General features: G+C 60.9%; 1 protein-coding gene and 2 long non-coding RNA genes across 3 annotated transcripts; 2 read left to right on the top strand and 1 right to left on the bottom strand.

The window, feature by feature from the left end:
• The first annotated feature begins 1,703 nt into the window (after positions 1-1,703).
• On the top strand, positions 1,704-27,658 carry WNT9A (Wnt family member 9A). The gene is made up of 4 exons (XM_051840090.2): positions 1,704-1,901; positions 22,881-23,137; positions 23,620-23,882; positions 25,439-27,658. Exons 1-4 carry the CDS (start codon positions 1,807-1,809, stop codon positions 25,919-25,921), a joined length of 1,098 nt encoding a protein of 365 aa, XP_051696050.1. The 5' UTR covers positions 1,704-1,806; the 3' UTR covers positions 25,922-27,658.
• Positions 27,659-29,932: 2,274 nt separating this feature from the next.
• Positions 29,933-36,292, bottom strand: LOC103346560 (uncharacterized). Its single transcript, XR_515887.4, has 3 exons — positions 36,188-36,292; positions 34,791-34,961; positions 29,933-30,908 (listed from the first exon to the last, which is right to left on the bottom strand). It is a non-coding gene; the product is annotated as an uncharacterized lncRNA (long non-coding RNA).
• Positions 35,700-50,327, top strand: LOC138850107 (uncharacterized). The gene is made up of 2 exons (XR_011389622.1): positions 35,700-41,993; positions 42,359-50,327. It is a non-coding gene; the product is annotated as an uncharacterized lncRNA (long non-coding RNA).
• The last annotated feature ends 206 nt before the right edge of the window (positions 50,328-50,533 follow it).

Below are 50,533 nucleotides of genomic sequence, written 5' to 3'. Positions count from 1 at the left end.
GAGAGTGCGCAGGGCAAGGGTGGGGTGCGTGCCAGGGAGGCAGGGATGTCACGCCCTGGGCTCGTTTGCTGTTGAGGAAGTGAGGCAGTGAGAGGGAGGTTCAAGGCCTGGGAAATCCGGACAGGGAGTGTTGGCAGGGGGTGGTGCCACCTGCATCTGCTGTCCCTTCCCCGGGTACAGGCAGGGAAGTGCTGCAGTGATCTGCAGAGCCCTCGTCCACCTCTGGCACAGACTCTGGTCCCAGGCTGGAGCTGGGCGGGTGCCTGGGGTGTTATCTGGTGGGCCTCTGGGGTCTGGCCTGCACTCCTTCCCCATCCCTTCTCCCATAGAAGAAAGCAGGACCCTCCCTTCCCAGCTCCATAAACGAGGACCATTCTTGCCAGCACCCCCTACCCCACAGGTATACGAGACCAGAGCTGCCTGCCTTTAAACATGTCAGCACATGGGGTCTCCCGTCTCCTGCCTCTCACTTTCCAGGTGCTAAAGCCAGCAGTAGTAGGTGGGCAGGGTCCTCCAGTCCCTGCAGCCTGGGTGAGCTCTGCCTGCCCCTTGGGGAGGAGCAGGGGTTGAGCAGAAGGGGTGAGGATTGCCCTCTCCACACAAGAACTGGTGTCAGGGGCCCAGGCAGGGCGGCCACAGCTCCCCAGCCAGCACGGCTGGCAACGTGGACAGGGTGCCACTCCACAGGAAAACAGGCCGAGAGAGGATGCTGTGGGCCCAGCCTCCTTACCCAGCTACACTCGCACGTGGAGCTCGCCTGGTACTCACCTGGGTGCCCACAGGGGAAGCCAAGGGGCACCCACCCTCTGAAAGGCGCTGTGTCAGTGCCAGCCCCTGTGCCCCTCCCACCTGCTTTCCTCGAACGCGACGGTTCCAACAGGGAGCTGGCATGTCCCTGGGGTCTCCAGGCTCGGCTGGCGGGGCGCTGCCTGGCCCACAGCCTGACCAAGGAGCCTGGTTTTTTTGTTGCGTCTTGACCGCTAGGCTGCGGCTCCCACCCAGGGGCTTTCCAGGGTGGCTCTCTCCTGGTGTCCGTTTTGAATCCGGGCTTTGGAGTCCCTTAAGCTGTGTGGCCTCTGAGGTGGCTGCGGCCACCGCTGCTGTCCACGGGAAGCAAGGACAGGGCTCCAAGAAGCGTGCTACCCGACGGTCAGGCTGGCGGTGGCCACAGCCGCCAGCGCACCTTCCTCAATCTAAGGGAGGGGATACGGCAGCGTTCCCAGACGGCTGGACAACCCGCCTCCGCCCCCGCGCCCCGGGGTCCAGAGGGCCGCCCTCGCCTGGCCGAGGAGCGCCTCGTCGGCCCGGCAGCTGAGATGTGGGAGGTGCGGAGGGCCAGGGCTCCACCTGCAGCCGCTCCCGGGCTGCAGCGGCTGCGCAGCCTTGGCCCCGCACAGGCAGCCCGGGCCCCGAGGCAAAAGCGCCGCGCGCCCCGGCCTGCAGCCCCGCCGAGCGCCGCCTTGGCCGCCAAAGCCCCCTCCCCGGCCTCTCCCAGGTCCCCCGACGCCCCCGGCTGTCTCCGGGCCCCGCCCCAGCCGCCCCGCCCCGGCCCGCACCTCCCCCGCACCGGGCGGGGCGCGTCCGAGGCCCGCCCTGGGAGCGGCGGTGGCCGGGGCGGCGCACGGCTCGGGTTTCGTCCCGCCCCCGGCGCCGGCGTGACCCCCTCCCCCGGGCGCGGGGCGGGCCGGGCCCAGCTGGCCGCGCCCCGCCCCGCGGCCGCGGCTGCGGGCGCTATAAGAGGGCGGCGGCCGCGGCGCGCCCTGCGCGGATCCGGGAGCGCGATGGTCGCCGCCGCGGCGCGGCAAGATGCTGGATGGGGCCCTGCTGGCGCGCTGGCCGGCCGCGGCCTTCGGGCTGACGCTGCTGCTCGCCGCGCTGCACCCCGCGGCCGCCTACTTCGGGTAGGTGCCCCTGGGGGACGGGCGGGCGCGGGCGGCCAGGAGCCGGTGGCGGGCGGCATGCGCGGCGCACGGCCCGCGGGCCGGGGCGGCGAGGCGGGCGCTCCCGACGGTGCCCCATGACCTGGGGTCGCCGCCCCGCGCGCGCCTGCCCGCCCGCCTCCTGTCTCTCCTCGAGAGTTAATTTCGCAACAACAACAATACGCACAAAATCCAGATGTTCCTTGCGCTGAGCCCCAGAGGGGGAAGCCCTGCAAGCTGGAGGAATTTATTTTTCTTGCGCTTTGCCTCTGACGTCGCCTGGGCAGGGCCCGGATCCGGCTCTCGCCGTGAGTCTGCGGGACCTGGCTCGGTGCGCGGGGCCGGGCCGCGCACGTCGCCAACCCGCGGACCGCCGCTCAACTCGGGGTCCCAGCGACAGCGGCTCGCGGGGTCGGCGGCGCGTGCCCCTCTGCCGTTGCCTTCTTCTGCGCCTTCGCCTCGTCCTTCCGCGGGTCTGGGATGCCTGCGCCCGGCGGCCCCTTCAGGATACCCTCGCCGAGACCGGGGAGAGTCCCGTGCGGGTCAGCGCCCGCGTCTCCGCGCCTTCCCTGCCGCGAGTCCCAGCGCCTGCCCCGGGCCGCGCCCTGGACCGCCGCCCTCCGCCGGTCACCTGTTCCTTCGCCCCTGGCCCGGGAGCCCGGCGCGCGGCGGCCTGGCCGGCAGAGGGCCCCGTTGGCCCAGGAATCCGACGCCCGCCAGGGCGGGGAGGGCCGGCTGGGCAGAGAAGCCCCGCAGGTGCATCCTGTTCTCAAAGAAAACGAAATTTGTTCATGGGAAACTTTCCCTTTGTGTTTGCTTTCCCCTCCGTTCCCCTCTTTCTGTCCCTTTCCGCCAGGTCTTCATCCAGGGTCAGCCCTGCGTCTCCGTCCCTGCTGGGCCCCCACCCCCAGGCCGCCTCCTGGCTCGGACTGCGGGCACAGCACCGGCCCCACTGGCAGCCCCCGCTCGCCATCTGCGCGGCCCCAGCCTCGGCGCGCGCGCGAGGGGGAGGACCGGAGGGTGGCCCGTTTGGCCGCAGGTCGGGGGTGACTCACGGCCCCTTGTCAGCCAGCCTTGCTCCCCAGGCGGCCACAGCCCTGGGCTTGTGCGGCAGGCAGGCTTCCTCCCACTTGGGAGCTGCATGCTGTTGGCCCTGTGCCCCCAGATCCTAACCGGTGGGCACGACCCCCTGCCCCTCTGTCTCAGGGAGTTTCCCGGCTCTGCTGCGTTTGGTGGGTGCCTGTGGACACTCTGCTGGCGTGGTGCAGGTGGTAAGGGCTTCAGCACTCTGGGCCCTGTCCTCTGGCCCCGTGGGCCCGGCCAGGGGCGATTTCCTCCTTGTAGCTGCCCCAGGAGGGCATCCAGAAGGCAGGTGTGGCTTTGCTGGAGTGGGTGGGGGCATGGGGGCCAGGACTCCCTCTTATGCACTGAACCAGAGAGCAGAGCCAGCAGTTTCCCCGGGGGTGGGGGTGGGGGTGTCGTGCTGGAGCCTGGGTTCACTCTTGAGTGGATTCCTGCAGGAGGCTTGGGAAGCCCAGCAGCCCCTCTGGCCGAGGGAGGGGAGGGCCCCCAAGACAGGAGAGGCCAGGCAGGGCTTGAGCCTGCAGGGTCCCTGTGGGTGTGGGGCGTGGGCCTGAGCTGAGTGCAGAGGGAGCAAGGAGCAGGAGCTGGAATCCTCAGTTCTCCTCTCCCTTCCCCCTCTCAAAAGCTCTGCCTGGCACGGAGGCTCCCAGGCAGGAACGCGGCTCCAGTTACAACCCAGGAACCCAGAGAGGAGAGGTTGGCCCGGGGAGGGTCACGTGAGCCTGAGGGGGCCCTCCCTGCCCCCTCCCCAGCTGCAACCCAACCCTGCCCCTCTCTAGCTGCTCTTCCTCAGGCTGCTGGCCACCCTGCGGGACCCTCCAGGCCAGCTGCCCCTGGAAGGGGCTCCCCTCTCGTCCCCCCGGGCATGTCTCTGCCCGGGTAGCAGGTGGCGTTCCCATCTGGCTCCCCCAGAGCTGCCCACGTGTCTGTGCTCCTGGGCCTAGATGCTTGGCCCACCCCTTCCTGGGGAGGGTGAGCAGGATGAGGGGTTGCACGGCCAGTTTGGGACCCTCTCTCTAGGGAGTGTGGCTTGTCCCTATGGCCTGCCTCTGTTCCACTGAGGTGGCAGAATGGATCCTAAGGGCCAAAATTCGGGACTCATGTCCAGTTTGGCGGGGGTGCCACAGGCCATTCTGGCGTTCAAGCTGCAGGCTTTGGGTATGCAGTCGGGTCTGGGGGCTGCTCCTGCTGGGCTGAACACCTCCAAGACCTTTTCTTGAGGATCCTCTGCAGCACAGCAGCCCTCAGCAGAGTCCCCAGGAGGCGTGGAGCTGCCTGCTGGGTTCTTTAAGAGAAGCGGCAGGGAGCCTGGGGAGCCCTGAGGCTGGTCCTTGGTGTTGGTTGGGCTGTGGGGCACCCTAAGGCAACCTGGAAGCCTGCATGGAGGAGGCAGGATTAGGCTATGCACTGGTACAAGGAGAGACAGGCTTTGAAAGCTCTGGCCACTTGGAGGCCCGGTGGTCACTGGAGCCGGCACAGCCATTCTTTGAGTTGCTGGACATAGCTCACATTGTATCAGCGCTCCCCCTGAACACAGCCAGCTCAGAGCCGCCACCACTGTCCAGTTCCAGAACACTCCTCTCACCGCAGACGCCCCCCTCAGCCTCTGGCAGCTGGGAACCCACTGTCTCCATGGAGTTGCCTGTTCCGTTCGTGGGTCCTGCGTCGGTGGCCTTTGCGTCCCAGTGCTGAGGTTCACCCATGTTGCAGCACGAGTCAACCTTTCCCTCCTGCCTACAACTAAGTCACGTTCCACTTGGGGGAGGCAGCATGAGAACCGATCCCTGGCTGTTTCTGTCTCTCGGCTGCCACGTGTGGACTGTTTGTGGCAGGGGTCTATTTGTTTATGATTCGTGGGTCGTACGCTAGGGGTACCCTGGGTCCTGTGGTAGCTCTGGCTAGGCTGTTTCAGGTTCCCACCAGCAGTGCACACAGGTTCCAAGTTTCCCATCTCCTTACCCACACTTGTTTTATTTGGTTTTTAAACTTTATTCTGGCCTTCCCAGTGGGCACGAGGCGGCGTCTCCTTGTGGTGTGATGAGCTAGTGTCTTTCCCTGTGCTTGTTGGATGCCTGTGCACCTGCTGTGAGAAACGTCTGTTCCCTTTCTTGGGCCATTTTTCTACTTGGCTGGTTTCTGTTTTCCTCGTTGAGTTGTGAGGGCTCCTTCAATACCCCGGACCTTCTCGCAGCCCGAGGAGAGCCTTATTTCTTGACCAGTGCCCTGGTGGGCTGCTTTCCACAGAGATGACATTGGCAGATGGCACAAGGGCTGTGGGGTAAGCCAGGGTGTGGGGTGCCGTCCCCTGTCCGCTGGCGCAGGGGGTGGGAGCCCATTCTGGGCCCAGGGGACTCAGAGAGGAGGCAGCAGAGGGGCTGTTCTCAGGGAGAGGGGGACTGTGCTTCCTGCATGGATGCCTCCGTCAGGCCCCTGACTGCCCTGCCCTCACCCCTTGCTCTGCCTCACTTGCACCAAGCTAGGCCCAGCTGGGGGTATTGTGTGGCCACTGACTGAGGATCCCTGGCCGGCTCCTGGAAGGTCAGAGAAAAGGCCAGGGAGAGTCCCAGGGCAGGGGCAGCCCACAGGTGTAGAATCACCCAGCCACATGGTGGGCTGGTGATGGGCGGGGGTGGGGAGGGCAGTGATGGGTGGGGAATGGGGGCCCCACTGGGAAGGCAATGATGGGCGGGGGTGGGGGACCCCTGGGGGCTGGAGGGCTGGCTGAAAAGAGGGTGTCCAGGGTCATCTGTGGCCAAGGGCCTGGGGCCCTGCCATGGGCTGAGCGGGCCAGAGTCCAGGAAGTACAGAGCTTGGGGCAGATGAACAGTTCAGGGTCAGGTGTGCAGGGACTGCCATGTCCTGGGCAGGTGCTGTCTGCAAAGACCCCCCCACCCAGCTCAGGGGACCCCTCTGGAACCCTAGGAGGGCCCTTGTGTGGAGGAGGGGCCACCCAAAGTCTTCTGGGGTTTCAGAAATTGTCAGAGAAGGGTCCAGGCCACAGGGTGCACAGGGGCAGCTGGGGCATCTAGAGGGCTGCCAGAGGCCTCTTGGAAGTGAGCCTGCTGGTGACGTTGCAGCATGGGGTGGAGGGGTAGGGCCTGGAACCAGACGGGAGCTTGAGGGGACTTCTGGGAGGTGGCGAGGAGAGATCCAGGCATGCCTTCCTCCTGGATTCTGCCCACGGATTCCTTTTCCCAGTCTGGGGGACCGAGTGTGGGTGTGAGGAAGTGGTGTGGGAGGAGCCCCTGGGTGGGGGCTGTTTCCCTCCCCTTCTTGCTCCCCCTGGCGTTGGGGGGATAGACCCCATGCCCAGCCTCTGTGTCTCTGCAGGTCCCTGGGCTATGGTCTCTGCCCTGGCCCCTAAAACAAGCACAGACCACACTGTGGGGCAGGGGTCGTGCTTCTTTGTCCTCCCTTGGAGACCGGGGTGTGGCGTCTGGCAGCCCTGTGGTGGGATTTGAGGTGAGGCGGAAGCAGCCCCACCTGGCCCCTCAGCTGTGTGAGCAGATGTCCTGCCCACAGCCCAGCCGTCTGGACCCAGGGACAGCTGGCTTAATCTCGCCCAGCCCTGCCGCTTGCTCTGGTGCCCGTCCAGGCAGGGCCCTCTGTCTGCCCCCAGGGTGGCTGAGGACGCGGCTGGTTCCTCGGGCCTGTGCCGGTCCCCAGCCCCGCAGGACAGGGAGGGCACTTGTGGAGAGGCTGCCTGGCCCCCGCTGCTGGCGCAGGAAGAGTACACCTGTTCGGAGGACTTTGTAGCGCCCTCCTGATCAGCTTTTGTGCATTGTGCTGTGGTAGGCTGTGCCGGCCATGCCCGGCAGGCTGTGCAGGGGCTGCACGAGGCACAGTTTTCTGGGGAGGTGCCTGTGGACCAAGCCAGTGCCCCTGGAGAAGGGAGGTGGGCTGCAGGAGGCCCTAGCTGGGTGTTGGCCTCTGACAGGGTGCAGGGTAGCCACCCCTCCTGTAGGGCCTCACCTGCCCTGTGAGGTTAGGCTGACCTGTGCTGTCCCAGCAGGGTCCGCCTGGGCTGCCACCTCTTCCAGGAAACCCAGTGACATTCTGGGTGTGTTGTTCTCAACTGTGGAGGGAGCCTGATAATTTTCTGTGTGTCCCCTTTGAGCCCCCATGTGTCCCCTGAGTCCCCTGTGTGTCCCCTCTGAGTACTGTTTGTCCTCTCTGAGTCCCCATGTGTCCCCTGTGTGTCCCCTCTGAGTCCCTCTGAGTCCCCTGTGTGTCCCCCCTGAGTCCCCTGTGTGTCCCCCTGAGTCCCCTGTGTGTCCCCCCTGAGTCCCCTGTGTGTCCCCCCTGAGTCCCCTGTGTGTCCCCCCTGAGTCCCAGTGTGTCCCCCTGAGCCCCGTGTGTGTCCCCTGTGAGTCCCCCATGTGTCCCCCCTGAGCCCCATGTGTCCCCCCTGAGCCCCATGTGTCCCCCTGAGCCCTGTGTGTGTCCCCTGTGAGTCCCCCATGTGTCCCCCTCTGAGCCCCATGTGTGTCCCCTGTGAGTCCCCCATGTGTCCCCCTGAGTCCTTTCTGAGCCCTTGCTTGTCTCTCTTGAGTCTTCTGTGTGTCCCCTGCTGAGACCCACAGGGGCCTCACCCAACATTCCAGCCCTGACCCTGCCCAGGACCCTAACTCGATCCAGGCTGGGTCCACACCACAGGGCAGAGTGGAGGTCCTGTCCCAGGTATGGGTGAGGGACAAGCCTGAGGCCCTGGTGCAGCAGCGCCACAGCATGGGTGTGGCAGTCTATTCCCCAGAGGCTTTGTCTGAAGGCACATCTGTCAGCCAGGCGCAGGTGCCTGCCTATCTGGGTGGCACCGGGCTGCCCCTGCTCTGTGAGCTGCAGGCCAGGCCCTCCGGGAGCCTGGCCCCTCCTCGTGCCATCCTGGCTGGCCTAGTGCCGCTGCCCGCAGAAGGAAACCCAGCCGCCCAGCTGGCAGCCCCGGCACCTTGGGCCGGCGGCCGGACGAGGCAATGGAAAAAGGCAAGCCACAAGCTGCGTTTGTTTTTCTTTGCGATACCTGAGGTCGGGCAGCCAGGGGAAGTGGGCTGGAGGTCTGGCCCAGGAGCAGGCGCTGCCAGAGGCTCCCGGGGCCTGAGGACAGCAGGGCTGCTCCCTCCTGCACTGACAGGGCCAGCCGAGGTTTCAGCCCCGAGGTCCCCGTGTGGAGTGGGGTGGTCTCTGGCCATCTCTGTTGTGCCTGGCATGGAGCACTTGCCCCAGGCAGGTGATGCCAGCAGCTGCCCGAGGGGCCCAGGGTCTCCCTGCCCTACCACCTGTTCTGCAGCTGGGGGCCTGCCAACACCTGAAAGGGTGTGGGGGGCTGGGACTGCTACCTTAGTGCTCCAGTGGGTCGCTTGCCTTGCCAGTCCTGGGCTCCCGCAGGCTGCTCTTCCAAGGTTGCTGTAGGTGGGGCAGCCCTCAGGGACTGGCAGAGCTGGGTTGGCCACAGAGGGTCCCGTGTACACTGTGCTGACACGAGCAGGACAGGGCTGGCTTGGTGGCTGTTGTGGGAAGAGGCCAGCTCCTGCTAGGGTCCTCAGGGCATTTCTGTTGGGTGTGAGGGCCCCAGCCTTGCTGGGCAGTGCCTCGGGTGCTGGGGCAGTGGCTGGATACTGCTGGCCTCTGCCCACCCAGCTTCCCCCGGGATGGCAAGGCGAGGAGACTGGGCTGCCCTGGCCATATGTCCTCCTGGTCCCTGCCACTCCTGCTCACTCGGGGCACCCACTGCTGTCATTGCCCTGAGGGAGGCGGAGTTGGCCTCCGGCAGGGGGCAGGGATGGAGGGTTCACCCTAGCACATTGCTCAGCCCTGGAATTTGCTTGGTTTTTGTTTCACACAGAAATTAAATGCCGCCTGGTGGGCTGAGGTTTCATCCGCTGGGCGCTGCAGCTTCTGGGATGGCAGCCTTGTCTCTCTCCACCCTGGCCCATGGAGGGCCAGGCTCTCAGTGTGGCCTGCTGGTGGGAGGGGCTGCTCTGTCTGCCTCTGCTTCGAGTGGGAAGGAGCCTGTGGCCTGGGGGGCAGGCTTCCTGAGCCATCTGGGGAGGGATGCCATCCACTCTTATCTGGGGTGCATTCTCACAGGAGCAGGTTGCTACAACAGCCAGAGCCTCGGGTGGGCGTTTGGGGCGTTTGTGCCTGGGTTCGAGTCCTGGCTCTTGATTCCAGCTTTCTACTAATGGGTACCCTGGGAGGCAGCAGAGGTGTTTCAAGTGCTTGGGTCCCTGCCACCTGTGTGGGAGACCTGGATGGAGCTCTGGGCTCCTGGCTTTGGCCTGGCCCAGTCCTGGATGTTGACATCATTTGGGGAGTGAGCTGGTAGATGGAAGGTCTTTGTTTTTCTGTCTCTCTCTGTCTCTTTGGATTTTGAATAAAATAAAATAAAAATAACCCACCAATCTGATACTGCTTGGGATTCCCTTAGCCCAAACCAGCATCCCTGAGTCTGAGCCCTCCCTGAGGTCCCAGTGCCAGCTTCCTGCTTATGCTTGGGTCCCTGCCACCCACATGGGAGACCTGGATGGAGTTCTGAACCCTTGGCTTCAGCCTGGCCCCAGCCCCAGCCATTGCAGGCATTTGGGGAGTGAACCAGCAAATTGGTACGCTCTTGCCTTTCAAATAAATAAGAGAAATTAAAAATTTGGGAAAAAACTACTATTAAAAACAGAGGCGCCTGACCCCAAGTGGCTCCACACCTCCTGCCCGTCCTGTGACCTGTGCTGGGCTGCTCCACACGTCTCCGCAGGGCTCAGCCTGCAGAGCTGAGCCTGTTTCATTACACACTGCCCGGCTTTGGGTGTTGGCCAGTGGGACACAGAGCAGATGTGTGCCCTGCTCTGCCATGTCCGCCGCTGCCCTCTGCAGGGTCTCTGCTGCCTGGACCTCTTCTCTGTTCTGTCCCACGTGGCAGTCCAGGCCAGGCGGCTCCTGGGCCCGCTGTGCCAGAGCCTGCAGGTGGCCTCACGGCTGCCTGTGTGACTGCAGCTCCAGAGACAGGGGAGGTTGGGGTGGCGTCTGGGCCCCTCTCCGGGCACTGCTGGTCTCCACTGAGGAGGTGGTCTGTGTCCAGTCTCTCCTCACGAGCTGCACAGGCCCGGCCACGTCACTCAGACCCCTGCGCCTCCAGTTTCTGCCTGTTTGTGGAACTCAAAACACTGTTGCCATTTTGTTCAGAACGACATGTGACAAACAGATTGGAGGCACCCATTTGTGTTCACATGGCCCACATAGCTCTGAGACTCATTGCTGGAGGCAGCTGAAGCTATGTTATGCATGTGCATGTGTGTGCACATGTATGTGTATGCCTTGTGTGGACACATGTGTGCACATATGAGTGGGCAGGTGTATGTGTACACATGAGTGTGTTATGTGGTTGCATGTGGGCAGGCATGCATGGGTGTGCATGTATGTTTTTGTGTCTCTGTGCACATGTGCACACGTGTATGTATTGTGTTCTTATACATAGGTGCACAAGTGTGTACCATATGGGTGTTGCACATGTGCGCATGTATGTATTCTATGTGAGTTTGTGTGTATATTGTATCTCTCTGGGTATGTATTATGTGCCTTTGTGTGGGTGTGTATTGCACATATGTGCGCATGGGTGTAGCGTATATCTCAATGTGTGTTGTACATGTGTTGTGGGTGTACATATGTGGGTTGTATGTGGGTGTGGGTATGTGTTATACATATGTGTATTGTATGTCTTGGTATGGGTTGCACATTTGCATATATAGTATGTGGGTGTGTTGTACGTCTCTGGGTGTGGGTGAGTTGCATGTGTGTGAATATGTGTATTGTATGTGCTTATGTGTTTTACATATGTGTGTCTCTGGGTGTGTGTACACGTGTGTTGTATGAGTGTGGGTTGTGTACATGTGTGTTGTTTGGATGTGTTAAACATGTGTGTTTGTCTTCTGGGTGTATGTTGTACACATGTGTGCATGTACGTGCCTATTTAAAAGTGTGGAAGAGCTGATAAAGGGGTGACAGGAACCTATGGAAATGAGAAAGACCTTGAACCAGAAAACATTGAGTCTTACAAGATGAGGGGGCAGGGCAAAGACCAGGGCCTATCAGAGGAGGCCCTCCCACCACGAGCTGGGGTCCTAGGCCACAGCCACAGGGCCGTCTGGCCTTGCCTGCCCAGCACAGTTCAGGGTCTGTGGCCTTCCCTTATCTTGGGTGGTCTGAGACCAGGAAGAGCCCTGGAAGCCTGGCAGTGTGCATAGACCTTTCTGGAATGCAGACTGTGCCCTGGGGCAGCCCTCACAACTGAGCACAAGCTGGTGGCTTACAGCATGGGGACCACTGTGTCCTAGGGCTGGAGGCCATGAGACGGGGGTCACGGTGCGGCCAGGACTCTGCTCCCGCCATCCCCACTTCTCCTGCATCTGTGTTTCAGCACGGACCTCATCTAGTGGGATCTGGTTCTGAGATTCTTCCTCAGCTGCACCTGCAGAGACCCTCGTCCCGTGAGGTCTCTCTGAGGTTTTGGGGACAGCGTGTGGCCTAGGTCTGCCTCACCACACTCCTGCAATCCTTTCTCCTGGACGGTGACCAAGGCCTGCCTGGCAACACGGCCAGGGGCACCAGGACAACAGCCATGGCCTGCACGCCAAGTGGACGCCTCCTGCCACACAGAGCTGGAGGGAAAGATCTGGACCGGATCCAGTGGGAGTTGGCCGAAGGGAGGCAGCAACCTGGAAGGCGGGTCAGGAGCTCGGAGAGGCAGGCACCTGCCGCTAGGAGGAGGCCCCAGAGGTGGGGGCACTGGGAGGGGCCGCAGCTGACATTTGCAGGGCAAGGTAGAGGATTTTCTGGACCTGGATGGAATGTGAAGACCCAGGAAGCCGCTGTCTGCCCAGTCAGGTGCAAGGGAGTTCCCACTGGAACGTAGCCTGTGCCAGTCGCAGAGCAGGGGAGACACCAACACGTGGGTGGGGTTCCCAGCAGCTGGGTCTCAGCTATAGCCAGAGGTGGAGGGAGGGAGGGAGCCCTGTGGGGACTGCTGGGGGAGCAGCCGTGACCCACACGGGGCCCAGACTGGGGCAGAACACAGCAAACGGACCCCTGTGCTGGTGCTGGGGTGGGGAGGAGAGAGAGCCTCAAACGAGGGGAGCTGGAGTGGAGCCAGGAGAGCAGGGTGGGCCGACGGTGGCCCTGGGGCCCGGCGGGGGGCAGGGGGTCGAGGTATGACTCAGCCCTGGGGAGGCACAGATGTTAGGGCAGGGAACATGGCAGTGCCCCGGGAGCAGAGCTGGTGGTGACAGCTGCCACGTGACAGAGGCTGTGGATCAGAAGGAGCCTTGAGCACCACACTGAAAAGCCGGGGTCGCTGAGCAAACCATGGTTCAGAAACAAGGGGAAGCATGGCGAGGTGGACTTGGCACAAGGAGGGAGACTGGGCCGGTGCAGCCATTACATTTATGACCCTTCTTGTGCAAGCACTGGAGGCGTCTCCTCTCTGGGAGCCTGCAGATTCTTAGAGAAAGCAGGGAAAAGCAGTGAATGGCTTCATGTCCGAAAATCTGAAAATGTGAATGACATTAGTGAAACTGGGAAAGTAACAGAAACAAAGTACAGAGGCATGACAAGCCCTGGCGTGACAGAAGACGGGCAGGGCGGGGGTTGCCGAGAGCATGCCTGAGAAGCCCGTGTGGGTGCCCAGTGCCTGGGCTCTGGTGCCAGCTTCCTGCTCAGGTGGTTGGGTCCCTGCCACCCATGGGGGAGGCCTGAATTGAGTTCCAGGCTCCAAGCTTCAGCCCGGGCGTTTGAAGAGGAGGAGAGAATGGAGCGGAGAGCCTGGGCGTGTCAGCCCACCCTGACTTCTGACTCCAGTGGCCAGTGTAGACCCTGGAGGCAATGGTGATTGCACCTGTCACCCACATGGGGACCTGGATTGAGTCCCTGGTTCCGGACTTTGGCCTGGCCTGGTTTCAGCTGCGGCAGACATTTGGGGAGGGGGCGGTAGATGGAAGCTGTCACAGTTTCCCCTCTCAGATGTCTGTTTCATGGAGCATTGGTACATGGAGCGAGGTCGTCACTTGGGAGGGCATCCTGACCGTTCCTCCGTGGGTCATGCATACAGCCTCCCTGTTATCCAACGACTTTGTTTCCTGGTTTGTTTCTAAGAGAAGTGAAGTTGCACACAGGACAGGCCTGGGACACTCACCGCAGCAGCTTCACGTGGGGTCTGTGTGCAGCAGGACTGTGGCACGCAGTACAGCGTGGGCAAAGCCTGAGGGAGATGAGTCCATCACATAAGTACAGATGGTGCACGGCTTCACCCAGGTGGCATGTCACCAGATGCTGTGTCACAGCTGCATGCAGACGCCGTGTCACCCAGGTGGCATGTCGCTCAGATGCTGTGTCACCCAGATGCCATGTCACCTGCATGCTATGTCACAGCTGCACGCAGACACTGTGTCACCCAGGTGGCATGTCGCTCAGATGCTGTGTCACCCAGATGCCATGTCACCTGCATGCTATGTCACAGCTGCACACAGATGCCATGTCACCCAGGTGTCATGTCGCTCAGATGCTATGTCAGAGCTGCATGCAGACACCGTGTCACCCAGATGCCATATCACCTGCACGCTATGTCACAGCTGCACACACACGCCATGTCACAGCTGCATGCAGACGCCGTGTCAGCTCCACACACACGCTGTGTCACCCAGATGCCATGTCACCAGATGCTGTGTCACAGCTGCACGCAGATGCCGTGTCACCCAGGTAGCATGTCGCTCAGATGCTGTGTCACCCAGATGCCATGTCACCTGCATGCTATGTCACAGCTGCACACAGACACCGTGTCACCCAGGTGGCATGTCACTCAGATGCTGTGTCACAGCTGCATGCAGACACCGTGTCACCCAGATGCCATGTCACCTGCATGCTATGTCACAGCTACACGCAGATGCCGTGTCACCCAGGTGGCATGTCACTCAGATGCTGTGTCACAGCTGCACACAGACACTGTGTCACCTGGATGCTGTGTCACCTTGATGCCATGTCAACTGCATGCTGTGTCACAGCTGCACGCAGACACCGTGTCACCCAGGTGACATGTCGCTCAGATGCTGTGTCACAGCTGCACGCAGACGCCATGTCACCCAGACGCCATGTCACCCAGATGCCGTATCACCTGCACGCTATGTCACAGCTGCACACACACGCCATGTCACAGCTGCATGCAGACACCGTGTCAGCTCCACACAGACGCTGTGTCACCCAGATGCCATGTCACCTGGATGCTGTGTCACAGCTACACGCAGACGCCGTGTCACCCAGGTGGCATGTCACCAGATGCTGTGTCACAGCTGCACACAGATGCCGTGTCACCCAGACACTGTGTCACAGCTGCACGCAGACGCCGTGTCACTCAGATGCCATGTCACTCAGATGCTGTGTCACAGCTGCACGCAGACGCCATGTCACCCAGATGCCATGTCACCAGATGCTGTGTCACAGCTGCACACAGATGCCGTGTCACCCAGGTGGCATGTCACCAGATGCTGTGTCACAGCTGCACACAGATGCCGTGTCACCCAGACACTGTGTCACAGCTGCACGCAGACGCCGTGTCACTCAGATGCCATGTCACTCAGATGCTGTGTCACAGCTGCACGCAGACGCCGTGTCACCCAGATGCCATGTCACTCAGATGCTGTGTCACAGCTGCATGCAGACGCCATGTCATAGCTCCACACAAATGCCATGTCACAGCTTCACACACATGCTGTGTCAGCTCTACACAGATGCTGTGTCACCCAAATGCCATGTCACCTGGATGCTGTGTCATAGCTGCACACAGATGCTGTGTCACCCAGATGTCATGTCACCTGGATGCTGTGTCATAGCTGCACACAGATGCTGTGTCACCCAGATGCCGTGTCACAGCTGCACGCAGATGCTGTGTCACCCAGATGCCGTGTCACCTGGATGCTGTGTCATAGCTGCACACAGATGCTGTGTCACCCAGATGTCATGTCACCTGGATGCTGTGTCATAGCTGCACACAGATGCCGTGTCACAGCTCCACACACACGCCATGTCACCCAGACGCCATGTCACAGCTGCATGCAGACGCCGTGTCACAGCTCCGCACACATGCTGTGTCACCCAGATGCTGTGTCACCCAGAAGCTGTGTCACAGCTGCATGCAGATGCTGTGTCACAGTTCCACCCAGATGCTGTATTGGGAGCACATGGAACACTGAACACAGCTGAGTGGTTCCTCAGGGCTTGGGGGAGCAGTGGGTGGGTTTCTTCTCAGAGCTGCACAGGGCTGTGGGGGCATGGAGACCTTTAGCTGGGTGGATCTTCTGCTGTGGGAATTCTCTCTCAGTAACGCTGATCAGAGACAGAGGAGAAAAGAAAGTGCACGGGACAGGAGATCTTGCTGGAAAGCAGCCTCTCCCCCATGGTCCTCATGATGCAGGCTCTGCCAGGGCAGTGAAGTCCAGCAAGGAGAGCACAGGGAAGAACACCTAGGGACAGTGGACCCATGTGGGTGCTGGTCCAGCTCTCTACTGAGGTCTGGGAAGGTAGTGGAAGACAGCCCAAGCCCTTGGGACCCTGCATCCACGAGGGAGACCCAGAAGAAGCTCCTGGCTCCTGGCTTCAGCCTGGCCCAGCCCTGGTCATTGCGGCCATGGGGGGAGTGAACCAGTAGACGGAGGCTGGCTCTCTGTGTCCCTGCCTCCCTCTCTGTGACTCTGACTTTCAACATAAACAAATCTTGGAAAGAAGCGGGCGAGGGTAAGAGGGACAGAAAGAGTCAAACACAGGCGTGGGGTCCCAGGCCAGCCAGAAAGGGAGGAGCCCAGGCCAACCCCCAGCCTGACCCTGGGCCTTCCAGGGCCACCCTGGGGAGGGCAGCTCCCGTGGAGAGCAGCAGGCAGGATCTGTGGCTCCTCCCCTTGGCAGGTTGACAGAGACTTGAAGGACATGGGTGACAGTTGATGGCATTTGGTGTTCACTGATGGTAACTGGAGGTTCTTCGCCAAGTGAAAGGCAAGGGAGCAGGGTAGCCTGGCCGCCGTCTGGCAGCCACAGTTGGCAGGTGTCAGAGGCTGTCCTCTGAGGTTCAGCATCTCACAAAAAGTGGGGTGTGGCTGGTGGTTTTAAGGGACACAAGGATTACACCTTTCTCTGGCCCTGCCCCTGGGTGCTGTATTGTCGTTGCTGCTGTGTCCAGAGGGTGCCTCTAGGTTTGTGCAGAGCAGAAGGGGTGCCTGCCACTCAGTTCCTTGCCTGTCCATCAACCCAGGTGTCCAGACTCAGGACGGAAGCTTGCAGGGTACAGCCTGGGTCCCTGCTGAGTGAGCTGGGCACTTGAGAGTCGACCTGATGGCTGTCAGGGAGTGGGCGTGCCAGAGGAGAGACTTCCCCTCACCGCGCGGTTCACATCATGGCTTGGCTCCCAGCTCCTGCCTCCCACTGATACAGGCAGTGCCAGAGGCAGTCTGGTTACTGCCAGGAGCCCCCAGCTCCTGGCTCCAGACCTCGCCAAGCCCTGCTGTTGTGGGCATTTGGAGATTGAATTGGTCTCCCTCTCAACCCTCTGTCTCTTTTCTGTCTCTCAAAACAACACCTGGGGGGATGGGATGGGAGTTACCAAAGGCTGGGGGAGGCCACTGGGGAGATCCTGACCAAAGGGTCCAGAGTTTCCGAGGAAGGTCTCTGGGGTTTATGGCACAAGAATGAGTATGCGAGGTGATGAATCTGCTTATGAGCTTCTTTTAACCATTGTGCAGTGTAAACATAAGTCAGCCTCACATGTGCAGTCACACACACAGCAGTGCAGTGTACCTGTCAGTGTCATACAGTCACACATGTAGCTATGCAGTGTACATGTGAGTCAGTGTCACACGTGCAGTCACATCTGTGCAGTGTACACATGAGTGTCACATGTGCAGTCACAATGCAGCTGTTCAGTGTACCTGTCAGTGTCAGTCACACATGCAGCTATGCAGTGTACTTGTTAGTGTCACATGCAGTCACAATGCAGATGTGCAGTGTACATGTCAGTGTCATATAGTCACACATGTAGCTATGCAGTGTACATGCAAGTCAGTGTCACACGTGCAGTCACATCTGTGCCGTGTACATGTGAGTCAGTGTCACGTGCAGTCACAATGCAGATGTGCAGTGTACATGTGAGTGTCGCATGTGCAGTCACAGCTGTGCAGCATACCTGTGAGTCAGCGTCCTATGTGCAGGCACACATGCCACTGTGCAATGTACACGTGTCCCAGAGCCTCACGTGGTACAGTCACACATGTGGCTGTCGTACATGCAGCTGTCTGGATCATCACTTTTGCGCCACCGGGCTCACCTCTTGGCAGCCTGTATGCTCAGGTCTGGGGAGCGCCGGAAGCTGTTTGGAGATGAGTGATGGCGTGCAGCTGAACAGACACAAGATGTACTCTAGAAAGATGGTTTTCTGCCTGGATCTGAGAGGGAGCTTAGCCGAGGAGACCCTGGGTGGGAGACCCTGGGAAACTCTGGGGAACGTCCGTGTGCTGAGGAGCTCGGTGCTGTGGACAGGTGACGCCTCCACCTCGCCCAGGTGCAGGGCAGCTAAGAGGCGCTCCACGTCGTCCTGTGGACACTATTCCCGTGAGAGCCACTTGGGGCCTCGCCTCACAGCACACACCAAGGCCAGCGCCAGCTGCAGTGAGGCACGGAAGTGTGGGGCATCCGAGAACCTGTGGCTTAGGGCGTTTTCCAAGTTTGTCTCACAGTGGTTGGTTGGCGGGTGTGACGCGCCAGGTGTGAGCACTGTGGGCGTGCCTGCTGTGCTAACACTGTACTCCTCGAGAACACTGAACAGGGCTATGGCCTGGTGACCAGGCCGAGCAGCACCCCCACGCCCCCCGGGCCCTGCCGTGCATCTGAAGGTGCCACCAGCCCAGCTGGGTGTCCCCGGGGGAACGGTGCCTTCTGTGTCTTCTAGTAAACCATAAAGCCCTGGTTTGGCCTTCATAGGCTCCAGTCTCTGCCTCGCTTCACCATTTTTTTTTAAATTTTTTATTTATTTATTTTTTTGACAGGCAGAGTGGATAGTGAGAGAGAGAGAGAGAGAGAGAGAGAGAGAGAGAGAAAGGTCTTCCTTTTTGCCATTGGTTCACCCTCCAATGGCCACCACGGCTGGCACGCTGCAGCCGGCGCACCGTGCTGATCCGAAGGCAGGAGCCGGGTGCTTCTCCTGGTCTCCCATGGGGTGCAGGGCCCAAGCACTTGGGCCATTCTCCACTGCCTTCCTGGGCCACAGCAGAGAGCTGGCCTGGAAGAGGGGCAACCGGGACAGAATCCAGCACCCCGACCAGGACCTGGTGTGCCGGCGCCGCAAGGCGGAGGATTAACCTAGTGAGCCGCGGCGCCAGCCTCACTTCACCTTTTTAAGTTACTTAGAGACATTTATTCGAGAGACAGATGGAGGTTTCCCCATCTGCTGGTTCACTCTCCAAATATCTGCAGCAGCTGGGGTTCAGCTGAAGCTGGGAGCCTGGAACTCTATGTGGGTCTCCCCTGTGGGTGGCAGGGACCCGGGTACCTGGGCTACCTCACAGAGCGCACGTTTGCAGGAAGCTGGAGGTGGAAGCAGAGCTGGGAGTTGAACCCAGGCCCCCTGGTGTGGGATGCAGCCCTCCTCAGAGCCATCTCCACTGCTGTGCTGGATGCCGGCCTGGTGTTGCCAGCCACCCCACTGACCCTCACCTTGCACCACCCACAAAAGTAAAAATGGACTGAAGGCTTAACTGTAAGACCAGAAACTGAAATTCCTAGAAGAAAATGGAGGAAAAACTACTCAGCAGTGGGTGCGGAAGACCCCAGAACATAGACAGCAAAAGCAAAGATTGACAAGTGGGATTGCATCATGAAAAAGCTTCTGGCTGGCGCCGCGGCTCACTAGGCTAATCCTCCGCCTAGCGGCGCCGGCACACCGGGTTCTAGTCCCGGTTGCCCCTCTTCCAGGCCAGCCCTCTGCTGTGGCCAGGGAGTGCAGTGGAGGATGGCCCAGGTGCTTGGGCCCTGCACCCCATGGGAGACCAGGAAAAGCACCTGGCTCCTGGCTCCTGCCATCGGATCAGCGCGGTGCGCCGGCCGCAGCGCGCCAGCCGCGGCGGCCATTGGAGGGTGAACCAACGGCAAAAGGAAGACCTTTCTCTCTGTCTCTCTCTCTCACTGTCCACTCTGCCTGTCAAAAAAAAAAAAAAAAAAAAAAAAAGCTTCTGCATGGCCAAGGACGATGGACCGCGTAAGGGGACAGCAGGGTGTGTGTGTACTTCGAAGGACACAGAACACAGTCAACTCAGCAGGAAACGCCCCAGTGTGTGTGTGTGTGTGCCACATGTGTATGTTCGCAGATGACTCAGCAAGAGCTGCCCCAGATGTGTGTGCACATGTGTGTGCACGTGTGGGTGTGTGCCTGTGTGTGTATGTGTTTATTTGTGTGTGTGTGTTCATTTGTGTAAATGTGCGAGTATGTGTGTGCCTGCATGTGTGTGTTTACAGACGACTCAGCAAGAACCCCCCCGGGGTGTGAGTGTGTGCATGTTCATTTGTGTGTGTGTGTCTGTGTTTGTGTAAGTGTGCGAGTATGTGTGTGTGTGTGTGTGTGTGCACAGACAACTCAGCGAGAACTTCCCTGGGGCAAGAGGGAAGGAAAGGTGTGGGACATTTCTCCAAGATGGCTGTCAGGCGCATGGGAAACTTCAGCAGCCATGCAAGTGGCCCACAGCTCAACACCGCTGACCTGCAGGAGGACGCAAATCAAGAGTCGCAGTGAGGGTGAAGGGACAGCAGCCCGGGCTGCAGCCTGAAGTCCCCAACAGGCCGGTGGGCACTGGCAGCTTCCTCAGCACGAGGGCCCACCCCTGCTGCTGGCCTTGCAGGCGAGCTCTGAAGTGGGGCAGGACGTCACTTGGTGAGCGTCAGGGTGGTTTCTGCTCTGTGCTCCCCTCTCTTGCCAAGGTCACCAGCGCTTCACAGCCTCTCATGGCCCCCACTTGCTCTCACAGGCTCCCGCCGTACTAATGCTTCCCAGTGGAGGATGAATCAGCACACAGAGCTGGGGGTGGGGGTGGGGGTGGGGGGGCTCCTCTGCTGCTCACAGCTGAGTCTTGTTTTTATAAGATTCGTTTTATGTATTTGAAAGGCAGAGTGACACAGAGGGAGGGACAGAAAGAGAGGTCTTTCACTGCTGGTTCACTCCTGAACCTGCTGCCACAGCCAGGGCTGGGCCAGGGTGAAGCCAAGAGGCAGGAACACCAGTCGGGCACTTGGGCCATCTTCCACTGCTTTCCCAGACGCATCAGCAGGGAGCTGGCTCGGAATCAGAGTGGCCAGGACACAAAGCAGCACTCCTAAGGGATGCTGGCTTATTCCACTGGCCCCAGTACTGCTCACAGTGCTGGTGGTTGGGAGTCATGGCCATGGCCCACCTGCTGGATCCCTTCCGTAAGGGTGCACATCCCATTCACAGGGCCTCACTTCTGGGATCCTCACCTATGGGTGCAGGGTTCCAGCAGAGGAACTCGGGACAGCTGTGGGAGCCTCTCTCCCTGTCACCAGGCATTTGCACTTCGGTGCTAACAGGGGTTTCTCTGAGTCAGGCTGAGGGCCAGCGTCTGCCGTTCTCTGCCTGTCCTTGGTCCGGTGTCCACTGGTCCCTTCACTCGCTGCCTGCGTGTGCACAGAAGGCTGGGGTTGGGATTCGGGGTCTCCCACTGTGATTTCTGTTGGCTCTTGACAGTGCTGCTTGCTTGTTTTGGCTTTGCCATGCAAAGAGTCCCCCTCCCTTTTTAAAAAAGAGTATCCAATTCTTTAAAAAAATTTTATTTTATTTATTTGAAAGGCAGAGTGACACAAAGAGAGGGAAGGACAGAGGTCTTCAGTCTGAAGCCAATACTCTGATGGATTCATGGTCCTACTTTCTGTGCTCCCAGTGACACAGGGACCAAGCTCATCCACTGGCCCCACCTCTCCAGCCCTGGGGCTGCTTCCATCACACCCAGGCTCCATCCCAGCCTCTGAGCCCTGGGGGGCCTCCCCTCTACCTGTTTATTGCACACCTGAGGCAGGGGCCAGCCAGGGCTGGGAGAGGAGAGGGGCAGAGATGCAGGGCCACTCGGCAAGGGCCAGCCTTTGGGCCACAGATGCTCGTGTGTGCCCTCTGTCCAAGGCAGGGGATGAAGTTGGTTGACCCTTTGGGCCCCCTGGGGCCCATGGTGCAGCCTCCGTGGTCCCAAGGGAGCCTCCTTGCACCATCAGGAGCTCCCAGCCTTGCTGCTCTGCTGTCTGTAGCCAGGCAGGGTCTCGCTCATCAAGACACTGGGCACAGACTGCAATGCTGGCCCAGGTTCACGGTGTGGGGGCATGGGCTTTGGCTGCCCCGTGCCCTAGGCCTGCCAGGAAGACCGCCCAGGGTCTTAGGGGAAGTGTCTCCTCCTGTCAGTCTGGGGAGACCTGGACCTGGGAGGCACAGCTGGGTGACCCCAGCTTCTCTGGTGGCTCCTGGGCACAGCGGTGACACTCTTATCTGGGGACAGAGGTCTCCACCACGTGAGCTGCCCTCACGTGTGGCTTTGCCCCTCCTGCCCTGGTTTCTGTTGCCTGTGTGGGCAGTTATCCCTGGGCCTCTCATCTCCCATCTTTGGGCTTGGAGCTGTCAGTGTGAGCTCAGTTAGGACACAAGGCCCAGGCGTGCACATCCCCACTGGGCCCTCTGCTCATCTCCATCCAGGCTGCCAAGCTGTTCACAGGTGTAGGTAGCTTGTTTTCAACCTCAGGGGCGTGGAGGTGGGGGCTCTGACCCTGCCTGTGCTCAACTGGGCCCCCTTCCCACCAAGGGCTGAGTCCTGCGTATGGCTGGAGGTGGACATGTCTTGGGCCCAGATGTCCCTTCTGTAGTTCTGAGCAGACCAGGCAGAAGTGAGGCCAGATATTCCCTAGAATCAGGGCCAGGGGTCAGGGCTCAGCATGTGATGGCCATGCTTGGGTGGAGGGCGAGGAGCCAGCCTTTGGGCACATGTCTCGGCAGCCAGAGAGTGGCTGTGCTGAGGGCCCCAGGAAAGCTGGAGGAGCTGGGGCCAGGCAGGTCTGAGCAGAGAAATGAGACAGCTGGAGGCCGGGACCTAGGACCCGGATGGTAGAGGGGCAGAGGCTGAGGGCGAAGCTCTTGGTGCACAGAAGCTGCGGAGCCGAGGCTAGTGGCCCTGGGGGCAGCCTGTGCAGGGGGCTTAGCTGGGTCTTCCCCACCGGCATGGCCTGCACCCAGAGCTCCAGGGTCCTGAGGCTGGGAGACTCCGGCCAGGCCACAAGGCGTATGCCCAAGCTGCAGGAGGACCAGGAGGAAGGAGTGAGCCAAAGTGCTCCGCCAAGGGCAGCAGAGCCATGGGTCACCCCAAAGTGGTGACAGCTGAGGGTGAGGGTCCCCAGGCTGAGTCCTGGGGAGGAGAAACAGGCCGGGGCATACAGTGGGTGTTCCTCAGGCATGGCCTGCGGTCTCTTGGGGTAGAAGGTGCTTGTTGGTCCTGGCATCAGCTGGACTCTAAAGCTGCCAGGGACGGGTCAGCAGCAACAGTGCCATGTGGCTGCTAGGGTGAGGGCAGTGGGTGTGCACAGCCGGCAGCTGGGGCAGGAGGAGAACCAGATGGGGACTGGCAGGTCCCAAAGGGTCCCTTCTTGCCTCCGGCCCCCTGCAGGCCCTTTCTGGGGTGCCTGGTCCCACACCGCTCCTGGGCCTGTACACTCAGGCCGGGCTCTGCATGGTGTTCCTCCGCTGGCGCTCCCCAGCCCCACCCACCGCCCTGCCCCAGCCACCCTGCTCTGGGCCAGGGCTCACCCTCACCTCTCCGTGCCCAGGCTAACGGGCAGCGAGCCCCTGACCATCCTCCCTCTGAGCCTGGAACCCGAGGCGGCTGCCCAGGCGCACTACAAAGCGTGCGACCGGCTGAAGCTGGAGCGGAAGCAACGGCGCATGTGCCGCCGGGACCCGGGCGTGGCCGAGACGCTGGTGGAGGCGGTGAGCATGAGTGCGCTCGAGTGCCAGTACCAGTTCCGCTTCGAGCGCTGGAACTGCACGCTGGAGGGCCGCTACCGCGCCAGCCTGCTGAAGCGAGGTGAGTGCCTGCCGCCTCGGACTGGGGCTGGGGAGGGCGGCGTGTGCCCTCCCTCCGACCCTGCCCCTCTCTGTGCACTGGCCTGGCCTCCGCAGGGCCCCAGGCTGCCCATGAGGCTATCAGTGAACACCAGGTGGTCAGGGTCTTGCAGCCTCCACCCCAGAACAGACCCTGTCGTTGCCTGGGTCCTTCTGCGCCAGGGGCTGCCTGGGGCCCTGGCTCTCCTGAGGGCCTCTCCACAGGGTCGCGGGGAGGCCAGTGGGTCAGACGCGCGGGTGGGCCTCGGATTCCCACCCCACTCCTGGGCTGGCTCCCGTGCAGGCGCAGCTCCCCACGCTCCGCGACCCCTATCAGGGCCCGGGTGCTCCCAGCAGCACCAGCGCTTGGGGGAGACTGTGGTCTGGCTGCCGCGCACGTCGTGGAAGCTCTCGGGTGGGCCGTGGCCCAGTGCCTGGCTGTGCTGACCCCCGTGCTGACCCCAGGCTTCAAGGAGACGGCCTTCCTCTACGCCATCTCCTCGGCCGGACTGACGCACGCGCTGGCCAAGGCGTGCAGCGCGGGGCGCATGGAGCGCTGTACGTGCGACGAGGCGCCCGACCTGGAGAACCGCGAGGCCTGGCAGTGGGGCGGCTGTGGCGACAACCTCAAGTACAGCAGCAAGTTCGTCAAGGAGTTCCTGGGCCGGCGGTCCAGCAAGGACCTGCGAGCACGTGTGGACTTCCATAACAACCTCGTGGGCGTGAAGGCAAGCTGCGGGGAGCCAGCCAGGTGGTCCCCAGGGGCTGGGTAGAGGTGGCCCCTGCACGGTGCCAACGGGGTCTGGAGACCCCTGCCCCGGAGGTGGGGCGTCCATGGAGTGGTTGTCATGCAAGCTTAGCCACCTTGCTGCTTCTGGTGGCTGGGGGCTGGCCCTACCGCCGGCTGACCCTGGCCCGTGGGGCCCCTGGGAGGTCCCACGTTGGGTGAGTGCCCAGGAGGGGGGCGGGCCTTCCAGCAACAGCAGCCAGCAGGGACTGGTAGGGGTGGGGTCACAGAGTGCACTGGCCCAGTCCCAGAGGTCCAGGATCCCTCCCCTGCCCTGTCTAGCCCCACTCTTCAGTGCACAGGTGCCCAGCTGCGAAGCAGGACTTGAGGGAGAGTGGGGCTGTGCTCCTGTATCCGTGCTGCTGGAGGGAGGTCCGGACCCGCACCCCAGATGTGACCCCAGCCTCGGCCAGCACCCGTGTGAGGGGCTCGGGGACTTTCTTCCTCCTGCCCTCCCCTGGGATGTGGACCCTGGCTGGGAAGGGGCCGAGCCATGAGAGATAGCCCCTCATGACGGAGCAGCTGGTTCTGAGTCACCCACTTGTTAGGCAGCCAGCGCTGTCCTTTGCAGCCAGACTCTGAGGCAGAGGCTCGCAGGTGAGGTGCAGCCCACCAGGGCAGGGCCCGTCCCCAAGGTGAGCCCCTTTCTTCTTTCTGCTCTGCTCCTCCCTCCTTGCCACGCTGTGGTCTTTGCAAACATTTAATGAAAAGTGTGAGTGTGGAGCAGGCCGAGGTCAGCCCAGTGTCCCTACATTTGTCCTGGTTTCTCAGCAGATTGTTAAATGGGACTCTGGCTGCCTGCTGGGGGTCCCCTTTGAGCTGACCCCAGGCTTAGTGTGGGAGCTCTGCTGGCTGGCTGGGGGCCCACTGGGAAGGGCCTCCACCCAGCTTCTCCCGCACATGAGGTCAGGCTGCGCCCCGTAGGGCAGCTGGCCTGTCCTTGCAGGTAGGCTGGGAGGGAAGGCTCACCCTGCGTGGGTGAGGGCTACAGCCCATCCCCTCTGTAGTGCGGAGCTCTCACCCAGGTGTGGGGGGAGTCTCTGACCTGAGTGTCCACCCCTGCCCCTGCCAGCTGGCTGAACCAGGCACCTCCAGGCGTGTGCAAACTCACTGTCCCTGATATTCAGATGGGGGTGTGGCTGGCTGACATGCAGACCACCAGCCAGCGGCCAGTGGCCCCAGTCTGCCCCACTGGCAGACAGCCCCAAGAGGGTCCAGCCAGAGTGTTGTCCTGGCCAGTTCAGCCAGCAGTGTGTGGAGACCAGATGGCAGATCCTTGGGTGGGGCACAGGGCTGAGCCCTTGCCAAAGGCGGCCTTGGGGGTCAGAGGTGCTGGCTGTGGGGTCTCTGTCTTGGGCAGTCCTCGCATGTGAGCAGGTCCTCAGAGTGTGCTGGGTGCTGGTGCCCACCGCCAGCCAGGCATGGGTCTGGGTGGGTGGCTGTGGGGTCCAGCCCACCAGAGGGTCCCTCATGCCCTCCCTCCCTCCCTCCCACCAGGTGATCAAGGCCGGGGTGGAGACCACATGCAAGTGCCACGGTGTGTCTGGCTCATGCACGGTGCGGACCTGCTGGCGGCAGCTGGCGCCCTTCCACGAGGTGGGCAAGCACCTGAAGCACAAGTATGAGACTGCACTCAAGGTGGGCAGCACCACCAACGAAGCCACTGGCGAGGCGGGCGCCATCTCCCCGCCACGGGGCCGGGCCTCGGGGATGGGCGGCAGTGACCCCCTGCCCCGCACACCAGAGCTCGTACACCTGGACGACTCGCCCAGCTTCTGCCTGGCTGGCCGCTTCTCCCCAGGCACCGCTGGCCGCAGGTGCCACCGGGAGAAGAACTGTGAGAGCATCTGCTGTGGCCGCGGCCACAACACACAGAGCCGGGTGGTGACAAGACCCTGCCAGTGCCAGGTGCGCTGGTGCTGCTATGTGGAGTGTCGACAGTGCACGCAGCGCGAGGAGGTCTACACCTGCAAGGGCTGAGAGCGCTTCATCTGCTGGCTGCACAGCTGGTGCTGAGGGCCAGGGTCCTCAGGGCTGTCTGGGCTCACCATGGCCTCCTCTCAAGGGCCCAGAGGTGGGAGCCAGCTCCTGCCTGTCTGTCCGGCCTCTTGCTTGTGCCTTGGGCCTCGGCTTCCTCCCCTTGACCCGAGAGCATTGCGGCCAATGCTTTCTGAGCTGTCTCCCGTTCCTGCCGTGCCAGTCCAGGTGTGACCTTCCCCCTCCTGCACCTTGGGCTCCCTCTGAGGCCAGGAGAGCAGGTGCACCTTGGTGACCACAGGGCTGCTGTGGAGATGGGCGTGGCCTGGGCCGTCCCTGCACCAGCACTGCCTTTAGAGAGCAAACCACTAGGAGAGCAGGCAGCCTGCCCTGTCCCCAGCGCCTGGCCGCCAATGCCCGGCCCTGGGGTTGCCGCTGTCCCTCTCTGACGTTGAGCACTTCTCTTTGGAGTGAATATCAGTGACTTTTAAGTTATTACTATTATTTAACTATTATAATAATTATTATTTTCTCCACCTGACCCCGGCCTGCGAGGACCCCTCCTTTTCTCCCTAACATTCGCTCCTGACCTTGCTCCCTCCCACCTGCTCTGTCTTTGAAACCACTAAGCCAAGGTGGACGCTGGCATTGCTGTCAGAGGCAGGCAGCACGCGGGGCTGCCACAGCCCTCTGTGTGCACCAGTGTGCTCCAGCCAGGGCCCCCAGTGGTCCCTGTTTAGCCCCATGGGCGGACGGCCCAGAGTGTGCTCCAGCCAGCAGCCCCCACACCCACCATGGATGCAGACTCTGGGGCAGGGTGGCAGGGCGAGCCTGTTCCTGGGGGCAGCCCTGGCTAGCAGAAAGCCGCTGCTTTTGGCCTACACGGACACGGCTTGGTTTGTGTGGTGTGTGTGTGTGTGTGTGTGTGTGCACGCTGTGCTCGGCAGTTGTTGGAGCGCTGAGTGGGCTCTGCTTCTCACGTCAGCATGGACAGCAGCCTTCGACCTCTGTGGGCATGGGTTAGGGTCTGGGCGGGCAGCAGGTGTGGGCACAGGACTACTGAGTGAGTGGATTCCTCCAGGAACTGTGTTTTTAAAAGAAAACCTATTTATGTTGATGTCAGTTTCTGTTCCGTATCATAAATGGTAAGGTTTATTCTCCTGTGGCTGTGATAACATCCCCACCAAGGGCTGCCCGGTGCGTGGGGCTGAAGCTGAAGCCTTCTAAGCCCACACCCAAGGCCTCTTTTCCAAGAAGTGACTGTGGTGGCCTCATGTGATAGCCTTGTCCCTGCCCTGGCTGCGGGTGGGGCCTGTTCTCTCCTTGAATGCCATGTTGGGCTGTGTCCTCGGTATTCAGAGTGCTCATTTCACAAGGCAGACTGGCAGCGGCTGGTGGGTCCTGGATGCGAGGCTTGCTACCTGAGGGCGTGGGGGCTGCTGCTTTGCCTCTTCTGGGAAAAATGGTCTGGGGGCAGGGGTCCCTCTTGCCAGCATTCCTGCTGCAGGGCTGTGCTGGCCGCCCCCCCTGGGGGAACCTGTGCCTGGTCTGGTGGGTGTGGCACAGGGAGGGCGCACCCCATGCTGAGTCTCTAGGAGCCAGTTGATTGATTTCTCTACCTCATCTGCGCAGGGAGTCGGTGTGTACCTGATTGACTGTGGAGAATGTATTTATTTAACAGCTTTGTATAACAGAACCAGAAACAAATGGAAACACTAAATAAATGTATTTTAAGTTATAGCCAATCTCAGTCTCTTACCTTCGCATAGCCAGTGGCATGGGAGGGGTCTGTGCTAACCCACAGTGAGCTCTGACCCAGACTAGGGGTGGCCCCAGCCCCCTCCCGTGTCCAAGCCTCACTGTCCTGTCCCTGGGGAAAGGGCCCTGTGCTCAGAGCCCTGCTCCTGTGCCCTGGCTCCTGGGTTCTCCCACACTGGTCCTCAGTCTTCCTGCCCTGATGGGGTCCTGAGGCACAACAGACCCCACCCCAGGCTCTCTCTGGTTGGCTCTTAGCCTCTCAGGCCCCAGCCCCTGCAGGCCCAGTCTTCTGAGCTGCCTCGTGGTCTGCTCTCTGCTGTAATGAACTCGCTGGGACTCTCACTGTCTCCTGCATGACCCGGATACCACACCCCAGCCCTGAGGGGTGAGTGGAGCCCAGGGGTAGCCCCAGGCTCTCCAGCCAGGCACAGGGCTTCGAAGCTAAGGGATGCTGGGTGGGTGGCTTCAAGCTACCCAAGCCAGGGAGTAGGTGGCCTTGGTGGGGCCTCGTCTCCTGGGTGACTGAAGCTACAGGAGCCCGGTCTGGGACAAACCATGCAGGTCCCTGTGCGCTGCCAACCTGCTGCCAGGGCACGCAGACCCTGAGAGCAGAGCCTTCTTGGTGTGCCTGGGTCTCCTCCATTGGACCTGCATCCCAGCTTTGCAGGCCAGGGTCCCCTGTGTGGTGGACAGTCTATGTATGGCCAGTCTTGCAGGGTGTCTGTGTCCACACGTGTGTGTCATGTGTGTCTACATGCATGCATGTGTGGCCACGTGAAGGCCTATGTACATCTGCCCACATGGGTCTGTTGCGTGTGTCCACATGCATGCATATGTATGTGCAGGCCTGTGTGCCCACTTGGGTCTGTTGGGTGCATGTGTGTGTGTATGTCCACATGCATGCCTGTGTGTCTTCCCACCTGGGTCTGTTGGGTGCATATGTGTGTGTGTATGTCTATATGCATGCTTGTGTGTGTCTGTCCACTTGGGTCTGTTGGGTGCATGAGTGTATGTGTCCACATGCATGTATGTGTGTGTGTGTGCAGGCCTGCGTGCACACCTGGGACTGTTGGGTACATGTGTGTCTGCCCACCCAGGTCTGTGTTGGGTGCATGGGGGGCTATGCCAAGCTGCAGCTCACCCCTGTCCAGGCCAGCCGCAGGGCCTTATGTGGTGAGTGAGGTCTGAGCCAATGGACCTGAGCCTGAGGCAGGGGAAAGGAGGCCTGCCCAGCTTTCCAAGCCCAGGCACCGAGTGGGTCGACACATTTTGGAGACCTGCCAGGGGCAGCGAGAGACCCTGGGGAAACTCTGGAGGCCAGGGTGTCTGTCCTGGCGACACCTGCCAGTCGAGAGCTGGCCCTGAGGGCTCAGAGGTGGGCCCGGCATACCACACAGGTGGCAGCTCCACTGGCCCTCCCCTCCCTGCTGTGATGGCGAGGGGATTAGGTCAGGAGGCAGCTTAGGTAATGTCTCCACAGGGGCCTCGCTATGTAGCCTTCCAGGCTGACTGAAGGGACAGAGCAGTGTGGGGGTGTGGGGGGAGGTGCAAAGTGTGATGTTCCCAGCCCCTGTGTCATGGGGTTCTGGGACCACCAGGAACCAGGAGGGTGTCCTGGCTGCCTTCCAGAGCCCCATCCCAGGAGGCACCCAGCATCTGCCCAGGGCCAAGAGGGGAAAGGCCAGAGGTCAGGGTCCCTCCCTCCCTGCCCCCACCAAGCTGCTGCAGAGACTGATGTGCACACCCCCGTGCATGCATATTTCTGTGGCCTTGCACCTGAGGGGGGCCTGTGCAGGCACGGGGCAGGGGGTCGCCACTGTTGTCCTCGCTGGGGCACTGCCCTGCTGCACCCTGTGACCAACTTCTCCCACCCCTGGCGTCTGTGTTCTCAGCACATCCAGTGCAGCTGGGCCTCCCTGCCTCCTGCCACTGCACCTGCCCCACCCCCTCCCCAGCCAGGCCCCTGCCCACCTCTGTGCAGGCTCAGCTCCCTAGGGGTGGCCCGTGGAGGCTGCATGGTCCTGCCTCCCCACCTGCTAGCGCCAGTGCCTTGCTTTCCTCATCAGCTTTGGAGGTGGGGCTGATGGCCCCGGTCCCCCTCCTGGTGGCCCCAGATTCTGGTCTGGAGACTCCTGTCCTGGCCAAGCCAGGCATAGGGCAGTGGGGGCAGCTCTACTTGAACCCCCACCCACCCCAACCATGGGCACAGCCCCCCCCCCCGGAATAGAGGAGGGACTAGCGGGTTGCCAGGGAAACAAGGCCAAACAAACACTGCCCCCTTGCAGGGCGGGGTGGGGGGAGTACTGTGGCAATGACCTCATCCGCCCACCCAACCTGCTCCCAGGCCAGGCTGGAGGTGGGGGGTCCTGGCTGGCAGGGGGAGTCATGCACGTGTTTGTGTTGGGCCCACGTCCATGGAAACGGTGGGGGTTGGGGGTGTAGCTGGCTCCTGCTGTGGTTATGAGCGGCTGTGCGGCTGCCAGAGCAGACTGGGGGGGGGGGGACAGAGCCGGGACGGGGGACAGGGGAGGGAGCACTCAGTGGATCTTACCCGAGGGTGAGTGTCACTCGCCAAGCAGGCCCCACTCCCACTTTCTAGCAGCAGGCCGGCCGTGAGGGCTCAACTGCATCTCCCAGGGACACCCCACGAAATTCCCTCCACCTTGGGATGGTCCTCCCTGGATCCAGGGTTTGATCCAGGGTGTGCCCAGGGGCAGCCTGGTCTCCAGATGTGGCACCCGCCTAGGTGACAGCTCAAGGTTCTGATTGCGGTTTCGTCTGCCCTGACATTGTTGTTCAATAGAGAAAACTCCACGTTTCTTGCAGTATTGTCAAAAACCACGTGAACTCGTAAAATATGATGTGTTGTGCCTGCTGAGGATCCCTGCTGAGACATGCCTGGGAGTGCGTCAGGTTTCAGAGCTTTGAGACTCTGGACTATTTGCAAAGACTTTGCCAGCTGAGCATCTTTGGTGGGTGATGTCGGCCTTACAAGGTTCAGACTGTGCAGCATTTTGGGTTTTGGACTTGAGGTTTGGGCACTGCATCTGCTTGTCCATGCTGCCCCTTTGATCTTCCTCCCTCCACCCTTGCTTCCCAGGTGTCAGGTTTTAGGCAGCAGCAAGGTGTGTTTTGACTTACGTGTTCACAGGACACCCTGGGCGACGTTGGAAGAACAGACTTGGCTCAGAGCACAGTGTTAGGTAAAGTGTCCTTAGCATCATTAGAAGATCTGCGAAAGAATGCCATCTATGAGGAAGGAATTAAGAAGGCAAACAATGTCCAATTCAGGATGAAAAAAAATGGTTATTGAGTGAAAATTGGAATAAGTAGCCCAAGAAATCTTGGAGAAAAAGAGATCAGCTTCTCCCTGGCCACTTTCCAGCCACTGTGACGGCCGACTGGACGTCATGGTCAGCTCCTCTGGAGAGAGGGCTCCTGGGACAGCAGGCAAAGCTCTATGCAGGCGGAGGCTGGGCTGGAGCCGGGACACAGACAGGAGCTGCACGGGCCAGGGCAGCAGAAGCAAAAGGCTGAGCTTGCACAGCGACACCCATTCTTGTGCCTGTGTGACTCAGGACAGAGGGACATCCGTGTTTGAGCTGGGGCTGCTGCAGGCTTGTGCCCAGGTGCTGTTGCTGCTGCCGGACCGCTGTGCAGCCAGAGCTTCTAAGCTCCTCGGAGAGATGGAGTCATCTCCCGCCCGGCCATGCACATGCAGCCTGACTCACTGCAACAAAAACTGGAATAAAGACTTGGGAAAGTGTGGACATATTTTTGTTTAGACACAGAAATTGTGCATGTCGGTGGGGCACCCTGTGAAGTTCCTGTGCGGATGCCTGAGGCTGAGCACCGGCAGTTTCTTCCTGGTGAAAGCATCCCAGGCCCTTTTTTCCAGCTCCTTGGAAACTCGCAATGCATGGTCATGCTCTGCACCGGCCCCTTGAGTGGGCAGCGGGGCCCTGGAGCTTCCCCTATCCGGTTGTGAGGCCATGTCCCTTGCTCCCCACCCCGTCCTAGCCTCGATCACCACCTCCCCACTCTCAGCCCTTGTCCAGCTGTGTCTGGCCCACAAGGTCCCGTCCTTCTCATGGCTGGGTGGTACTCCCAGTGCCCTCATCGCTGGTGGACACCTAGGTCAGCTCCACCTTGCTGCTGTGGACAGTGCTATAGGGTCCAGTGCAGGTGACTGACATCAGGATTTCATTTTCCTCAGATGTGTGAGGCAGGGGAATCCCACAAAAGGTCACAGCCTTGAGCATCACAGCATGAGGCCGAGAGCTCCAGCCTACAGTGTGAGGAAGGGCACGTGGGTGACAGCCAGGCCTGCCCAGCCCCATGGGGGTGGAGGTAGGGGATACCGGGCTGCAGAAAGAGACAACAGACAGCAGTGAGGCCTGGATGCCTGGATTCTTGTGGAAAACAAAGCTGAGATAAAAATAAAGACCTCGGAATAGAGGCTGAGGAGGCAGGGCAAGCCTGTGTGAATTCAAACTGGGGGACTGTGGCCTTGGGACACAGAACCTGCACCACAGCTGTGCTGTGACACCCTGGAGTGGACAGCAGGGTGAGCAGAGCCTTTGCCCCTGGAGTGGGCACTGAGTGGGCATTGCCCTCACCCCTGGAGTGGACAGGAGAGTGGGCAGAGCCTTTGTCCCTGGAGTGGGCACTGAGTGGGCATTGCCCTCGCTCCTGGAGTGAACAGTGGGTGGGCAGCACTCTCACCCCTGGAGTGGACAGCAGGGTGGGCAGCACTCTCGCCCTTGGAGCAGAGGGTAGGAGGCACCCTCGCCCCTAGAGTGGACAGCGGGGTAGGCAAAGCCTTTGTCCCTGGAGTGGGCAGTAGGTGGTCAATGCCCTTGCCTCTGGAGTGGACAGCAGGTGGGTATTAAGAAAGCAGTGTTGTCACCGGTGCAATGGCTCAATAGGCTAATCCTCCACCTGCGGTGCCGGCACACTGGGTTCTAGTCCCGGTCGGGGCGCTGAACTCTGTCCCAGTTGCTCCTCTTCCTGTTCAGCTCTCTGCTGTGGCCGGGGAGTGCAGTGGAGGATGGCCCAAGTCCCTGGGTCCTGCACCCGCATGGGAGACCAGGAGAAGCACCTGGCTCCTCGCTTTGGATCAGCGTGGTGCGCCGGCCGCAGTGGCCATTGGAGGGTGAACCAACGGTAAAGGAAGACCTTTCTCTCTGTCTCTCTCTCACTGTCTACTCTGCCTGTCAAAAAAAAAAAAAAAAAAAAAAAAAAAAAAAAAAAGCAGTGTTGAGACATTAATATCGTGTGCTATAGATTTTTACAAACAGTTTGTAATGTATTTATTTTGTAATGTATTTATTTGAGAGACAGTGAGAGACACATGGTCCCATCTGCTGGTTCCCTCCTCAAATGCCCGCGACAGCCAGGAGAAGCCAGGAGCTCCACCTGGCTTTCCCATGTGGGTGGCCGGGGCCCAAGCACTTGAGCTGTCAACTGCCTCAAGGAAGGAAGCTGATCTGGGGGCAGAGGCAGGACTCGCACCCGGTGCTCGGACTCGGGTGTGGACGTCTTTACCTCCAGGCTGATGCCCAGCTCTGAGACGTCTCAGGTCAGCAAATCCCAACCTCCCTCTTATCACCTTCTTGTTTTTGCCCCTCTCCTGCCTTTTTTTTTTTTTTTTCTGTGAAAGTCGTTGCAGCAGCCAGAGAGGTACTGATAGGCCAGGTGACCAGTGGACTCAGTGAGTTTGACACAGAAGGGCTGAGTGTGCTGTATGTGGCCTCAGGAGGCCAGCAGCCGGTCTGTGGCCAGAGAAACTTTGAGGATGTGTGGGGGGTTGGAAGACCAGGCCCTTGGGAGAGGAACTGACTGGGAAGTGGGCAGGGAATGGATAGCAGCGTTTTCTTAAAAAAAAAAAAAGTTTTTCTCTTCACTCATTCCACAAATACTCCAGGCACAGCTGGAACAAGGGCGTCACTGTTAGAAGTAAAACCGCACTCTGAACACACTTTGTCTACACGATGGTCCTGGCACCTACCGGCTTTGATTAAGTCAGCCATGGTGTGACCCCAGAGGATCCCTTGCAGTGACAGTGACAGTGGGGATGCCAAGGTCACCTGCCATCTGCCATGTGAGTGAGGTGATACCCAGCCATGTGGACAGCAACCAGGTCCACCAAGGCTACTGTGGAGTGTGGCAGTGGCCAAGGGTCCTGCTGTGCACGTCCACACAGGCTGTGAATGACCCTTGGCCAGACTCTGCCACGGCACCCTGCCTTCATCGCCTGGAGGACCCAGCAATGGGGGTCCTGCAGCAGAGGTGAGGAGAAGGTGCCTGCAGGGGCGGCGTCCTAACAAGGAGAATGAGGGAAGGGCTTTCCACCTTTGAGCACAGCTGTCTGGTGCGGATGGATGGGACAGGCTGTGACCAGGAGGGGCTATTGAGGCAAGGGTCCAGAAGCCAGCGGATCTCCTGCAGGTGTTGTAACGGTGCACATGGACGGGCAGGGGTGAGTCAGTGGAAGGTGAGGAAGGGCTGCTGTTAGCGAGAGAACCCAGGAGACCCCAGTAGGGGCAGCTTCAGACCCTGCCAAATGCAGGTGTGGCCACGGAGCTGCCGGCCAGCCATGGCAGAAGACAGCCAGGAGGCAGGGCACATGGACTGTTGGGGCAGCAAGTGTTTGAGGTGTGAGTACCACCCTGATGCAGCCGCCGAGGGCAGGGCCTGGGAAACCCCTCTCCTCACCAAGGGCAGAGGTCCTTTTGTGGATGCAGGAACACCCCCCAGAAGCAGTGAGCAGTGCCTCCATGTCGCATGCACTGCTGGCTGGGCCACTGGGGGTGCACCAGCCACACGTCAGATACCGTCTGTGCAGAACTTAAAGTGAGACCCAGGGCCAGCACTGTGGTCCATGTCCCAGCTGCTTCACTTCCCATGCAGCTCCAGGTGCTAGTGCACCTGGGAAAGCAGCAGAGGATGGCCCAAGTGCTTGGGCCCCTGCACACACGTGGGAGACCTGGATGAAGCTCCTGGCTCCTGCTTCAGCTTGGCCCAGCCCTGGCTGTTGCAGCCACTTGGGGAGTGAACTAGTGGATACAAGACCTCTCTGACTTTCAAAAAGAGAAGCGTGGTAAACACCTACCTCGGCTGGCATGCCTGTGGCGTCCTGCAGCTCTGCCCTGACAGCCTCCAGGTCACAGTAGGGTGCACCCCTCCCAGGTGAGGGCTGGGAGACCCCAGTTTCTCTGGGCCCAGCTGGGATAGGCCAGGTGTGGGGCGTGGAAGCTGGTGTGGCACAGGGTGAGCTGGACAGCTTGGAGGAGAGAGATGGGGAAGAGGAGTGAAAATGATGCCAGATTTTGGGGGATTCTTTTCAGGACCCCCAGAGCTGAATGCAGTGACCATGACGTGAGGACATCGGGGGCCTGGCATCCTGATACCTGCAGCAGGGCCTGGAATCTTCCATTGCAAGACCTGGCAAGTCCCATCCTCCTGCTGGCCAGCCCTCCAGGAGCTGAGCCTCAGGAACCCCTGTGGCAAGTGGTGAAGCCCCTGCCCCACCAGCTCAGGGTCTGCTCTGTCCATCACTGCCACTGTCCACCTTGGCCTTTCCCGGATGTGGGCTCCTTGTCCCTGCCCACCCTGCCGGCTTAAGGACGCCCTCCCCGGGAAAGGGACAAGGCCCTGGATGGGCAACCTGGTGCCTGGACGCGGTTAGCAGGCTCAGTCTGTGCACAGCAAGGTCCCCTGACTCAGATTTGGGCTGGGGTCCACCGAGGGAGTCTGGGGTCAGACCTCAGGGAGGGGAAGGGCCAGGGCTCTGAGAAAGGCCGCCCAGCAAGTGGTCACTGCACCCGGAGCGTTCTCCACGCCCAACAGCCCACGGAGTCGAGGCCCAGGCGGCACCGGGACTGAGAGGGCCCCGCGCCCGGGTACTGCGCGCGCCCCAGAGGCGGGCTGTGACGTCGGTGCAGCGGTGGGGCCGGGCGCTCTGCGGCGACCCCTTGTGGCCGCGCCGCCGCCGCACACGTGGCGCTCAGGGCGTGCCCTCTCCTTCTGCAGAGGGGTTTGGGGAGGGGAGGCCGCAGCCGCTTGGTTCTTCAGAGGGGAGGGACAGGAGGAGGGGGAGGGGACTCTGATCTGGGGAAATGAGCTGAGCTCCCAGAAGGGATCCTCGGCCGGCCAGAGCAGAGCCTGGAGGCGCTCAGGTGTGCCCAGAGCCGAGGAGGACCCTGCCCACAAGATCCAGAGACCCCAGGGTCCGGGTCCTTGGTCATGAGCACAGAGTTCTGGGGTAGGCTGGCTGCCCCCTGCAACAGGTGAGGGGCACAGGCATTTGCAGTCCCTGCCAGGGGCTGGGTCAAATGGGGTTGTCAGCCCTGGCCCCACCATTCCCAGCCTGGCTGTGTCCAGTAAGGGCCACTCTGGGCACTGTCCCCAAGGCCTTCAGGCCATGTGGGACTGACCCTGTGACTAGGGCGAGTCTGTGTCCTCCAGGTTGCTGCCTGCAAAGCCCTCACACACGAGTCCCGATGATACCTGCAGGGCCCCACACTCATTGTCCAGGGCCTCCGGCCACACCCCTGGCCAATCCCAGCTGACCTTGGCTACACAAGTGTGATATGCAGCTGCCTCAAGCCTTGGGGTGGCTGACCTGTCACAGAGCTAGCAGACACGTCACAGAGTGGGCTGAGCTGTCACAGAGCCGGGTGAGCTGTCACAGAGCAGGCTGAGCTGTCACAGAGCTGGGTGAGCTGTCACAGAGCAGGCTGAGCTGTCACAGAGCTGGGTGAGCTGTCACAGAGCCGGGAGACCTGTCACAGAGCAGGCTGAGCTGTCACAGAGCCGGGTGAGCTGTCGCAGAGCTGGGTGAGCTGTCACAGAGCTGGGTGAGCTGTCACAGAGCAGGCTGAGCTGTCACAGAACCGGGTGAGCTGTCACAGAGCAGGCTGAGCTGTCACAGAGCAGGCTGAGCTGTCACAGAGCCGGGTGAGCTGTCACAGAGCAGGCTGAGCTGTCACAGAGCCGGGTGAGCTGTCACAGAGCAGGCTGAGCTGTCACAGAGCTGGGTGAGCTGTCACAGAGCTGGGTGAGCTGTCACAGGGCTGGGTGAGCTGTCATAGAGCAGGCTGAGCTGTCACAGAGCTGGGTGAGCTGTCACAGAGCAGGCTGAGCTGTCACAGAGCAGGCTGAGCTGTCACAGGGCTGGGTGAGATGTCACAGGGCTGGGTGAGCTGTCACAGGGCTGGGTGAGCTGTCACAGAGCAGGCTGAGCTGTCGCAGAGCCGGGTGAGCTGTCACAGAGCCGGGTGAGCTGTCACAGGGCTGGGTGAGCTGTCACAGAGCCAGGTGAGCTGTCACAGGGCTGGGTGAGCTGTCACAGAGCTGGCTGAGCTGTTATAGAGCAGGCTGAGCTGTCACAGAGACGGGTGAGCTGTCGCAGAGACGGGTGAGCTGTCACAGAGCTGGGTGAGCTGTCATAGAGCAGGCTGAGCTGTCACAGGGCTGGGTGAGCTGTCACAGAGCTGGGTGAGCTGTCACAGGGCTGGGTGATCTGTCACAGAGCAGGCTGAGCTGTCACAGAGCAGGCTGAGCTGTCACAGAGACGGGTGAGCTGTCGCAGAGCTGGGTGAGCTGTCACAGAGCAGGCTGAGCTGTCACAGAGACGGGTGAGCTGTCGCAGAGCTGGGTGAGCTGTCACAGAGCTGGGTGAGCTGTCATAGAGCTGGCTGAGCTGTTATAGAGCAGGCTGAGCTGTCACAGGGCTGGGTGAGCTGTCACAGAGCAGGCTGAGCTGTCACAGGGCTGGGTGAGATGTCACAGGGCTGGGTGAGCTGTCACAGAGCTGGGTGAGCTGTCACAGAGCCGGGTGAGCTGTCACAGAGCTGGGTGAGCTGTCGCAGAGACGGGTGAGCTGTTGCAGAGCTGTGTGTCCTGTCATGTCCCTACCTGCACCCTAGAGATGGAAGGACAGGGTGAGGGGGTTCAGAGGATCTGCCCCAGACAGGAAGTGTCAGGTGCCCGATTCTTAGGCGGGGACAGCAGGGTCTGACTTGCAAGCCCAGAGGTCAGGGCATCCAGGGCCCATTCTGCTCAGGCAGAAGGCTCTGGAACAGCTGGAGCTTGCCCTTGAACCATGCAAGGCACACTGCCATGGGCACCAGCACTGCCGAGGCCGCCATTGCCAGCTGCACCTGGTGGTGCCCTGCCCCTCCCCAGGCCCACAGACAGGAGCCACCCCACAGACACGGAGGCCAGGGCCTGTGCGGGACCTGGGTTGTGTCCCTCCAGACCCCAGGGCCATCAGCTTGTGGCTCACTCCCCTACCTAGCACCCATGAAGGGGGCTGCCCTCCTGTGGTGCCCACTGAGCTGTGCCCCCTGGGGAGCAGCCCCCTCCCTGTGCCACCTGCCCTGGTCCTGGCTAATCCACTGACAGCACAGGGGCCCTGGGCGCAGAGGAGCCGACAGTGTGTGTACAGATGGGGTGGGGATCAGGGAAGGTGGGTGGGGCCCCCTAGATTCCCTGAGCTCAGATCTCAGCCCTCTCCCCACTGTCCCAAGGCGTGGGAGGTAGAGGGAGGGTGGGGTCTCTGCACCAGGGCTTGGATATTACTCAGGCTTCCGCAGAGGCAGCATGAGATTCTGTGTCTGTGGGCACTGGGTTCATGGCTTCCGGAGGTGAGAGGTGACTGCCTTACATGAGGTTGTTGGGATGGAAGCCTGGTGGCCTTGCCAGGACAGCCACACAGACGACACTGGCCAGGGCATTCCTCTGCTTCCCAGCAAACACGTGACCCTTCCTGTACTCCTCTGCCATCCCCCAGGCTCAGCAGGCGCCGGAGCAGGGGGCTCCGATCTTAAAGAGCAAACCTCCAAGACCCTGCGACTAGCAAGTCTTGCTCCTGTGCAAGCAGCTTGTCCTGGGTGTTCCCTGCAGGCAGGAGAAGCCATCGAGCGAGGCCTACAGTCCGCCCTGGGCCCCGGCTGGCTGCATGCTGTCTCTGCCTGGCCTCTCTGTAGTCCTGGGGGGTGGGGGAGCTGCGGTGGCTTCTCAGGCTGGGTGAGCCAGGCTGCGACACTGCCCCACCCCTGTCACCCCATCCCAGGCCTGTGCCTGCCCAGGCAGCCTCTGCCCTTCTCCCTTCCTGAGCCAGCATGAAGGCCCCCACCCCACCACCACAGGGCACACGCGCTCTGTCCCGGCCTCTTCCTGCCTCTAGCCCAGCCCACTCCCCCGGTTGTTACCCCCTGCTCCTAGAGCCTACCCCAGCCGCTGCCCCAGAGAGAGCACGACAGTCAGAGTCAGGAGCTGTGCCCCCATGGGCTGGCCCCCTAGGCCTCTCTCTTGAGTTTCTGTCCCCAGGTTGGTCCCCACCATCTCACCCCACCCGGCCTCCTTCCTTTTTCCTGACATCTTCCTGGGACCAACCTGCCCACTCGTCTGCCCCCGTATGGCAGCCCCGTGGCAGCGTCCTTATGGCCAGTGTCCTATGGCCACACCCACCAAGACCCCAGGACCCTGTGGCCTTCTCATTTGCAGGTCCAAATCCTATCAGCAGGGCCCAAACAAACCTTCTCCCCCTGCAGGCACCTCTGGGGCCGCTGTGGGCAGGAACTTTTGCACTGGTGCCTGAGAAGTCTCGAAGACAAGGCCACGGGTGAGGGTGTGCTGACGGAAGAGAGCCTAGTGTCTTTCCAGCTGGAGTTGGGGCGTGGAGGGGAGAGGAAGTGGTCAGGCCCTGGGTGCAGCACAGGGGCAGCCAGCAGAGGGCAGGAGGGAGGCCCAGCAGCCTTGGTTCAGAGGACAGGGTGGGGCATTTGATGTAAATACTGAGTGCTGCCAGATTCCGGGGATGAAATCTGGCTCTGCTGGTGCAGGGACCTGGGTGCTGGCCAAGAGGGATGGGAAGGCTGGACCAGGGCCTCCTTCAATTGGGACTCTGCCAGCAGAGGCCTTGCAGTGACCGAGAGTCCCACAAGTAGCCCCCGGGGGAAACCATTGGGGCAAAGGCCCTTGGCGGCCACCCCAGCCACACCCTGGGGCCAGAAGGAGGGAAGACCAGGGTCTGCTGGCCCCACACAGCCGCACAGGTTCCTGCAGCCTGATTATGATAGACAGGAGGAGCAGGCACAGGGCCAGCACTCCGTGGCTGTGCCGGGAGCAGAGGGGAGTCCCCGCCTGACGCTCCTTCCACTACGTCCACCTCTGGAGAGGGTTGTTGTTGGCCAGGAAATGCAGGGGACACATGTCGCTGAGGGGGCACCATGGAGGCAAGGGGACGGGGCCCTGTGGGACAGCGGATATCCAGACCCTAACCCTAACCCTAGGTACATGCAGGTGGCAGGCTGCTCGGACCCCCTTCTGTAATCAGCAGGAAGAGGAAAGACCTGAGAATTTGGGCTCTTCTCACCTGGGAGTTGTAGTGCAGGTCTTGTTGCCCCTCTGTGGGGATCAGGCAGCTGCTGTCCCAAGAATCAAGGTCATTGAGAGGGCATGGGAAGGGGCAGGATGGAGGTGTGGCCCAGGGGTTGGCCGTGGATGAAGAGAGTGAAAAAACAGAGCATTATGGGAGCTGCTGAACGCTGCCCTGAACCCCACACGTGGTCAGGCAGCCCAGAGGGAGACAAGGGAGGTACACAGGAGAGGGGACAGAGGGACAGACACAGCCCAGTGTCAGCTGCACTTGATGCTTGGCTAGGGGAAACCAAGGAGATGGATGGGGGGCCCTGAAGAGGGGACTTTGAGCCCTGCTGCCCCTGGGGTGGTCCAGGTGAGGGTCTGCCACTCTCACAGGGCACGCACCCAGTCTCTGGGCCAGGAGGGGCCTCATGGTCTCCTACGTTAGCAGTGCAGGGGGCCAGGCCACCTGGGACCCAGTCACTCACATCCAGCATTACACTCTGCCCTCCCCTCCTCTGTTGCTCCCTGGCTCCTTGGATCCCCTCCCTCCCCAGATCCCTCTCCTATCCCAGTGTAGCCCAATACTCTTTGGTTTAAGGAATGAGCTTGGTGTTTGCAGGTGGAGGCACCAGGCTGGGCTGAAGGCATGGGGGGGGGGGTCAGACTAGGCACTGGGATTGGGGAGACCACACCTGGGACACTGGTCATCCAGGCGTTGGAAACGGTGGCCACAGGACTCCACAGCAGGATCAGGCCTGGCCTTCTTCAGAGCATATGGTTTGTGGAGGGGTGGGAAGGGTCCCCTGTGCCCCCTCCTGTGAGGGCTTGGCCCTAGGGCATGCACAGTACGGTCTACCTGGGGCAGGTCTCCCAGACGTCTCCAACACAACTGCATTGGCTGTGAAGCACAGGGCACCTCTCCTGTGCTGGGTCCTTCCCCTGGGAGCTGCCTGAAGAATTTTTAAGTTCTTATGGGTGAGTGAGTGTGGCAGGCCCAAGGTTGTATGTTACTGCATGCTAAGAGTGCAGGTGACCCAGAGAGGATGTGATATTTGTGCCTGTGGATGTGTGTACATGTGTGTGTTCTGTGTGTCCATGCATGTGTGCTGTGTGCATGTGTCCACCTATGGTGCCCTTACATGTGTGTGTTTTGCGCACTTGTGCTCTGTGTACACCCCTTTGGGGCCTTGCAGAACTCCAGTGGAGAAACTGAGGCTTATGGTGTGGGACACCCAGTGGTGGTCACCTCAGAGTCCACAGGTGAGGGAGCAGACCCAGGAGCACGCCTGGGGCCCTGGGCTGGAGGTCTTGTCTCCAGGGCCCCTCCTCAAGAAAGAGCCCTGACTCTGGGTGCTCAGGAGGTGTTGCAGAAGGAATGAGTGACCAAGCACTAATCTGCTTGCTCAGTTTCTTTACTCACTCGTTAATTTGCTTGTCCATCGCTTTTTTTTTTTTTATTTTTATTTTTTTGACAGGCAGAGTGGACAGTGAGAGAGACACAGAGAGAGAGGTCTTCCTTTGCCGTTGGTTCACCCTCCAAAGGCCACCGCGGCTGGTGCGCTGCGGCCAGCGCACCGCGCTGATCCGAAGGCAGGAGCCAGGTACTTATCCTGGTCTCCCATGGGGTGCAGGGCCCAAGTACTTGGGCCATCCTCCACTGCACTCCCTGGCCACAGCAGAGGGCTGGCCTGGAAGAGGGGCAACCGGGACAGAATCCGGCGCCCCGACCAGGACCTGGTGTGCCGGCGCCGCAAGGCGAAAGATTAGCCTAGTGAGCTGCGGCGCCGGCCTTGTCCATCGCTTCATTTGTTCCTTCTTCCCTTCCTTCTCTAGGTATCTGTGAGTCTGGCTGAACCAGACAGGGGGCCTATGTCTCCCAGAACAGCTAAGCCTGGGGCTGCTCAGCCTCGGGGACAGATGGCCTTGGATCTACCAGGTGCAGGTACTGTTGGGAGCTGGGCAGACTACACCAGGAGTGATTTTCCCCAGAGCCACAGGCTGCCCCAGGAGGAGGGAGCTCCCCACTGCCCGGGAGGCTGCAGGAGGAGCCCCACACACCAATATAGCCTGGAGCCCCTAGAGGCCCCCTCACATTTCCCTCTCCTGGCCCTCACCCCATGCTCCAGTGCCAAGGAAATACAGAATTGCCCACTGCACTGGCAGCCCCTCGCCCCCAATGCTTCACAGTGGGGCCTGCGGCACTCAGCTTCAGCCAGAGACACCGGGAGACCAGGATCCCTGTGGCCGGGGCTCCCTTCTCTGAGCAGGGGCTCCGTCTCAGTCCCAGCTGCTCTGCTTCCAATCTAGCTCTCTGCTAATGTGTCTGGGAAATCAGTGGAAGATGGCCCAAGTCCTTGGGCTCCTACACCCACATGGGAGACCCAGAAGGAACTCCTGGCTCCTGGCTTCAGCCTCGCCCAGTGCCTACCATTGCAACCATTTGAGGAGTGAACCAGCAGATGGAAGATCTCTCCCGCCACCAACTCCAAACTTCAAATAGATAAATAAATACAGTTTTTTTAAAAAGACCCTCTCAATGGCCCCTCACCTGGGCTACCTTCTCTGAGGACACCTCCTGGGAGGAGAACCAGACACCTGCACCTGGACGCTCCTGTTCCAGGCCTGCTCTGTGGACCCTGGGGCCTGGCACAGGTCAATGAGTGACAGCTCAGTGCATGAAAGGCAGAGTGGACAGGCAGTGGGAGGATACCCAGTCAGGGAAACGGGGGCCCCAAGACAGGAGGGAGCCAGCTGAAGCTACAGGCAGATGAGCATGGGAGGGGTCAGAGGCATCCCAGTCGGCCCCAACCTTCTGGCCCTTTCTTTCCACCCCTGCTTGAGACAAACAACTTTTTGTCTCTCTCTGAGTTGCTGGGCAGCCCAGGCCCTGCTCCTGGAGTGTGAGGGGGAGCTAGACCTTGGTCACTCTGACCAGCGAGCCTCCCAGTGGGGCCTGGTGCTGAGCAGCAGCCCTAGCTCAGCCCCCATCAGATCTGGCCAGGACCCCAGGGCCACAACTGAGAGCGGAGGAAGTGCCTGGGCCTCCTGACTCATGGCCCCAGCAAGAACAACCCAGTGGGCCTGATTGGGGTGGGACACGGAGGGAAAAGGGTCTCTCCTTGGCCAGATCCCCTGGAACACAGCTGGGCTCAGCCTCAACTTTAAAAAATGCTTATTTATTTTTCATCAACTTGAAAGGCAGAGCGACAGGGACAGAGAGATCTGCCACCTGTGGGTTCACTCGCCAGCTGGGCCAGGCGGAAGCCATCATCAGCATTAGCAGGAAGCTGGGTCAGAACCTGGATCTCTGTGGCTCTTCTGCTGGCTGTGGGCATGCCACAGGCCACTTTGCCATAGAGCCCTGGCTTCTGAGCATCCAAGGTTGTGTCTGCATCGTACCGTATTAGCAAGAGTCCTGTCATTGCTCAGCCAGAAGGCCCACCCCTGATATCAATCGGGTCCCAGGACCCCGCCCGGCCCCAGGGTCTCTTCTTGGCTGTCCCCATCCAGGGGCTCCACGCTGCTCCTTGGCGTGATCCCGCTTGCCCAGCTGTGTTGGAGAGGAGCCCAGAGTTTTCCCAACGGCAGGCCCTATGGCAGCCACCCTGACAGACACGTCTTCCTGCCCCCATCCGTGTCTCCAGCAGCTCTTTCTCTAACAGGGGGCGTGGCAGCAAGTCCAGGGAATCTCCACATGTCCCCGTGCGTGGAAACAGTGATCCCGGAGTCCTGGTGGACAGCGGCTTCCATCGGGGAAGGCTGACAGGCCTGGTCCCTCTCCTGCCCAGACCCCGAGGCCCCACCCTCCAAGCCTTCAGGGTCCTCCTCATGGCTGAGGCTGCTGATGTGGGCTCCTGGGCAAATGTGAGCTGTGAGCCAACCTCTGTCCACCACGTCTGTGAGCAAAGCACTCTGTGCCCCGTGCTGCCGTGAGCAGCAAGGGACACACGTGTGTTCACAGCTGCAGACCCAGCCAAGAAGCAGGGACTGCACATGTGTGTGGGTGCATGCACTGTGGGTGCACATATGTGTGTGGAGAAGCCCCTCAGCCCCATCTGAGTGAGAAGACATGGGCTGTGGGACCAGAGGTCAGCAGCTTGCTTCTGCAGACTTCAGAGAAGCAGGAAGGAGAGCAAACTCAAAGCACCCCATGCCTGCCTGCCCCCTCCCCTCGGATTCTCGGAATTCTTTCCCAACCTCCCTGCAGGGCTGAGTGGGTCCTGGCCTGCTCCTTCCGTGGCCTGGCTTCTGGCTGGCCTGGCCTCCAGGGTTAGATTTGGCTCTCCTGCAGCCATGGGCCCTCAGAGCCCTGGCCCTAGCCCTGCCTCAGTCTGTATGACCACGGCCCTGGTTGACCTGGGTCCCGATGGGATGGCAGCCCATCTGTCTGCTTCATGGCAGCCAGGGACTTGTTCATTAGTCACACCTGCCAGGAGGCCCATGCCTGGGATCAGCAGGATGCCCAGATGCCCAGAGCTGACAGCATGGTGCTGGGCTAAAAGAGTGGGTGGGAGAGGGAGACAGAGGTAGAGAAATGAGGAGAAAGAGATGGAGACAGAAAGGGCAGGAGCAGGCGGGAGCGGAGCCACCCCTTCTTGTCACCATACCTGCTGCAAGCTGTGGAGACACCAGGATCTGGGAATGTGTTCCCAGCTGTGTTGCAGGCAGAGCAGGAACATAAGTTACTGCAAAAATGGGAGCAGGATTTACTTGAAGTGGGGGAGTGAGTGTACATTTAGATGTGAGTGTAGGCAACTCCAGGCAGAGAGACTTGCCACGAGAGGGCCGGAGCAGAGCTGCCCGATGAGGCAAGCACACCAAGGGGGCTCTCCCATCCAGTGGTCTGCTTTGTGGGGTGGGGGCGGTGCCATAACTGAATGTGCAGACGGCTGAGGTCTGGGAGACCTTGTGTAACTCTGGGGGAGTTCTATGGCGTCCCCTTGTGGAGCTCAGTGTGCACCTGCTCCTTTCTGGTTCTGGGGAGACTCAGGTGCATGGTGGGAATGTGGGAGTGCTGGATAGGCATGTGAAGGCATGGGGTTAGAGGGCTGAGGCGAGGCAGAGGCTGGAGGCATTTCTCAGCTTATTTGTCCCTCTCTGATTTCCCGTCTAGCCCCCTATGTCACAAGGATCCACCCAGTCCACGGGGGCCTCCACCCCTGGAGCAAGGTGGCTGTGCAATGTCATTCTGGCTATCTCTGCAAACACAGTGGGCATCGCGGCTCCAAAAGCACCTTTGCCCTGACCCAAGCCTGTCTGCTGGGCTCTGCTGGCCTGATGCTTACCAAGGCTCCTAGGCTTGTGGTTGGCAGTGGTATAGCCCCCAGCCTGCCTACCCCTCAGCCATGTGGGCCCAGTCTGTTGCCCTGCCCCTGCCAAGGGAAGGCCTGGGAGGAGAGGGCCAGGGGGGTTCCCACCTCTGAGATGGGTGCCCTCTCCCTCTTACCCAGGGCCTCAAGGGTCAGGAATGCAGCTCAGTGAGTCCCCAGGCCTGGGCCAGATGTGGTCCTTGGGACTCCAATGGGAAGCCTGCTCTGCCCCTTCCCTAGCAGTGTCCACCCTGTCCCCTTCCTGTGGGTCCCTGTGCCCCACAGCCATGCCCTGATCCAAAGAGCAGAGACTCTGCCTCCCCAGGCTATACCCTGAGCCATCCACCTTCAGATCCAGCCCCGCCTTTGTGGGATCCAGGCCAAACCTCTAACCTGGCAGAAGTCCATGGGGGCACTACCTGGGGGGATCCCCACCATGGGGAGCACCTCCAAATCCTGCCAATCACTGATACTTTGCCCTGCTGGCCAACAGGGCCTCGGGGCTCCAGGCCTGAGCTGACCCTGCAGCTCTGCTTCCAGCTTCTCTCTGGCCTGTCCAGGAGGGTTTCGAGAGGGACCAACAGCACAGAGGATACAGCAGGCAGGGGCTCCCATCCTCAGCTGGGAAGGGGCTGCTTTTATTAGCTGTTGGGCCGAGACCCACAGGGCTCGCAGGCCTACTGGGCACACTCTTGCCTCATGGATGGGGATGTGGAGACATGGAGACGAAGAAGGAAGAAGGCAGAGGAAGAGGCACCACTCCCCAGGGCTGCTGCTGGGTGGGAGGTACTAGCCTACAGATCTCCCGCCCTGTGCATCCCCCGCTCCAGCTCATAAAGATGCTTAAGGTCCCCCACAAGCTGGAGGGGCCTCTCTCCTTTCCCATGGCCAGACCCTCATGGCAGCACTGCTCCTACCAGGTGCCCTCACCCTGGGTGGAGTGGCTACCCCTTACCGTGGGGACAGCACTGCTGTGGGTCCGGCATTGCAGCCCCTTGACGAGATGCAGAGGAGCTGGTATGTGGGGCTGCTTCTCACACAGCACATCTGACGTCAGCATCCTCGATGTCGCTGGCCAGGAGGGGTCCGAGGCCTCCCCACTAACCTCTGCCAGCTCTGCTGTTGCCCTGAGAGGAGTTGTCTTCCTGGACTCCCAGCAGACACATCCTGGGCAGACTGCAGGTGCAGAGGACCTGAGAAGGGTGCACAAGCCTTGCCACTAACCAGCAGGTCCTCGTGGCTCTGGAGCACTCACGATCCCACACTGCTCCAGCTCCATACTGATGCGGGGTCCCACAAGAGCCCCCGCCCACACTGGGCTGCGCTACACTCACAGAAACGTATGTTTTTCCACCTGCCGGATCCCGGCATTCCAGGGCAGGGCTGTGAAGGTCATAAAAACGTTGCGGTAACCTATATATTATTTTTATGCTGGTGCTTAACACGGCGTCTTTGACACATGTGCGGGAGTCCTGCTGTAAATCAGGGCTGGGTCCACCCGTGTGCCTGCACAGGGGGTCCCTGGGCCTCTCACACGTGTGCGCCAGCCCCAGCAGTCCTGAAGGGAGCCAGGCATGGAGCTGATCGGGGGCCCAGCTGCTGGCTGCCTCCCTGTGCCTCCCACAAAGCTGGCCTGAGTGCGGGGAAAGGGAGGACGACCAGGCTGGGAAGGCCGAGGCCAGGAGCTCCAAGGGCTCGTGCATGTTGGTATGTGTGTATATGCATGCACGTGGGTGTGTGTGTACAAAAGTCATGTGTACATGTGCACAGGTGCACTTGCGTGTGTCCGTGTGTGCACACCAATGCTTGTGTGCTTGAGCACGCCTGCTCTGTGTGTGTGTGAACCTGACTTGGGCAGAGGCCTTTCTCTGTATGCCCTCTGCGGCAGCCCCCACAGCCCTGACTCCCCCGACCCACCTGGCTTTGGCTCCCGTCCTGTTAGAGGTGAGAGTCAGGTGTGGGGAGCAAGCTCGGACTAGACTGAGTTACTGGAATTAAGACTTATTCTATGCATCTGCTCTCCCACAATATGGCGCTGGGAGAGAAGTAAACAGCTTCCACACAGCTGCCTCCAGTTCAACTAATAAACTGTAGGACTTGCTCCTGATTGGAGGAGAGCAGCGTACTCGGCGTGTGGGCAGCCGAGTTAGGATTGGCGGAGGAGGACTATAAAGGAGGAGAGAAACGGCATGCACCAGGAACATCTATGGGGAACATCTAAGGGAGCCCGTGCAGCCCCCGAGAGAGCCGGCCGGCGGTGTGCCGCTCCCCTGCGGAAGTGGGGAATGTGGCCAGGGGAACTGCCCTTCCACGGAGGTGGAAGGGATAGTAGCCAACCCGGGAAGAACCAGCAGCAAACCCGGGGAGGGCCGAGCAGACGAAAGAACAGCGCAGGGTCCTGTGTCGTTCCTCCGCGAAGAGGGGGAGCGACAGTCAGGCCCTCAGAAGGGTCATGTGCAGTGGGGCACTCCTCACTGGCTCCCAGGCTCGTTTCCCTGTCTGTCCATGGCTGGGCCACAGTCTGGCTGAGGGGCTCTGGGGAGGGTAGGTGGACAGGGACAGGTGGCAACCTCCAGACACAGGGGCCCTGTGGGGACAAGGTAGGGCCAAGAGCGGCTTCCGCCCACAGAGGTTTGGCAGGGAAGCCCAGCCTCTGTTTCTTTGGCCTGAGGCCTGTGTCCAGGGAATCAGGTGCTGCTGTGGGGCCTCAGAGCATCTGTGGCTCATCTGCACCCTTGACGTGGGGACAGGGCCATGCCCCACCCTCTTCTGCCTGCCACGGAAATGCGGAGCCTTCACCCTAGCAGGGGCATGAGTCAGTCGTGCAGCTGGCACCACAGACTCAGCATGTCCACTCTCAGAAGCATAGTCTAGGCATCCATCCATGTGTGTGCACATCGCATGTGCACGTGCATGTGCCCGCATGCCTCCGGAGGCCTGGACCAGGCCACTGAAGAGATGGTAGAGGACCCCTGGGTCCTGGAGAATCACCTGTTGGAGAACTTGGGAATGGGTTTGTTTGCATAAAAAGGACCACCTCCACGGCGGCGGCAGACACACACCCGACAGCTCTTGGTCAGGCATTGTTGGCTGCCTCTGTGGTCCCCCCGAAGCTCAGGATTTGCAAGTGGCTGGAGGTCTGGCTAGGGGGCCAAGATGGCAGGGCCACTGTCCTCTCAAGGTAGCAGTGAGCTGAAGAGCTGCCTTTGAAGGACTTGGGTGTCGCTGCCGAGGCGGTGCTGGCTGCTGGCTGGGACCTTGGTTCTTCTGCTCGAGTGGCCTCATAAAACGGCAGCTGGCCATTCACAGGACGAAGGTTGAAACCACTCCTGACCCTGGGCACGCTTGAATCTCCCAAAGCTTCACGGCTCCCATGACCCAACACAGAGCCCACACTGAGTCCAGAGCCCAGCAGGATGGGCTGGGGACAGAGGCTCTGTGGTGGGGCTGTGGGCAGGGCCTCCTGAGCATTGGTCCAATTGGTTCCCCTCTGTACCCAAGCCCCTGCTGCCTCCTCTTCCCTCTTCTTTCCGTTCCTCCCTTGGGAGGCACCCACCTCTACCAGGGGCCCCCAAAGTCCCCAGCTGTCCCTCCCCGCACCCTGGACCCTGGGGGAGACCGACTGCCTTCCCAGAACCCGGAGGTGTCCCTTGGGGCTGTGACCAGAGAGGAGCTGGGAGGCCACAGCCAGCGAGGGTCAGAGGCCCTCCCCAGAAAAGCCTGCATGGTAGGACAAGGGGGTCACTCCAGGTGGCGGGAACCATGGCTCCTCCCCCTCACACAGTGGCTGGCACTTCAGGAAATCTTGGGCAGTGTGGCCAGAGGTGGGGTGAAGACTGAGGTAGGGCAGGGTGGGGCAAGAGGAGCAGGAGGAGTAGGGAAAGGCTAGAGCAGCCGGGGTGGGAGCTATCCTGTGCCTGAGGGAGGGGTGTCAGGAGGCAGGGGGTGGGTGAAGACTTGGTCTGAGATGGGGACAATGGGAGCCACAGTGACTGGAGTCCTGGAGGGGGCCTCTCCAGCAGGTAGCCAGACACGGATGAGGGTCTTTGGTTCAGAGAAAGCCAGCTCTGTGAGAGACGCCAGCTCTTGACCCTGCTGGCTGGAATAGCTAGGACTCTCACTGCACCCCTGCCTCCTAGGCCCAGAAGCGGCTTGACAGACCCCTGCAGGTCCCTGGCGGGGGCCTCCTCCTGGGAGATGCAAGGAGCAGCCCCCTTCCCAGGCTGCTGGGTACCAGGGTTGCACAGGCTGGCAGATACCATTATCAGCACCCAGTGAGGGAGGAGGCCCTATCAGAGCTGGTGGGCTCCTCCAGGATGCAGTATTGGAGGATGACACCTGATAACGCAGCCCCAGTACTCACCAGGGTATGAGGCAGGGCACCCCCACTGTGAGCCCCTAGCTTTCTGGGTTGTGGCATGTTGCTAGCCAGGGGCTAGAGCGTAGGCCTTCTTGGCTCTCTGGACGGGGGGGGGGGGCTGCTCCATGGATTCATCTTCCATGTGGGGCCGTGATGCTCGGCAAATGCACAGGTGCTGAGCTGAGCCCCACATGGGCCCAGACTAGTACCACTGTCCACACTGCAAGCCTGCCATGTCCCTTCTACACAGCCACTAGCCAGCGGGGGCAGGATGCTCGGGAGTGAAGGCTGCTGCCCTACCCTTTGGCAGCCCTGCCCCCGTGGAGGGAGGTGTGTGTGGGGGGCTGCCCCACACCCCTATCTCCTCCCAGTCTGGCTCCCACTGGCATAGGGGCTCTGGGCTCCCCTGGGTGTGTGCAAAGTGTCTCCAAGGTCCAACTGGAGGCCTTGCGCCCCTCCCCTTGCCTAGAAGGCCTGTGGTCTGTGAGGCAGGCTGGGGGCAGAGCCTTCTGCCCATTACCCAAAGCAGCACATGCATGCACACAAAACACACTCACTTTGTAAGGACATCGGAGGTGGTATCTGCCTGCTGCTTCAACGCATTTTATTAAAAAAGACGAGGAGGGAAAAAGAAAGAAAAACAAACGAGGCTCCCACAGGACCACACACAGCGACCTGGTGCAGCCGCGGGGCAGGGCTGAGCCCCAGCTGGCACGGCTGCACCACCACCACCAGCCGCCTCCAAACCCTGACCCCGCAGACGATGGCAGTGGCATTCCAGGGTGGGCCTGGGGCCAGGTGGGCCCAGACGTG

This window comes from Oryctolagus cuniculus, chromosome 6 (genome assembly GCF_964237555.1).
Source record: "Oryctolagus cuniculus chromosome 6, mOryCun1.1, whole genome shotgun sequence".
In the NCBI taxonomy this organism is placed as follows: Eukaryota; Metazoa; Chordata; class Mammalia; order Lagomorpha; family Leporidae; genus Oryctolagus; species Oryctolagus cuniculus.
This window is presented reverse-complemented; position numbering and strand designations above follow the sequence as displayed.

Coding starts and splice junctions, on each gene's coding strand:
- WNT9A (XM_051840090.2), top strand. CDS start 1,807: ATGCTGGATGGGGCCCTGCTGGCGCGCTGGCCGGCCGCGGCCTTCGGG. Junction 23,138..23,619: donor CGCCAGCCTGCTGAAGCGAG/GTGAGTGCCTGC, acceptor TGCTGACCCCAG/GCTTCAAGGAGACGGCCTTC. Junction 23,883..25,438: donor ACAACCTCGTGGGCGTGAAG/GCAAGCTGCGGG, acceptor CCCTCCCACCAG/GTGATCAAGGCCGGGGTGGA.